General features: G+C 37.8%; 2 protein-coding genes across 2 annotated transcripts; one reads left to right on the forward strand and one right to left on the reverse strand.

The window, feature by feature from the left end:
- The first annotated feature begins 4,087 nt into the window (after window positions 1-4,087).
- On the forward strand, window positions 4,088-39,622 carry LOC112638606 (salivary glue protein Sgs-3-like). Its single transcript, XM_025410647.1, has 3 exons — window positions 4,088-4,258; window positions 4,305-4,960; window positions 39,475-39,622. The coding sequence occupies exons 1-3, from the start codon at window positions 4,088-4,090 to the stop codon at window positions 39,620-39,622; spliced, it is 975 nt and encodes a 324-aa protein (XP_025266432.1).
- Window positions 39,623-40,758: 1,136 nt separating this feature from the next.
- Window positions 40,759-42,313, reverse strand: LOC112638607. The gene is made up of 3 exons (XM_025410648.1): window positions 42,293-42,313; window positions 41,769-42,034; window positions 40,759-41,091 (listed from the first exon to the last, which is right to left on the reverse strand). Exons 1-3 carry the CDS (start codon window positions 42,300-42,302, stop codon window positions 40,759-40,761), a joined length of 609 nt encoding a protein of 202 aa, XP_025266433.1. The 5' UTR covers window positions 42,303-42,313.
- Window positions 42,314-51,579: the final 9,266 nt, after the last annotated feature.

Consider the following 51,579-nt stretch of genomic DNA (forward strand, 5'->3'; position numbering starts at 1 on the left):
TTTTTTTCGTCCGCTTAATGCATTAATTTCTGCGGTAGATACTATTTTTTCTCTGACTAGTGCAGAGTCACTATCCTCACTGCAGTCACTAATACAGTCACTGTCGGACGACAACACGCGATCTTCGTCTTCGTTTTCCATTTTATATATTATCACACAATATATATATCATACTTTCTAACAGAACACTATACTTTCTGAGAGAACACTTTCTGAGAGAACACTACTTTTGTTACCGACGTGTCGATGCGCTTTCAAATCACGTATTATGATCTGATGCGCTTCAATCCTTATATTCGACTAACAAACTTTCAGAGATTGTCGGGGACAAAAATTTTTTTGCAAATGCGCTATTATATTACGTCGATACACAGATTGCTTGAAAAGGTTGGACCGAAATATCTCAAAAATATAAGTTTATGAAATAAAGTTATTAAAAATATATATATAAGGGTATAAAAGGTTTTTTTACAATATCCCATTTGCAAAAAAATTTTTGTCCCCGATAACCTCTGAAAGTTTGTCAACTTACTCTGTATTGTTCATACGTTGAACGGAAAAAAAACCTAGAATTCTTTATATTAGGGGAGTGTACCGCGAGAGCACAAAGCAGCCGAACATCGGCGCTGATATATAAACGGAGGGAGCGGGGGGGAGACAAAGCAGTCGAACATTGGCGCTGTTAAAATTTTTCCTCAAAAAGTAAAATAAAAAATAAAATAAAAAATAAAATAAAAAATAAAATAAAATAAAATAAAATGATAAAAATGATTTTTTTGGGTTAGGCCCAAAATCATCTTCAAAAGAATACCGCCCTTTTTTCTTGCATGTCATAAAACATCCAACACGTGCATCCCTCACCCCGCAACCCCTGCGTGACGTCATACCCCCGCTCCGCTGAGATCCCCTCGCACCTCACCTCCCCTGAGAGGACCTGAGTTAGAACCCGCCTAGTACTAACTACTGGTAGGGGTCACTGGGGTATTGCGCCTGCCTCTCCGATGGCATGAGAGAACCTATTGGCACGATTTCTGCATACTCCCTGGTCTAGCTAGCGCTGTGCTAATTGGTACCGACCTGTGGGCTAAGATGGGATTCACTTTGCTGCCACCTCCGTTGAACCAGACCGGGGCGGTTTCCCGAACCAACACGATCACCGTCGGCCCCAGCAACGAAGCAAACGAAGAAACGCAACTCCGGGACTTTTTGGCTGCTGAGTTACCGTTGTTTGAAGTAATCACGGGACGAACCGACCGAGCCGAACATCGCATCCGGCTAAAGCCTGGACCGCCCATCAAACAGCGATACCGGCCTCGGAACCCGGCCATGCAAGCCGTCATCGATGAGGAGGTCGACCGAATGCTCGCCGAAGGCGTCATCGAGCCCTCGAACAGCGCTTGGAGCTCACCGGTAGTCATAGTTCGAAAGAAAGATGGGCAGTATAAATTCTGCATCGATTTCCGCAGGTTGAATGCGGTATCAGATAAGGACGCCTATCCCTTGCCGCACATCACGGCTAGACAAATTGCGCGGGGCGAAATACCTGACAACGTTAGATTTAAAGAGTGGTTACTGGCAGATACCACTGAACCAAGAGAGTCGACCCGCAACCTCCTTCACCGTACCAGGAAAGGGTTTGTATCAATTCACGGCCATGCCTTTCGGGTTGCACTCGGCCCCGGCGACCTTCCAGCGGTTGCTAGACACAGTGATCGGCCCCGACCTCGAACTTAACGTCCTCGTATACTTGGACGATATAATAATCGCCAGCAAGACGTTCAGCGAACACCTGCAACACTTAAGAGAGGTCTTCCGGCGACTACGCGAGGCAAGGCTACGCTTAAACCTGGATAAGTGCCACTTCTGCCGTCCGAGCCTCTGTTATCTAGGACATGTAATTGACAGACGAGGGATATACACGGACCCAGACAAAGTCAGCGCCATCACCAGTTGGCCAGCTCCCACCACCGTGCGCAAGGTCCGACAATTTTTAGGAATGGCCTCGTGGTACCGGAGGTTCATCCCGAATTTGTCGACACTAGCTGCGCCGCTGACAGCGCTGACCAAAAAACGAGCTGGCTGGACATGGGGGACCCCCGAAGACGCAGCCTTTCAACAACTGAAAGAAGTATTGACTTTCACACCGGTTCTGGCCTGTCCGGACTTCCAGAAACCGTTCCTGCTACAAACCGATGCCATTTCACATGAGCTAGGAGCTGTGCTAACGCAGCACCAGACGGAGGGAGAGCGAGTAATCGCATACGCCAGCCGAACGCTCAACGATGCCGAGCGGAACTACAGCGCGACCGAGTTGGAATGTCTCGCCGTGGTATGGGGAATCCGGCGAATGCGAGACTACTTGGAGGGGTATCGATTCACCGTGGTAACTGACCACCAGTCCCTCAAGTGGTTGCAACATCTGGAGAACCCGTCCGGGCGCCTGGGGCGTTGGCTCTTCGAACTGCAACAGTTCGACTTCACCATACATTATAGGAGAGGAGGACAAAATCAAGTAGCCGATGCCCTCTCCCGGGAGCTGCAGCTCAACGCAATGCAACACCGGATAGCGTGCCCATGGTACCAACGCCTCTTCAGAGAGATAAAGAGCCGACCAGACGAGTACCCTGATTACGAGATACATGACGGCCAACTATTTCGACATGTGCTGCACGACCTGGATTTTAGCGAGGTACCCTCCACCGAACAATGAAAACAGTGCGTCCCTCGGGAACAGCGGCTCGACATCCTACGCCGACTACACGACGACCCAACCGCAGGACATCTAGGAGTGGCTAAGGCCATCGCCCGACTCGCCCGGTTGTACTATTGGCCGGGAATATTCCGGGAGACAGCCCGGTACGTTCGGAGCTGCCCGAACTGCCTAGCCCACAAGGTACCACAGCAACAACCAGCAGGGAACCTACACGCTACCCCAGTAACCGCCCCGTGGCAGCAAGTCTCAGTGAATCTAGTCGGTCCTCTGCCACGTTCGGTCCGAGGACATGTCTGGCTCCTGACCGCCCAGGACCGGTTTAGCAAATAGATCGAAATGGTTCCCCTGCGACGCGCCACCGCCACGGCACTAGCGAAAGAAGTAACCCGCTGCGTCATCTACCGGCATGGATGCCCGGATCAACTCATCTCGAACAACTGGACCCAGTTCACCTCTCGCCAGTTCCGCACCTTGCTGGCATCATTCGGGATCCAGCACCGCACGTCGCCTGTCTACGCGCCGCATTGCAACCCGGTGGAAAGGGCGAATCGGACCATCAAAACCATGATCAGTCAATACGTGGGCGACCGGCACCGGGATTGGGACGAGCGCATTGACGCGTTACAGTTCGCGGTGAACACCGCCCGGCAGGAGGCAACCGGATACACCCCGGCCTTTCTGCTCCACGGCCGCGAACTGGCACCTCCATATCTTGCCGAGCGGCAACCAACGCCAAACCCGACTTCCCTGGAGTTGCATCGACAACGCCTGGAAGAGGCCTATGAAGTCGCCAGGATTCATCTAGACCGAGCCTTCCAAAAACAGAAGCGCCACTATAACCTGAGACGACGCGACTGGCGCCCCCGGGTGGGCGACAAGGTTTGGAAGCGAGAACGTCCCCTGTCAAGCCGCGACGACGCGTTTAACGCCAAACTCGCCCCTCGATTTTCGGGACCCATGGAAGTACGCCGGATAATATCCCCAGTCATCGTAGATCTACGCGACGAACACGGGAAATGGCATTGGCATATCCACGTACCTGAAACCACAACCGAACATACCGAAAAACCCTCGGGTGGACGAGGACGACGCGTAATCCGGCAGAAAGTTACCGACCACGCCAAAGTATCGCCCCCTTTGGGCATTCGGTTGGACTCCGTTACTAGGGATCTTCCCTTAGAATCACGGGCCACCTACTGCCCGACCTGCGACCGCCGGGCCACCTACTGCCTGACCTGCGACCGGACTCCGCTACGAGACTTCCCTTGGAACCACGGGACACCCCGAGCCACCAGAAATTCCGCGAACATCCCCTCCACACGCAGTACGACGAGTATATAAGGCCGCGCCACCCCGTACGAATTAACAGTCGCCATGGACCGACGCGAGTTGAACGACCTCTTCGGAGAAATTAGCTCCAGCTCTGAGTCGGACACCAGCAGGCCCACGCCGACAACCACGACGCCGCCGACGCTCGCCCGCCGAATCGCCACCGCCTGCAACCCCGAGCCCGGGACTGCCGCGACGTCCGCCGCGTCCGGGAACGTCGGTCCAACGATCCGACCGGACCAACCACCGGCGGCGTTGCCAGGATGATAACTGGAAAGCCATCATCCTGGCAACGCCGCCGGAGATTAAGCCGCGCCGCCGCGGAAGAATCGCCTCCCTGGCCAACTCCCGATCTGCTGCCAGCCGTCCACCAGCCGCCAGGACCAGCAAGGCCTCGACGTCCCGGCCACCGACCACCGGACCGCATTCCTCCGCCGGAGCCCCTACTACCCGGCCGATGAACATCGGGCCGCCTACTACCCGGTCCACGACCGCCGAGCCGTGCACTACCCGGCCGGCGACCACCAGACCGTCTACTGCCCGGCCTGCGACCGTCGGACCGCCTACCGCCCGGCCTGCAAACATCGGGCCGCCTATTACCCGGCCCACGACCGCCGAGCCATGCACTACCCGGCCTGCGACCGTCGGACCGCCTACCGCCCGGCCTACAAACATCGGACCACCTGCCACCCGGCCTGCGACCGCCGGGCCGCATACTGCCCGGCCTGCGCCCATCGGACCGCATACCGCCCGGCCTACGACCGCCGGACCACCCACGGCCGCCGGGCCACCCGCCACCCGACCGGCAACCGCTCGACCACCGACCGCCAGGCCACCCATCGCCGGGTCTATCCCAGTACGCCTGGACGACGGCACCATCGTCGAGGTCCCCGCCGGATCGGCCATCGTCGGGCGGAGGTATAAAGTCCGCACCGCGTCAGGTCGATGGGTAATCCGGTTCCACCCGGACGGCCGCCTCCGAGCAGTTCGGCGCCTCGATGGACCTCCCTAAGCGCGAGGTGGTGTGACGACGCTCTCGCATAGTCACTGTAAATAGTCTTGTATATAGTAGTGTTAAATTGTTCTCTAGTTATATTATCGTTCATTGTTTATTCGTTTATACCATTTATATTGTTCATGTGTTCCTTATTGTTCTTTCCTGATTTATATGGTTTATAAAATAAAGACGTTAACTGACAGTTTCCCGCGAGTAAATTCTTTACTCGACGCCTCTGGCGATCCCGCCTATGGGCTTCCCCACCTAGTCTCACTCCCTCCTCGACGCACGCGAGCATGGGGGGCCCTCGAACCGTATAAAAGACGGCTCGCGCAACAGACCGGCACCTATTCCTCTCCAGTTTCCGATCTGATCAGAACCTCTGGGAATACCGAGGCATCTCGAATCCTGACCGTTCTGCGTTTGCCCGGCATTCGGCTTCCTGACCGTTCCCGCCGACGGAGACGGGTGTGATCTCTCCGCCGCTTAGGTTTGCCCGGCATTCGGCTTCCTGACCGTGCACGCCGACGGAGACGGGTTTGACCTCTCCGCCGCCTGGGTTTGCCCGGCACTCGGTTTCCGCGCACCACCGTACGGTGAACTCCGCGTTCGCGACGCGCTCGCTGACCGAATCCGTGACCGACCGCCTAGGTTAAGTTACCTGTAATCGTCCGTAGACTAAGTTAGAAAGATAAGTGCGCACCGTCGTAGTCTAAGCTCACGTAAAATAAGTTAGTTGTAATCTCTCGTAGGATAAGCCGTTTATAATTTTCCGTAGGCTAAGTTTGTTGCGCTCCGCGTAGAATAAGATTTAGGATAAACGATTTACAAATAAAAGCTTGTTTAGTACTAAAAGAGGACTCGTAAGTTTGATTCTCCTACCTACTCCCGAATCTTGGAACCGGCGAGCCAGTCCGTGGCGATCGGGATAGGCTGTACCGTTGCAAAGCTCGAAAAGAACAATGTAGAGCAGTATCGCCTAAGACAGTCTTATTTTCATTTATATATACCATACATGCATTACATGAATGAATTTCTGTACATCTTTTAATTAAAAATCCACATATGTAAATGCATTTTTTTTCTGGCAGATCCATGGAGTAATAATCATGATTTGGGATATCTAAAATTTTACATGGCAAAGATGTAGTAAAATTTGGAGTATGATTAGCACAACTTGCTTTTTTAATGAAAGTTAACATTTGGTCATTATCTTGAGCACAATTTTAATCTTCTGAGTGCTGTAAAAATTTATATTTTCATACTAAGTAATTTTTTAAAGGCACGTACAAATTGAATTGGAGTTGGATTCAAAGAATTACTACTTTGTTGCCTAATAGTACCAAAGAAATTTTCGACACAATCTTGATTAATTCTTCGTGTTTGAAGATAAGAAAAATTTAAATGTTTTAATGTATTCCATAATTGAATTATACTTGAAATTGTAATCTGCCAGAATTCAAATCATTTAATTTTTACAGTTGCAGTGAACCGTTATTAATAACATTTATATGCTTAAACAAATTTAATATTTCTTTTAGGAATCTAATTTGTTTTTCGCTACCCGTGAAAATTTTTCCATATTCTTTTGGATTATTTAATGCAGATAAATTTAATATATTAAATAATTTATCTAATTTTTCAATAAAATCTATTGTGCCAAGTGCTTCAATTGAAAGAAAACCATAAGACATTTGTGTGCATATTCCTGCAGCTACCCGATTACTAAATACAACAGCATGTTGAACAGCATATTTAACTTTCATTCGTTGAAAGGAATTTGATTCAAGGTGACATTTAGTTAAATTAGGAGCCATTTTTATCCATTGTTTACAATTTTTGTTATAAAAATCAACGACATGATTCCATGAAGCAATTTTATTATTAAATTGAAAGTTATATTTTAATAAATTATTACGAGTAGCTTTCATTAAATGAGGAGTATCAAAAATATAAATTACTTCTTCCCCATTAATTAAAAAAGTTGAATTTTCTCTCGAAATTCCTAATTCACGGGATAACTGTATAAAATTAGATCCCATATCTGTTATTAATGCATGCACAACAACACCACAATTTCGCAACTTAAAATAATAATATTAAATATAATATTTCTTAACATTTTGACATGATGTTTCTACAAAACAAAAACAAACGGGAAATTTCCAATTTCCAGCAATGCTTCGTGCCATTATGACTAAAGCACCTTTCGCAGGCTGATGTGATTTTTCAATACCTGTATCTTGAAAGCCAATTATATCATCTTGCGATATATTATAAAATAAGAGCTTTCAAACTCATCTCATCAACGTACAATACACAATGTCTTTCCATTGGTGATAATGATTACATTATTATACTTAATACTTCAAAAATTTTATTATTTATTCCAGGTACTATATTCCAAGATTGTGTAAATAATTGAAGAAAACGAACAGAAGGCAAAGCGACACTTTTCAGCAATTCTCTATAAATACACGGACTTGAAAAAAATAATGATAATGCAAATTGCTTGAAATCGGAATCATGTCTCCTTCCACGTTTGTTTTTGGTCAAAGCATCGATCTGCGCAGACAATAATTGTACAAAATGTCCCGAAAATAGCTTACTACCTAATCGTAGAATATTGTTGGCATCGCTGGTTCTTTCGTTGATTTCTGGATTTTCCGTTTGGCTTTTCTTCTGTTTTTCTTTTTTCAGTCGAAGCCGTCGAACCATTTGCCGCAACTTGTTGTTCTGCTTCTTCAATTTTAAAACTTGCATGCGTAGTTTTTTTTGCGAGGACTATTATTCAATGATTTCTTCTTCCCCGTACGCATGGTGTTAGATGTGCTTCTGCAAAATACACAAATATATTTATATGTAATGTAAATTAGACATTGAAGAAAAAGAATTTGTGATATATAAATCCTTTGTGATATATACAGGGTGGACCATTTTAATCTATAATGGAAAATATCTCGGAATGTTGGTGAGATACAACAAAATGTTTCAAATAAAAGTTGCTCTTAGATGCACCTTTGATTTCCCGAAACTTTTGTTATTGACGTTTTTTTCTAGCACGCTTATTTTCCAAGAAAATCAGGTGTGTCCATACTTTTGGGACACGCTGTATAATATATATATAAAGGGTGAGGAAAAAGTACCGGGACACCTAAATAACTTCTGAACGGTTTGAGATATCGGATTGAAATTTACAAGGTTACAATGGTATCACACAATCTATCACATAACACCAAAAACGCCCATTTTGACACCCCCGGGGGGCGGGGGGGAGGGAGGGCGAGAAAATTTTAAATGGAATGTGGGATCGAGTGAGGGTTCGTTTGAAAGAGCTTTTCGAGATGAGAACAACGCGATGTCGCCGAGGTCTCTACGATTTTTTTTCGCAGAGTTATGATCATTTAAACATTGAGATTTCGCAGTAGCGAAGGGCCCACGACGAGGACGTGAGAAAGACTTTCCGCGGACACGTGTGGATAAAATTGCATGTAGGAAGGCATGTGGGATGTGCGTGCTTGCGCAGTAATTAACGACTCCAAACCACCTCTGCTGGTGCGTGCGTGTGTGTGGGGGGGGGGGGGGGTGCGTGTGTATGTGTGTGTGTGTGCAAGACCGAGGATGTAGTATGTAATTAACTAAGGCAAGTATAGGAAGGTTTATATCAATTGTTCAAAATGTGCACCGTCAACTGTTTGACAACAGGCTATCCGATGATAAAAAGATGAAACGGCATTTTGAATGTAATTATGAGGGATAAGAGCAGCTTCCTGAAGAATCCGATTTTGTAATTCATCCAGATTTTGTGGTTTCGTTTTGTAAACTCTTTCTTTTAAATAACCCCACAGAAAGTAGTCGAGAGGTGTTAGGTCAGGCGATCTAGAAGGCCACTCGATAGCTCCTCTCCTACCTATCCATCGCTCAGGAAACATTGTGCTTAGATAATGACGGACGTTCCTTCCGTAATGCGGCGCAGCACCATCTTGTTGAAACCATGTGTCCTCAAAATTGTCCTCCACGATAGCCTGTATTGCTGGAATTATTTCATGTCTTAGCATATCCTCGTACTTCGCTGTTAAATTTCCATCGATGAAAAATGGACCAATGAGGGCATTATTGAGAATGCCTGCCCACATTTAATTTTTGCGGATATTGCGTGTGTGTTTCTTCAATCCAGTGAGGATTTGCGTCAGATCAGAATCTGCAATTGTGCCGATTAACGTTGCCATTTATCTGAAATGTTGCTTCATCTGAGAAAACTATGTTTGATAGAAAGTTAGGATCCTCGTCTATTCTTTCCATCATCAATTCACAAAATTCAATGCGCTTATCAAAATCCTCCTCATTTAGCTCTTGTACAAGATGGGCTTTATAGGGATGAAATTTATTATTTTTTAATATTTTAAGAACAGACTTTTGATCGATGTCTTATAATTACATTCAAAATGCCGTTTCATCTTTTTATCATCGGATAGCCTATTGTCAAACAGTTGACGGTGCACATTTTGAACAATTGATATAAACCTTCCTATACTTGCCTTAGTTAATTACATACTACATCCTCGGTCTGGCACACACACACACACGCACACGCACACCCACCCACACACAAACACACACACACGCACGCACGCACGCACGCACGCACGCACACAGCAGAAGTGGTTTGGAGTCGTTAATTACTGCGCAAGCACGCACACCCCACATGCCTTCCTACATGCAATTTTATCCACACGTGTCCGCGGAAAGTCTTTCTCACGTCCTCGTCGTGGGCCCTCCGCTACTGCGAAATTTCAATGTTTAAATGATCATAACTCTGCGAAAAAAAATCGTAGAGATCTCGGCGACATCGCGTTGTTCTCATCTCGAAAAGCTCTTTCAAACGAACTCTCACTCGACCCCACATTCCATTTAAAATTTTCTCGCCCTCCCTCCCCCCCGCCTCCCGGGGGTGTCAAAATGGGCGCTTTTGGTGTTATGTGATAGATTGTGTGATACCTTGTAAATTTCAATCCGATATCTCAAACCGTTCAGAAGTTATTTAGGTGTTCCGATACTTTTTCCTCACCCTGTATATATGTATATACAGGGTGTATCAGAGCGACTGTATCAGGCTGGTATTTCGAAAAATACGCATTTACTTGAAAAATGTTCCGAACAAAAATTGTAGGACTTTAAGGGGTGCATTACATAGCATGGTTAGTGTGACCTTGGATAGTGTTGTTAAGGACACGGAAAAATCAATTAAAAGTTTTTAAATGGAAACCCCTATTTTTGATTGTATATTCTTATAGATGACCTCGAGAGCTTTCCAAAACACTATAATAAAGTATTTCTTCATTGAGTACTTTTCGAGTTATGAGGCTTGAAATAATTTCTTAATTTTACATAAACCATAAAATATCTAATAAACCATTCATTTTTCGATTATCTTACCTTGATATTTTTATGTACAAAATTATGAGAGGAATCAATTGGTGTAAAGAAAACAGTTGTTTTTAAGAAAAAATATGGAATTGTTAATTGCAAATTACATATTTTTTCTTAGAAACAACTATGTATTTTCTTTACACCAATTGATTCCTCTCATTATTTTGTACATACAAGAATATTTTGTACATACAAGAATATCAAGGTAAGATAATCGAAAAATGAATGGTTTATTAGATATTTTATGGTTTATGTAAAATTAAGAAATTATTTCAAGCCTTATAACTCAAAAAGTACTTAATGAAAAGGTACTTTATTATAGTGTTTTGGAAAGCTCTCGAGGTCATCTATAAGAATATACAATCAAAAATAGGGGTTTCCATTTAAAAACTTTTAATTGATTTTTCCGTGTCCTTAACAACACTATCCAAGGTCACACTAACCATGCTATGTAATGCGCCCCTTAAAGTCCTACAACTTTTGTTCGGAATATTTTTCAAGTAAATGCGTATTTTTCGAAATACTAGCCTGATACGGTCGCTCTGATACACCCTGTATATACACGGTGGGCCATTTTAATCGATGCACTCGAATATCTCGAAAACAGCACTCTTCAGAAAGAAATGTTTCAAACAAAAATTGTAGGATGTGAAGGGGGACATAAGATGGTAACATTGGTTTGACCTTGGAAAGTCATTTGAAGGTCACATAAAAGTCACCTTCAATTTCTTAAATTGAACCCACTATTTTTCATTACATATTCTTGTAGCTTATCTCGAGAGCTTTCCAAAACACTACAGACAAATGTTTTTTCATTAACTACTTTTTGAGTTATAAGGCTTCAAAGTTTGCAGTACTTCGATATAAAATGCAAAATATCTCGTAAAATATTTAGTTTTCGGTAGTCTTACCCTAATACTTTTATGCACAGGATAATGAGACAAAACTATTGGTGCAAAGAAAACGTATGATTGTTTATGATAAAAAATGTGTAATTTGCAATGCACTTTTTGTTATAAACAATCATGCGTTTTCTTTGCACCAATAGTTTTGTCTCATTATCCTGTGCATAAAAGTATTAGGGTAAGACTACCGAAAACTAAATATTTTACGAGATATTTTGCATTTTATATCGAAGTACTGCAAACTTTGAAGCCTTATAACTCAAAAAGTACTTAATGAAAAAACATTTGTCTGTAGTGTTTTGGAAAGCTCTCGAGATAAGCTACAAGAATATGTAATGAAAAATAGTGGGTTCAATTTAAGAAATTGAAGGTGACTTTTATGTGACCTTCAAATGACTTTCCAAGGTCAAACCAATGTTACCATCTTATGTCCCCCTTCACACCCTACAATTTTTGTTTGAAACATTTCTTTCTGAAGAGTGCTGTTTTCGAGATATTCGAGTGCATCGATTAAAATGGCCCACCGTGTATATATATATACAGGGTGGCCCACATAACTCTTAACAGCTCAATATCTCGAAAACTATGCCATCGATTGTAAAGTTCTTGGTCTTAAATTGCATGGATCTGAAGGGCCTTTCTAACTACATAAACGTGAAGTTGCCCCCCTTCCTCTTTAAGGGGGGGGCGGGGGTAACTTTATAATTTTAAATGGAACCCCCTATAAAACGTTACATATTTAGATTCTACAGGAAAAAACAAGTAAATTTTGTCTGAAACATTTTTTTGTCAGATATTTCTATGATGAGATATAACAGTTTGAAGTTGCGACTTGTAGGTACTTACTTGAAGCGCTCGGAAATAGCGTTGTTGAATTATACGCGCTTGAGTTCTTTGCTTATTCGTGAAGAAACAATAATATTTACAATTCTTGAGTTTGACTCGATTATCCATGAAAACGTTTTCAGTTTAGAGCTGTTATTCAAGCAGTAACATTGTAATTATGGCTATTTTTGATACAGAAGTGAATATGTTATTAGTGTTAGGTGAATGCAAAAAAAATTATCGGCGTGCAGCAGTGATGTTTTTTGAACGTTATGGGATCGAAAAATCTCATATAACATTTTATAATTTAGAAAAGCGGCTTCGTGAGCACGGTGAATTGTGTAAAAAAACTCGCAATAAACCTAAACCTGTCACTAATAAAAATAATAGTGTCAATATTATTGCTGCAATTACATTCAATCCTCATATTAGTCAACGTAAACTTGCACAAACATCACATATCAGTCGTTCTTCAATTCAACGAATTTTGAAACGGCAAAAATATCATCCATATCACTTGATTTTATCACAAGAGCTTTCGATGGCAGACTACGATCACCGCGTAACATTTTGTGAGTGGCTGCAGGGTGTTATGGAAAATGACTTTTCGTGCAAAATACTTTTTTCCGATGAGGCTACTTTTATGAATTCAGGACATGTAAATAAACATAATATGCATTATTGGGCCGTTGAAAACCCACATTGGATGCGATCGGTTCCCTTTTAACATCGATGGTCTTTAAATGTTTGGTGTGGCATAATAGGAGATTTTGTGATTGGACCTTATTTTTTTGAAGAAACTGTAACATCTGAATGTTATTGTGATTTATTACAAAATCATTTGCCTGCGCTTTTAGAAGATGTGCCACTACACATTAGAAGAGAAATGTGGTTTCAACAAGATGGCGCTCCTCCACATTTTGCAATCATCACCAGACAATTTTTGAATAAAAAATTTGGGAACAAATGGATAGGTCGTGGGGGACCTCGTCAATGGCCTCCTCGATCCCCCGATCTAACACCATTAGATTTTTTCTTATGGGATATGTAAAGGACAAAGTTATGTTTGAACCGCCGACGACAAAAGAGAATATGAAACAAAGAATACGTGACGCTTGCGCTTCAGTGACTCCCGAAATATTAACAAATGTTAGAACAACTTTGATGTTTCGAGTAAATAAATGTTTACAAGTCCGTGGTGGACATTTTGAACATTTAATTTAAAGAACATTTTATTTCTTCACGAATAAGCAAAGAACTCAAGCGCGTATAATTCAACAACGCTATTTCCGAGCGCTTCAAGTAAGTACTTACAAGTCGCAACTTCAAACTGTTATATCTCATCATAGAAATATCTGACAAAAAAATGTTTCAGACAAAATTTACTTGTTTTTTCCTGTAGAATCTAAATATGTAACGTTTTATAGGGGGTTCCATTTAAAATTATAAAGTTACCCCCGTCCCCCCCTTAAAGAGGAAGGGGGGCAACTTCACGTTTATGTAGTTAGAAAGGCCCTTCAGATCCATGCAATTTAAGACCAAGAACTTTACAATCGATGGCATAGTTTTCGAGATATTGAGCTGTTAAGAGTTATGTGGGCCACCCTGTATATACAGGGTCTACCAAAAGTGTGGAAACCCCTAAATATCTCGGAAAATATACGTTTTACAGAAAAGTGTTTCCAACAAAAGTTGTAGGGTTTAAGAAGATCTATATACTGATTCTATCAGACCTTGGATGGCGTCGTCAAGGTCAGGTTAAGGTCACATTGACTTTTTTAAATGACACCCCCTACATTTGATTGCATATTCTTATAGCTTAATTCAAGAGCTTTCCAAAACACTATAATAATGTTCATTTTTATTAAGTACTTTGCGAGTTATGAGGGTTGAATGATAGAGTAGCGCCGGTATTAACATTATCCAAGGTGTACTACATGGAGGTTACTCGCTCGGATTTGCATCTGTTGTGTGTGTGATCCAGCTAACTAAGGCAAGATCGGTCGTGGATCCAGTCAGCAAAAGCAAAGACCCAACCAAATTACAATCGAGCATTTAAAGACCTGGAAAGCAATCGACATAGTAAACAGTAAATAAATTTGTGGATGCTCATTTATCATAATAATTGTTCGAAATGTGTGCGTGTGCGTGCGTGCGGTGCGTGTATACAGAGATCAGGTTAGGTTGCACCAAACGATTGCAAATGTGTTTCAATGTGTTAAAGTAAATGCTGAAAGTGGCTGCCATTTACTTCCTGACAATATGCTAATCTTTGGTAGAATGTAGAAATGACTTTACGATTCGTTTCAAAAGGTATCAAAGCCATTTCATCCCTTATTCGCTGTATCAATTCGTGAATGGTTTTAGGTTTTGTTCTGTAAACCTTACTCTTCAGATATCCCCATAGATAATAATCAAGAGGAGTTAGATCTGGTGACCGAGGTGGCCAATCCTCTCCTCCCTCATTTCCGTTCCTTCTTCCTATCCACCGTAGCGGAAAAGTCTCATTTAAAATACGACGTGGTCCTGCACCAAAATGAGCAGGAGCTCCATCATGCTGAAACCATATTTCTTGGAAATTATTTGGAAAAGTATTCTGTATGGCTGGAATTATTTGATCAACAAGTAATCTCTCATACCTTTGAGCGTTCAAATATTCTTCAAAAAAAAACGGCCCTATTAAATAGCCATCTATTATTCCGCACCATACATTTATTTTTTGTGGATGTTGTGTGTGAGTTTCCCGCACCCAATTCGGATTCTCATCTGACCAGAAACGAAAATTTTGATTATTAACTTCTCCCGTTAAGGTAAAAGTTGCCTCGTCTGTGAAAACAATTTGATAAGGGAAGATGGGCCGGACATCTATTAGTGCCATCATTCTTTCACAGAAATGTATACGACGCTCCTCATCTCCGTTTTGCAATTCTTGAACGTATTGCAATTTATATGGATGGAACTTGTTCTTCTTTAAAATTCTCCAAACCGACATGGGAGCAATATCGTGAGTTTGAGCGACTCTCTGAACACTAGAATTGGGATCTTCAATAAATGTCTGCAGAACATCAAGTTGTTTTTCTTCGTTGGTTGCAGACAATGGTCTTCCTGACTTAGAGCGATTTCTTACGCTACCAGTTTGTCTAAAACGTTCTATTGTTTTTAACACAGTGGACTTATTAATTCGACGGTTCGGATACGTGTCATTAAATAATCGAACGACATCAGAGAACGATCTTTCGTTATCACCCCATCCACGCATCATGAGGATAGTGATTCTTTCACGTTCCGACAAGTCGCCAGCCATTTTTAAAACGTTTAATTTTAATTAATCGTACGTTGTATTTGGACGATAACAATTAATTTCTGCTTGCTCAAAGCTGAAGTTAGAAGGTGCTCGTTCTTTGATAGCTTTATACATTCTTAGTTGAATTTTAAATGCGAGTTAGACTGCATGTAGTGCGTCACATAGCGGTAAATGAAGGAACTAACGAGACGTTTCATACACGTTTTATGGAGCAATTTTTTGGCAATTTGACTTCAGCGAAATATGAGGATATGTTGAGGAATCGATCTTGCCTTAGTTAGCTGGATCACACACACAACAGATGCAAATCCGAGCGAGTAACCTCCATGTAGTACACCTTGGATAATGTTAATACCGGCGCTACTCTATCATTCAACCCTCATAACTCGCAAAGTACTTAATAAAAATGAACATTATTATAGTGTTTTGGAAAGCTCTTGAATTAAGCTATAAGAATATGCAATCAAATGTAGGGGGTGTCATTTAAAAAAGTCAATGTGACCTTGACCTGACCTTGACGACGCCATCCAAGGTCAAACTGATAGAATCAGTATATAGATCTTCTTAAACCCTACAACTTTTGTTGGAAACACTTTTCTGTAAAACGTATATTTTCCGAGATATTTAGGGGTTTCCACACTTTTGGTAGACCCTGTATATATATATATATATATATATATATATATATATATATGTATATCGCAAAACTAATATTTTATGATAAAGAAGAACGTACTGTTTATCTTCGTCATCTATTTGGTCTTCTCAGAGTGCAGATATAGCAGTTCGATTTTTATCCCCTTCACTCATGGGCCGAAAATTTTAGCCTGAGCGCTCGTGCTTTGGTGCGTGAGTAGAGGGGATAAAAACTGTGCTGTTGCGTCTGTAAACTGGCAACTTTGTAACGATACACAGAGCACTAAGCATTCATTTGTTTTGCCACTTAAATTATTCCTGCGATCTTCAATTATTTCCTTCCCGTCGTTTCGTTTTCCATATTCATTTATTTTCTTGTTGGATGAATATATTATATGTAATATTCTTACTCTTGGATAGTTAAATTACACACTTATATTAGACTCGGTTAGATACAATGTTTATGTAAGACCAACTCGCGAAAATCTACGAACGGTTTCCTGTTAATACTTACCTAAAAGTGGTTTACTGATTCTTGATATATTTGATTTGGGTTATTGTTAGTACAGTAGAAAATGTTTGTGTTATTAACGAATCTTAAATGCGCTGGGTGTGATAAATTCTTGCATAAAGTACTTGGGTAAAAAAAAAAATTGAAACTGAACATGAAGCAATTTATTTTAGTAATATGCTTCAGTAGGTATACTAGGCCGGTTCTAATTCAGGTTTGGTCCTCTCAGGGGGGGTGAGGCGCGAGGGGAACCGTGGTGCGGGGCGAGTGATGTCACGCGCGGGGAAGGAGGATCCGCGGAGCGCGGTGGGTGACGTCACCCGCGGGGAAGGGGAATCCGCGGTGCGAGCGATGGACGAGGGGGTCCGCGCAGTGAAGGGGAATCCGCGACGCGACCGATAGACGAGGAGGTCCGCGCGGTGAAGGGGGATCCGCGGAAAGAAGACGGTAGTATGAAAAGGACAGCGCTACGTGTGGGAAAAGGATAGCGCTAAGTGTGTGTGAAGAGGACAGTGCGACAAAAATGTCATCAACGTGCAATAAGAATGACGTTAACGTGGGACAAGGACGATGCAATGTAAGACGGTGTGAGAAGGACGATGCAAAGGTAAGTGAGTGAGCGACGAGCATATGAAAGAGAGAGAACGATAATATTGTGAACAACGTGTGCGAGAGAGAATGATAGCGCAAAGACAACGCGTGCGAGAGAACAATAGCGCAAAAACAACGCGTGCGAGAGAACGATAATATCGAGAATAACGCATGCGAAAGAGAGAACGATAACGCGTATGAAAGAAACTTACAATTAGCGCAACGAAGACATCGCAATAACTAGCGCAAGAAAGATGTAGGGATGGGAACGCAAGGAGAGGTGCGTAAATAATTAGTTTTTTTTTCAATTACAAATATACATTTATTTTAAAACCTGTTATACATTTTTTTCTGTGTCAGCGCGAGAGAGAGATTATTTATTCTAATCGCGTGAGAAAGAGATAGCGCGAAAGAACAATGATGCGTGCCGAAGATAATGAAACTTATGATTAATGTACAAGAGAGAAAACGATATTTACAACTAGCGCGATAGAGACGCAAGAGAGACGAAAGAGAGACGCAAGGATGAGAACGCAAGGAGAGGCGTGTAAATAATCATTTTTTTTTAAATTAAAATATATAAAATTTATTAAAAATGTGTGTAGTTTACAATTTGTGTGTGTGTGTGTACTTAAAATTAAGAATAATAAAATAAAATTTAAAATATAAAATAAAATATAAAATATAATGATATAATAATATAAAATATAATAAAATATAAAATTTTAAAAAATATATAAAATTAATTTGGGGGGGGGGCGGTGCGCCAAACCAGGGGGAGCCGCTCCTATAACAGAAAAAGACGCGTTAATATAAAACTATAGTTACAATATCATTTATAAAAAAATACTTATATCTATCCTGCTCCTCCCAATTATACACGCCATTGGGTGCTCAAATCTCCCCGGGCACCCAAATCTCCTCTTCCATGTAGGGCTCCTCCCCGAAGAGCCGCCGTAGGTTGAAAACGAGGTCATCCTCGTCCTCGAACTCTCCGGGGTGTCGCCCCATGTAGGAGAGGTCGTGTCTCCTTCCCCGCCGTTCTCCCCTCACCCACTGGCGGTGGCGTATATTTATAAAACCCGGTATCCGGACTTCATCCTGGGACTACATAAAAAATATAATTAATATAAATACACATTTTTTAAAGAAAATATTAACAAAATCGATACTTACCTCCCATTGGAAGGCCAGCTTAACTAGTGAGACGCAGAGTAAATCGAAGAAGCACTGCTACCACTCCGGGCAATTTTCGAAAATGTATTCCATTTTTTTTATGTACTCTCGACTCGACTGCTCTCGGAAACTTTCTGATGCGACAACGAGATCTCGGCACGGGATTTTATAGTAGAGATGTCGCATTATTACCGTGCCAAAAACGCGTCGTAAGACAAAAGTACGCGCGATCCCACGCAACTCGGCGCGATATAATATAATATAATATAATATAATATTATCATATCGCGACTTTGTGAGCAGACAAACGTCTCGGTACGAAACTTTAGAATAAGGACGTATCATTATCGCTTTACCAAAAACGCGTCATAAGACAAAAGTATGCATGTTCGCATGTAAATTAGCATGATATAATATAATGTGTCAACCCTGATCAAATGGTAATTGAACGAAAATGAACGGCTGTCAAACAGTCATCGAACGGAAATAAACGACTGCTGAACGGAAACGAACGATCATCGAACGGTCATCGAACGGAAATGAACGACCGTCGAACGAAAATTGAACGGAAACGAACGGTAATTGAATGGAAACAAATGGTAATTGAACGGTCATCGAACGGAAATGAATCGCTATCGAACGGAAATGAACGCCCGTCGAACGGAAACGAACGGAAATAAACGGTAATTGAACGGTCATCGAACGGTCATCGAACGGAAACGAACGATCATTGAACGGTCATTGAACGGAAATGAACGACCGTCGAACGGAAACAAACGGTCATCGAACGTCCGTCGAACGGAAATTGAACGGAAACGAACGGTAATTGAACGGTCATCGAATGGAAATGAATGATCATCGAACGGTCATCGAACGGAAATGAACAACTATCGAACAGAAATGAACGCCCGTCGAACGGAAACGAACGGAAATAAACGCCCCGTCGAACGGAAACGAACGGAAAGGTCGTCGAACGTAAATCACCATCCATTAAACGAAAATCAAACGCAAAACTATATTCAATTATTGAACAAATATTTAAATGTATTACAATGTATCACAATATAGTATCGAAATACAATATATGTGACAACTGTGTCACGTACGGAAACACGATATTGCGCACGTACATAGATAGGGATGAGGAAAGAAAAGAGAGAATAAGAAAGACGATAAAAATATATTGCATCATCAATTTATTATAAATATGGATTTGAAGAATCATTTTCCTGATGTTTCAACCAATTATAAATCTTAAATACATTTTGTAAAGCGCAATTTTTTATATGATTTTCACAACGCATAGTATTTTTAACATCTAACTTATTTAAAGAAGCTACATCCTCATAGTCTGCATCCAAAGTTTCAATAGTCACATCGTTTCTTGCATCATTGTCCAGTATATCGGCTAGCCATTGCCGTTTTTCGTGTCCTTTAACGTACACGAGAGATGACGCATCATCTTCCTCTGTTGCATCCATCACCGCCGTCGTGATTAAACGTTTCGACTTTCAATATGAAACGTGTCCATCATTCCACGATAATCCATGGTAGTTTTTAATCAGCCATAAAATCTGGCATCTCTCAGATTTTGTGAGCGTGTGCCATAGTACCGGACATGTAAAAATGTAATGAGAAAGTATGGATCCTTTTCTCAAAACCGCAGTTTCCTTCACGACAAAATTTTTCCCAATGCTAAATCCTTGCAGATCCACAAACGTTGGCGTAGCCATGATGACAAGATCCGATCGCAGACTGATGTCGATCGTCAAACATCTCAATTTTTTATATTTTTCTTCATGTGCAATGGAAGGGATATTTGCTGACCTATTTAATTTTGCAGACTACATTAGTCAATGGATTATATTCGACAACCCGATTGTGCAAAATGAGACAATAGGCGGTAGTATTCGCCGGTATATTTTGCATGCACTCAAACTCTATTTTCACGTCCACGGTAACAGTTTTGACAGATTCGTTTTGTCGCGTTATTAATGACCGAGAGAGGACCGCAAGGAACTTAGGAGAGTTTCCATAGAAACTTTAGAATGGTTAATAGCGCGGTGCTATTATCGCATCCGTAATAAGATTTGCGAAAACGAGAGTACATTTCGAATAGAACGGCGAATCTATGTTTTTCAAAATCTAAATTTAAATCATCGTAGGGATAAAATTCCGAGTTTAATTGAGTTTAACGTTGGTCAATTTGCAGTCATCGAACAATGTAACATCTTGTGACACTGAATTCTTTTTACCAGTTTGCAGTGCAAAGATCACGTATCGCGGTTTCTCTAGCTGGGAGGCGGCTTTCACGAATGCTTATTCGTGCTATGTAGCAGAGGAAATTCGTATAGATCCCAAGATCGGAAACTCATGTTCAAGTATCGTCCGCTTTCCAACATTTACAACAATGATAATTTATTAATCTCATTCAATATTACATGAGGCATACGCCACTGTATCTTGAGTAATTCAATCTCAGCTTCCGACGACGGATGTCCGAATAGACAATTATTATCGTTGCGCGAAAATATCAAAATCAATTCGTGACGAGCGTTAATCACAACGCGTTTATAATCTTCACAAAATCCCAACAACATGCTGAGCGGCACGCAAAAATTGAAATAATTTTTGTCACCGTTGTACATCAAATCCCACGCAGTGTTCTTCAAGTTTATACTTTTCTGATGTGTTAGAGAGACATAATTTTTGAGCGTCGTTGTTATTCCAACATTTCTGTTTCGATCAATCTCTATTCCGTTGAGTTCGTATCGAAGCTCATCAAACTCGTGAATGCGACGCAATTGTTTCCAATACAACCTTCATTTCATCATTCGCTTACGCACATTAAATCTTCCCTCGATGTAAAGAAAGCTTTCGCACGGTAACGTGTACAAATCCTGATGTTGTATAGGTATTCGTATCTCATGACTGTATCCAAGCGTCGTATTGTACGGATTGTATGTATGAGTCTCAATCTTGACGATGTGATCGTCAAAGACTGGCTCATCTCCAATATTAAAAATATCAATCATTCTTTTTGTACGATGAATCCCAATGATTTCAAAAATTCACGATTCAACGCGCTCAGCTTCTTTTTAACGGCTATCTTATTATTGTCATCCGATATCGCTTGCCTTACTGCAATAGTCCCGCGTAAAAGTATTGTCTCTCGCGTGCTCCGTTTCGTTCAGCATACTATGTTTGTCGCCGCCGTATATGCAATCTCATGGTAATTTCCTTTCCTCGAAAATCGAGCAATCGACCTCTTTGATCCACAATACGTATCGTTAAATCTGTAATGCTCCGTACGACGATCGGCAGATAAATGATCTGTGCCGGCGTTTCCGATATCTTATATCCTGGCGGTACGCTCGGTGAAAATTCATGTCGTGTGTACGCGCATGCCGTTGCTGTACGCACCAGTAATCACGTTACATTATATACTAATAATATTTACGTTTATAATATTAACAAGTTCGTCCGATTCATACCACTTGCAAGGTTGCAATATACGATTCGATGAGAATCCAAGCAAGGATCCTACATTGTCGAATTTGGCAAAGTTTATTCTGTAGGCGCATTTGATTTCGCTCTTTAGCGTAACTGTGATTGGCGCGGAGCTCTTGGATATTCCTCATCATAATCGTTTTCAACATCTCTGGAAAGGTGTTCATCTCGCAAAATTGCGCGTTTGAGATAGCCATTTATAGCGTGCAATTCGTACGATCCTTCGGTAATTTCCTTGTCGTCGTTGTCAAAATGAAATTTATTATTCGAAAAATTTACGTTTGGAATCGTATAATAAGTTTCAAAATCCGTTAATCCGAGTTCGTAATCGGCATCGGTCAAATCTATAGCGGGGAAATAGCTTACAGCGAGAACGCTGCTTCTGCCAGTCAACGTAAGTGTCAGTGACATGTCGAACGAATACTGAGTCGTGACGATGAATTGTCAGGCTTTAAATTGATCGTTTGAAGAAATTTTAAACACAACTGTCCACAGATACTCTGATTATAATTTTGATAAAATGTGTAATTGTATTCAATTTTCACTCGTCCGAAATATCGCACAAGTTCCTTGGGTGGTCAAAGATTTCCAAAACTGTCGAAATATACGATCACCCCTCTTTGCGTACGCTACCCAATGAGTACCGGGACCATCAACGTCATCCAAATTGACAATACCGCTCTCGTTTCGTCGTACATCGCTTATCGGTAAATTATTGCGCATGAAAACATCTCTAAAGAAAGGTATGCGCATACGTTTCGCAAATTGTTCCAATTACACGTTAGTTGTCGCACCCGTAGGCATTTTTAATATTTTTTCGACGTTTTTTTTTTCTCTTAGACTTTGTTGAGAATCCCTGTCCACGCTTGTACGGAGCGAGATAAAGTCCGCGATCTTCCATAGCGCGATTGTGACGCTGCATCTCTTTCAGCTGACGTTGCGCCGCTTTGCTATTGTTTATCGCCTTTGCGATTCCCACCGCACCGCCGGCCAAAGAACCGATAACTCCCAATAACGGTAAAAGTGGTAAAATACCACCGCGTTTCGCTACTGAAAGTATTCGTTTTTTCCTCCTCTTTGCCGTCGATGACTTTTTCATCCCCATGCCGAGTTTTGTCTTTGCCTTCATTGCCGCCCAAACAGTCGTAGCGGCTGCTCTTTCACCGAGAGTAGAATCACTCGCGGTAATGCGTTCTCACGCTCTTGCAGCTAGTATGCGATCCGCGATGTGACGTTGGTCGAGGTCGTTGCTTCGCGAGTAAACAATGTCGTGTTCGCGACACATTGCATCCAATAGATTGATCGCCTCTAGCCAATCGTTTCTCTAATCGAGTTCCCGGCCCGCAAAACTGATAACCGGGAATATGTAATTCGATGGGAAGCGCGTTTATCGCACGATTTAAGAGACCGCTGCCTCTTACGATTCTCGCTGACATTTGTAGCAATCTTTTATCAACGATGGTGGACTGTCGATGTGTGTTCGTTGCCACAGCTGGTTGTAATGTCGGATGCACGAACGATATTGTCGAACCTCCGAATCAGCCTTTATATATTCTGAAAGCTTGTCCCACAATCGTACCACGTAATCACCGAAATTTTGCAGTAAAAGAATATTTGGGACTACAGTTGTTCAGCGATAAACCGGAGAATGTCTCTCTCATCCGACAGAAGGAGAAGCATTTTTAATAGTGAGCGGTTTCGAATCGAGACACTTCTATAAATAGGTCTTCCCCTCGTGATCATTCGCAAAATTAATTCGAAAGAGAAAACATGCGATTCGTGCGACAAGCGCGGGTAATCAAAGTATCAAATTTTGACGATAGACTAATATCGGAGAAAAAAGTACGCAAGCATGGAAACATGCTGCCGACTATTATACGGTATCGTTTGCGGCCTTTCAAACTGTGGTAAGACAACCGTGTTGATTAGTTTGATAGAAAGTCCGCATAGTGTACGTTTCGAGAACGTGTACGTATAATCGAAATCGCTTCAACAACCGAAATACAAATACTTGGAAAATTTACTAACATCTATAGATGAAATTGGTTATTTTACATTCTCTAATAACAGCGACGTCATTCCATCGAGCGAAGCGCTTCCGAATTCCATCTTTATCTTTGATGACGTGGCGTGCGACAAGCAAGATGCGATAAGAAAGTACTTTGCAATGGGTTGACATTCGAGCGTTGACTGTTTCTATCTTTGTCAGACGTATATCAAGATACCTAAGCATCTTATACGCGACAACGCGAACCTGCTGATCTTATTTAAACAAAACGGCACAAACTTGAAACACGTGTACAACGATCACGTGAATACCGACATGTCTTGGACCGTCGATGTGGCTGCCACGGCTGGTTGTAATGTTGCATGCACGAACGATATTGTCGAACCTCCGAATCAGCCTTTATATATTCTGGAAGCTTGTCCCACAATCGTTCCACGTAATCACCGAAATTTTGCAGTAAAAGAATCTTTGGGATATACTGCACACGACATGTCTTACGAGGATTTCCGTGCATTATGTCAGAAATGTTGGCAACGCAAATATGACTTCGTAGTCATTGATAAAGATAGTAAGTAGTTGATGAATGGACGATATAGAACAGGATTTAATGATTTCGATACCGTAAAGCGATCAGTCGTCATCGACACATCGATCGAGCATCATGAACGGCGATCATGAAAAATTGCGAGTGACATTGCAAAAACAAGCGAATCCATTCGCAAAAAATATCGCGCTTTGAAAACTGGTAAAATAGAGGGAGATATCATATTGGAAAGGCAATTTAAGCTAATTACCGAGCCTTTAAAACAGCTTGTTGAAAATACTGTGGAATCTAATTCGTCGAAAATCGAACCTCTGATTTTGACGTTCGGAGAGTAGCACGAGGAAAAAATAAAAGCAAGGAATAAAGCGAGCACGGATGAATATACCGATAAACGATTCATCGATATATTCGACACCAAATCGATCAAAGCGAAGGAAGCAATTTTCTAATATGGCTACTATTTCTACTCCGATAAAAATACAACCGCGTCAAACAATACCATCCACGTCCATTGAAGAAATTTACGAGACCACACCCGATTCGTTTGTAACATCGGTCCGACACGAATTAGAAACGTCCGAAGGTCAGAAAACGTTCCGAGAGCATTTTGGTCCACTGGCGCAAAAATATATAGGAGATATTATGAGTGTTGATAAAAATAAAAGCATGGATATGTCTACGGTGTTAAATTTACCAACGAAGAAATAATGCTCGGTGATAAATGTTTCGATGTGGACAAGGAAGATAATATAATTATCGATGGAATAAAATATACGGGAACTGAAGGTATCTACGATTTGATTTTTAAAAAATTTCCCAATCATAAAAAATATACTCGAGACGATTTGTATAAATATCAAAGTATATTAAATATAACAAATGCGTATAAGCGCGACAACAAAGTTAATAATCCTATTAAAACTAATAAAGGATACAAGTACAAATATATAATTGCACCATTATTCCCCGATAGAAAGGTGGGAAGAGGTATAGACGCGCCGCGCACCATGACGCTAAGCGACAACATGATCGATTACGTGCATTGGAACGATCCCAACGAATTGGTGGATCGTTTGCGATTGCTGAACGCCTCGCGTCGAGCCAGTAACAATGCTCACGACAATGAAATCTTGTCAATTATCGAAGAACTTCGCGAGGCTGGTATTATTATAAATTAAACTATGCGTCTACGGTACGTGTCATTCGGTCAATGTTCTCGGTATCGAAATGTCGATTAATAAATTTGGATTATTGCTGGGAGCGTCGAATAATTTATGTTATGAATGGAATTGATTATTGAGAAATTACGTTCGCGATAACGCTCTCTGCCAGACTACTACCGGCTTTGACGCAAGGTCGCGCAAGATTCAACGCGTAGCACAACCGGAAGCTGATACCGACGCAGTCAACAAACGATACGTGGATAAACTTTTGAGAGATCGACAGGAAGAAATTGAGCAAAAAATTATCGCGCTCGAAACAAACGTGCAGGCGCTACGGTTAATGATGGATGAGATAAAGAATGTGCTGAGATATGCAACATCTGACTCGATACAGTAAGCGAGACATACGGATATACTAATATCGCATATTAATTATGCCTCGATCAAACGTGCGAGAGAACAAAAACAGCTCCGAAAAGCGACTAGTCGAGGAATTACATGCTCCGACGAGAAGAAATTTTCCACAAAGACGCGCCTTTGTACGCGAATACGACGATCTGTGGCAAGCGGACGTGATAGACATGCGTTCATACTCTCGACTCAACAAGAGTCATAAATACATACTCACGGTTATCGATGTATTGAGGAAGTATACGTGGGCCATACTGCTCAAAAGTAAGAGCGGGAACGTAATGTCCGAAATGATTGCAAAGATTATTGGAGACGATAAAAGGTGTCCGAAAAATTTTCAAACCGACAGAGGAAAAGAATTTTACAACTCGAGTGTGCAGAAACTTATGAAGAAACATAACATTAATCATTACTCGACATATTCCGTTATGAAATCCTCGGTCGTGGAACGATTCAATCGTACTTTAAAAAATAATATATGGAAAATGTTTACGTTGAATGGAAATTACAAATGGATCAACGAGCTATCTCGACTCGTTGCAGAGTACAATACGCGAAAACATCGCACCATCGGTATGAGACCTGTCGACATCACTCCGGCGATCGCCTAAAAACTTTTAAATACGATGTATAGCAATGTAAAAATTGCGGCTCCGGCAAAATTTAAAGTAGGCGATTCGGTACGCGTGAGCAAATACAAGATCTTTGAAAAAGGTTTCACACCAAATTAGACGACCGAAGTTTTTAAGATTATCGAGGTGTAGAAAACTAATCCCGCGACATTCATACTCAAAGATTCGCGGGGAAATCCCGTCGCTGGAGGATTCTATGAATACGAGTTACAACTCGTCGCCAATCCCGACGTATATCTCGTGGAAAAAATTTTTCGGGAAAAGGATGATGACGTATACGTGAAATGGTTGGGAATGGATAAATCATACAACTCTTGGATACATAAAAATAATGTATTATAATTAATTATTGAAACATAAAATATGCGTATAAAATATATAAAATTTATAAAAATATAAATATAAAATGTATAAAATATATATAAAAATATATACATGGTTATGTACAAAATATACAATAAACAAAATATACATTTATTTACAACGGTATCCAATAATGTCCCTACGGTAGCGTATCGGTGGTATCGGGTACGATATATCGCTTGTCGTCGTACGGACTCAGAGCAATTTTCGTCTCGCGGATCGTGTATACTTGATGCAGTTTAGATCGTATACACGACTGCTGACGCGTCATTTCAATCTCTTCGTTCAAGCACCGCGTGTATTCGTCGAACGTTATCGTTCTCGCGACAACGTTGCTCTTGACGCCTTTCTTCGTATCCTTTTTTCCATTCACTCGTAACGCGTACATCTTTGCTCTGAGTCCGATGAATTTGGTCATTATGGCACCATTGTTTTCCTTCCCGGTACCTTTTTATTTACACACGGTATACCGTACACATTATCTACCGCATAATCGCTCGTGTCGAATCTAGCGATACACTTCATATTCTCATACACATTCGCGCACTCAATGTGATATATGAGACTGTCCGTATCGGTGTACATTATCCGACATTTGTCGCGATACATTGGCGTCATATACTCGTGATGAAATTCGTACAAACATGTCTTGGATATGTCGAGTATACACATACTCACGTAAATTGGTTTATAGAATTTCATCTCGAGTTTACACAATTCCACAGCGATTAAGTTTTCCGAAAAAACGCTTCTGTGGAAATTTGGTTTCGCGACCATCGTCTCTGCGCCATACCGACTGTCCATCGATTTTGTTAATAATTTTACATCAACACGATTGCGCACATTTTTCATCGTTTTACCAAACACCGCATTATTCATTAATTTGTATAAATTTTTTTCGAAAACATTTTTAGCCAATGTTCTGAAGTGTGTATTTAATTCTATATAATTTTGAAGCCAGGGAGATTGTGAAAACTGTAAAATTCGGTGTATTTTTGTTACACGAAGACCGTGACGTGTACACTGCTGCAGGTTGCGATAGTGTATCATGTAACGCTTCTTATCGTATAATGTTGCAAGCAGCTTGAATTCCCGCTTGCTAGGTGGTTTGTCGCATGTCGGGCAAAACGGTAGGTCAGTGTGCGCAGCATGAAGATGTTGCAGGTACTCAAGGTCCACTTCGAAGATATAGCGTGTAGGCGAATCTAGCGCGATGAATGATACGTCAAAATTGGACACGTTGTCGACCCATCGAAAATCGGCATAGGGCAATGGTTGACACATTGCGTTCACATTCGTACAAATTATTAGGTGTACAACTTTGCTTCCGCCGTTTTTTTTCCGAAATTCGAGGCTTTATTGTAAAAAACTAGTTATACATTTATGATTCAAAGTATTGTCCATCGCTGGCCATTACTTTCTCCCATCTTTCGGGCAGCGTATGAATCCTGCGTCGAAAAAACTGATCATATTTTGAGGCGATCCACGAATCGATCCAATTTTTTACTTCTTCATAAGACTGGAAATGCTGGTCAGCCAGGCCGTGTGCCATTGATCGAAACAAGTAATAGTCAGAGGGAGCAACGTCTGGACAATACAGCGGGTGGGGTAGGACTTCCCATTTCAACGTTTTCAAGTATGTCTTGACCACTTTCGTAACATGGGATAAAGCATTGTCATGCTGCAAAATCACTTTATCGTGTCTCTCGTTGTATTGCGGCCATTTGTCTTTCAATGCTCGGCTCAAACGCATCAATTGCGTTCGATACCGATCGCCTATGATTGTTTCAGTCGGTTTTAACAGCTTAATACAATCTTCTTTCTTCCACCGCTATGCCGGTCTTCGACGTCAAAATCACTGTTCTTGAAGTGTTGGAACCACTCACGACACGTTCTTTCACTAATAGAAGCCTCACCATAAGTATCTGAGAGCATTCGATGAGCCTCAGCCGCAGATTTCTTCATATTGAAGCAGAAAATTAAAACCTCCCGCAAATGACGAGAATTTGGCTCGTACACAGACATTTTCAATTGAGAATAACTTTATGATGGAGACACAAATCGACTAATGTTTCTATGGGGTTATGTTGACAGATGTTCAAGTATATTGTATGACATCTATGATCTATTTATTTCGACCACCACCTACCGCTAAAACGACCTACAAAAAACCGGCGGAAGCAAAGTTGTACACCTAATATTTAACATCAAAGTACATCAAGTACGACGACGGTTTCGATAGATCGTACGACTCCATGTACTTGTTATTAGCGCGAGCGTATTTACCCGAACATTGACTCAGACTACCGCGTATACCATGTTCGATGAATATAACCATGTCGATGTCTGTAAGCAGCTCGAACGTGATCTTTGTATGCTTCAACATGGCGTTCCACGTGTATCCGGGGAGAGTATAGTAATACGCGGGATCGAGTCCGTAACTTTCGATACATTTATCTCGAAAGTTTTCGAAAATGTTGTCGGCTAATAACAAGACATCGATTTTGAGGTACAAGTCGCTATATTTGCCTAGGGTTCAAATGGAGAATCGCGTCCAGACGTTCTCGGCGTGCGCGTAATCGCTCTCGGATACAATGTCACCGGTCAAGGAACTGTAAAACGATTTACGCGATAGTAAACACATATCTTGCAACTTGTCAACGGAATCGATGTATTCATACGGAAATACAACTGTTCGCGTTAACAAATTGAAATTTTCGGTAGATAAATTTTGAAATTCCGATTTTAAAATTTTGAGCTTGTCTTTATCTAAAAATGATACCAATTTATCGAGACTCGATGCGAGAAATTTAAAGGAATCGATGAAACGTAATTTTACTTGATTTTTTTATTCTTCTTCTTTAAGATCAATATTTGTGGTAAACTAAATATATTTTTCTTTGGTTATCGGTAATAACTCGATTTTCCCTTCGAACGCTATAGTTATTTTCTCGATAATAAAATGAGAATCATAACCGGATAAATTATGAAAAACTATCGGAATACAAAAAGATTCTTTATAATTTAAATTGCAATTTGAGTATGCTGGACCTCTGTACCGCCCGTCAGATGGCAATGATCGCGGACGCGTGTATCGTCTTGCGCGAATGGTTTTTCGCATATATGACATTGAGTGGCGCTACGGAATTTCTCCCACTCATCGGATGTTAAATTTACCATAGGGACATTTGTTTTTAAAATATTCTTAACGCGAATTGCTAAATTTTTAAGGTCTTCGGCGAACCATTCTATACAATCGACGATACGACGCGAATGATACACTGATAATGATTCGTCGAACGAACAATGTACATAATAAGCTATACTAAATACCCTATGATGTTGATACAATTTTTCTTACTCCGTCTTGATCAGGACACATTCCAAGTCGGTGTTCACAATGAATGGAAGCCGCTCCTTCCGATTAAAATTGTTGAACGATAGCTACTTGTCCTTGTCGCTCGGTAATCGGACAGCGCAGTCGTTCATCTTTCCGCATTCAACTGTATGCGACTGCAACTTGTCGTCCGAACCAAAATAGTGCAAGCATCTGTAAAAGAAAAAAAATTTAATTAAGATTTATGTAACAAAAGTGTATAACCTATAATTATTCAAATAATATAAATTAAACGATTTATAGATTTATAGATTTACCGATCGCAGATATATTTCTTGTGATCTTTTTTGCTCAATTGCGAGCTCATGAGCCTGGATAAATTCTTGATCCAAGCGAAGTGTCCCACGCTGTTGTCGTCTTCAATGTACAGCAGATTCACATGCTTGTCCCGCTTCTGCTGCGAAAGATGTATCGAGACAATACTGTTTTTGTCTTCGATGCTGTACACATTTATAGAAATGTCATTTGCATGTTCAAATTTCTTAATCTGATTCACAGTCACTGGAAACTCAATGTCTTGGAGATTCAGCACTGTCGCATAATGCGGGTACGATGATTCACGTTCCGCGTTCCTTTCGGCGGGGTATAGGGCACTGCCCACGCGAAACACGCATTGTCCTTTGATTGCACGTCACCGTTCTTTTCATCATAATCACTCGCGGTAATTTGATGTGACATCCCGCGCGCATAGGATTATACTTGTTTATATTTACGGTCAAGTTCAGTATTCGCGACAAAGCTCACCCGCTATCGCGTTCCTGAAACTCTTCCAGATACCATAGGGTGGTCTCGATAACGCGCCGTTCGTACCATTCGCATAAATCGGATGTGCGAAAGAGTTCATAGTTTCTTGTATTCACACTTTTATTCGCGTGTTTATCTCCAGCCACAAATTCACCATTGAATATGGTGTTCACTTTCACATTACAGTGTTTTTTTAGAGCGTCCTACACATGTTCTATCACAATGTCTTTGGCGTCATCGAGAAATTGGCGCGGTTGAATGTGATTATAGTTTATCACCGCATCAGTCGATATGCGACTCTCGAACGCTATATCAATTTCGCGCCACACAAGTCCATTTTGACGCGCACTACATCCGGCACCCGCGTGTACGAAACGTCCACGTACCGAATTTTTCAACCCTTTGAGGCGCGCGATCCGAGCAATCTGCGATTGTCGATTTCCAATCGACGGTCGTTTGATTCGACTTTGCTCTTCCAGCGACTCGATGTACTCGTCGCATCGTTGCTCCCACACAATGTAGTTTTCCAACGAATCAAGCAAAGCGGATTGCTCTCGCAAAATTTGCTCCTCCATATTGCTAACACACACTTGCAAAATTTCCAATGACTGTTCTGATGCACTTTAGCTACTGATGAGGTGTGCCTCTCTATCATGATTTATATACCTCATGCCTTTTATCATCGAACATTCTAGAATGATTTCATCTTACAAAAAATTCCCCGTAGTACCGTGTGCAATTTGACCTTGATAATTTCGCGTTTTGTCACGTACATTTGAAAAATCTAACGTGATTGCATCAGGGGCAGCCGTACATCGGCGCTCGAATTTAGCGCATTCAGCTAAATCTTTGTCTAGGGATGATACACATTTTAACCTTGGCAGTAATTTTTTTCACTATTTGTCACGTACATTTGAATAATTTTAACGTGATTGCATCAGGAGCAGCCGTACATCGGCGTTTGATTTTAGCAAATTCGGTTAAATCTTTGTTTCGATGCGGATCTTAATCTTGAAAATTTCGCGTTTTGTCACGTACATTTGAAAAATCTAATATGATTGCATCAGGAGCAGCCGTATATCGGTGCTCGATTTTAGCAAATTCAGCTAAATATTTGTCTAGGGATGATATACATATTAACCTTGGCTAAATCTTTGTTCTGAGGATGATGTCATTGCAACCGTACATCGGCGCGACAAAATTTTGGAGGAAATTAAAATGTTGCGTCAGCAATAATCCCCTCTATATCACAATTTACAATACTATTTGAATTGATATTAATTCTAATACGATTGCAGTATTGCATCAATCGCACGTGTGAAAGGCTCACCGCTGAAGAAATCGACATAAATTTTTACGTTCCGATTCGAAACGGCGAAACTCCACTATGTAAGAAGCAGAAATGCGACAAGTAAGTTTAAATCGTTTAAAAATTTGTTATATTAATTAAATATTGGTCTAATTATTTATATTTTTATAGTATTCAGCCTCGTCGTGCAGCTCGCATACTTGGAAGAAGGTACGCTCTAACCCCGACGTCGTACAAGTATTTGGACATTGAAATAAGCGTTGGAACTGTATCGTACTGGAACTGATTCTCGGCGATAATCGAGGCAATCTAATAGTGTTGCCTTTTTCAACGTGGAATTTGTTGATGCGGAAGCAAGCAGACGTTGAACAATTTCTATAATCGACTGCTCCCCCATTAAGGATTGGAGATTTAACGATCGAAATGTATCAATCGAAAATTGTGAAAATCACATTATGTGGCAATTCTTTGTATATGAAACCAGAAACGTTATTACATTTATTTAATTTTGAAAATTGTATCGATCATATGCACAATTGGTTATGCGAGAATACGTATCTCATAAATGAAAAATTTAAACAATTTGAAACTATATTGCAACGTAGTAATATTACTACTGTGTGCGATGCTGTAAAAATGATACGTGAGAGTGATGTTTTTAACAGTGAATCATTGATCGATTGCGAATTATTAACATGTGCTGTAAATGATATTCTTTACGATGCGTGCAATAAATAATTATTTTTATTCCATCTGTGATTTTAATTCTTTCCTTCCATACGAATAAGAATATTTGTAGAAGCTTAATATCGCTAGTCGAATTTTCAAAGGTTAAATGAAATTGTGTAGTCGACCAAACTAGCCAGAAATATAATTTATTCAATACGACGTTTCGACCATATGGTTGTGGTCCTTATCAAGTATACACTGAAATAGATATATAAGTTGCAAAAAATTATTATTATTTACATCTAATTTTCGGTTTGAACCGTAATACGCACAATTAATTTAGTTTCAACGTGAGATATTTTAAATATACATACAAAATTAGCCGAAGTAGTAGTAATCAGAGTGTCGGCATAGATAATAATCTTGTGCAAGCACAAGTCACATTTGCAAAACTTTATTTTGAAAATTCAATTTTAAGAACAATGAGTCCGTGTGGGAGCTCGTCAGAGACTAAACGCGATCATAAGTAAAACGGAATTACATGACCTTTATTATTTTGTCATAAATGTTGTTTAAATTTTCTGTGTCTTTTTGTAAGTTGATTAGGTTATCACATCTCTTTATGAAAAACATCTCAGCAATTTCTCTTTTACGAACATACTTTTCGTTGTGTAGGATGTTCGGTTTTAACCAATCAAAATCATGACCAGATTCTAATCTATGCTTGCTAATTACTGAATGATTAGTTTCATGTAATTTTATGTTGTTACAGTGTTCTTTTATTCGCGTACGTAAATGTCTTTTTGTTTGTCCGATATATGCTAAATTGCAATCTTTGCAATTTAACTTGTATACAACGCCTGTTTTGTCATTATCGTGTAAGCGATCTTTACCCCGTGTAATTAAATTATTTAGTTTTTTGGTTATCTTATACACGACCCTAAAGCCTCTATTACGTAAGTAATAGTCTGACGAGGTCCCACACAGACTCATTGTTCTTAAAATTGAATTTTCAAAATAAAGTTTTGCAAATGTGACTTGTGCTTGCACAAGATTATTATCTATGCCGACACTCTGATTACTACTACTTCGGCTAATTTTGTATGTATATTTAAAATATCTCACGTTGAAACTAAATTAATTGTGCGTATTACGAATAAGAATAGTTGACAATTTTTCTCAACACACTCCGCTAAAGATGTAGAGAAATGCTGAGGTAGATGAGACGTGATGCTCTAGTTGGAATGAGACGCAAGATATTAAAAGATATATAATGAAAAGGAGTCTGCGACATTAGAATATTATTTCTTTCGTTCTTTGCGTTTCGTTAGTCTTGTGTGTTACGCTAGTGCAATGGCTGAAGATGTAATCATCGGCAATGAAGATATGGATGATGATGATGATTGGATCCTGTTGAGGTGGAAAATGTGATAGAGAGACAACCTGATTCCCATTGTTCGCCCGATTTAACGGTCTTTCGCGACTTTCCACTCCTGGCGTAAACAAACTCGACTCTTGAATAATAGGTCGAAACGAACGTTAGCGGCCCGAGATTTAGACGGCGATTTCGCGACTTTTACCTTTCTTGCAGAGCAGATTTTGTATTCCCGGTAACTCGTGCTCGCGAAGAAGGTCCTCGCGCAAATCCCGCCCTACTCGCAATCCGGCACGGAACGTACGGTAGGACAAAATACAAAACGATACGGTACGAAACGGTATGGTATGATTGTCGGCACAAACCCCCCTGAGAGGGACAAATCCGCGACACCCGGAGTCGACTGGCGTCCGGTAATTAACGCGAGAGAAGCACACAGGCTTTCCACGATAATACGATACGAGATGACCGTCGCCCGGCGACGGTATTCCGAATTCCTTTGTGACGCCAGCCGTTCCCGGGAGAAAATCTATCGGCTACCTGTGCGGCGGCTTACAATTTCCTGGTGGCGGCTTCCCTGTTGGGTCGTCTCCTCTGGGCTCGTAAGGTCGTCTGCACTGGTTCAAGACTCACCGAACAGTAACTGTCGTAGACTGGGTCCGCGAGGCCCTCGAGTCCCGCGCCGATTTTCCGCACATCTCGCTGATTTTCGTCGAAAAGGGGGTCGATTCTCCGCCCCCTTCAAAACTAGAGTTGTTCCGCAGGGGCCCAAAAGCAAAGATCGATATCTCTACGGTAGCGATTCCTCCGTTCGGACTCGGCAGGCTGGCCAGGCCATATCCTTGTCCGTTTTTGGAAATTTCTTTCTTCCCAGTCTGCAGCCTGGGGTTGTTGACTGTCATTGCTCTGAAAAGTGCTGGTATTAATATGACTCCGATATATGGCTAGCGGCGGCGCGGGATCTCGATACTTGACCTGTTTCGCGGTAACCTTTTTCATCCTTCATCTCTTCTCGGTAACTGACGGGATCTTCGTATACATACGGGATCTCACGGGATTTTCGTAGACATATTGCGGTATCGCACGCTCGTACAGGCCGCCGCACTCTACGCACGCACCTCAAATCTAGGCTGAAAGTGATCTAAATGGATAATTATAATTCCCTCTCAGGCGCGAGAGACGACCCCGCGCTCGCTTTTTCCCCTCGGCGGACTCGCCGTGACGGAGCTCAAAAGCGTCACGTCACAATACCTACTTGCTTCGACGAACAATCACTGTTCGCGCTATTCTGTGTGGAAAATGTCGGTTTTTCCAGTTTAAAAAAAACAAGCTTAATATTGAAGACGAAAGCAACAAACAATCATCTTCTAATGATCCGACAGTCAGTATACAACTTAAATCTGAAGTAAACGAATCGAATGATGAACGAATTGAAGTTCAGCGAACTGTTTCGACTCACAAATACTGCTGTATTTGTTCTGCTACAAAAAATATCACTGTCCAGAAGAAGCTCGTATGCAGTCCTTTATTAAGATGAGACTTTATATACTAGCAGGCAATCGATGTTGTCGAACTCACTTAATTAAAAATTGATTCTATGACGAAGATCTTAGCTTTTTAAGAGTATATTCCAATTCGTCAAATCTTAGCGCTTCAGAGTTGACAAAAATGATGGAAAATCTTTCTATTAAATGTGACTCTACACTTTATGATAAGATCAGTGTGTATTTATTTTTAGTATTCTATAAATAGTTTTAATTTGTTTGTGTGCACGCGTAGCGTTTTCCTCCCCTTTTTTATTGTATAATTTACGTCAGAGTTCTTTTCTAAAATCGTATATGGTCCTGTCCATAATGACTCTAGCTTTTTCGATCTTCCGCGTCGTAGTGTTTCGTCGTATACTAACATTTTATCTCCTACTTTAAATTGTGTATCTTTTGTATTTTTGTCGTATTGTTTCTTGGCTTTAAATTTTTCTTCTTTTATGTGTTCTTTTGCGAGTTGACTAGTTGCTCGTAATCTTTCTTTTAACTCTTGCGCGTAATCATCATAATTATACGTCGATTTAGGCGGTTTTGTTAACGCTGTCGGAATTTCGGCTTGATGTCCGTACACCAGTTCAAAGGGTGTATATCCTGTAGCGGTGTGCGGCGTCGTATTATATGTGAACATCGCGAACGGTATCCATTCGTCCCAGTCTGTTTGGTCCTCATTTATATAGTGTCTTAAGGGGATGCTGTATTCGACTGTATTATCGACAAAATTACCATTTTCGTAGTTCTGGTCTTTTGTCAATAATTTGACAGAATTGAAAATATTTATGTAGGATTGCAATACATACATAAATAATCCTAGGAAACTCCGATTTTATATGAAAAACGAGAAATAATTATAAAATTACAGTTTTCCTTATCCATTTTATCCTAATATGGCGTCTCGAATTGTAGACGAACTGTCAACTCGTCATAATATGTACTTCATATAAAAGCTATATAGTTTGTATGAACGTAAAAACAAGTTTGCTTGGATCGAATTATACGAAAAAACATTGTTGAACCTTTGAAATCGAAATTAGAAGTTAAATATAAAAGTATAGTATGTAGAACGATTCGTGTGTATGTATGCGTGAGTGTAGGTAAAGTGGAGTAAAAAATAGCAACAAATTAGTTCCAGGATATTACGATAGAAGATGTTCCATCTCCATCTCCATCTCTTTCTCTCTATTTGTATAAGTTATATTGAACAATAAACAACTAGATTATTTGTTTACAACAATCGACATAAATCACATACATCACTTGTGATCTTGTATATACGTATGCACATATAATTGAACGTAGTTCTACATTTGAAAAATAAGTATATTTTAATTGATAATAAGAATATTTTGAATAAGTATATTTTAATTTTAAATAATATTTAACATAAAGAAAAATTTGAAAATGAAAAAACAATAATTTAAATAATAATATTTAATATAAACTTGAATTTGAAAATGAAAAAACATTAATTTTAATAAATAATATATAACATAAGGATGAAATTGAAAATGAAAAAGCATTAATTTTAATAAATAATATTTAACATAAACGTGAAAGAATAATTATAATTATTATTATATTATTTTTATTTTTTTTCAAAATATTTTAATTATTATTAATAATATTTAGTGTTTCTATATTGAGGAGTGTTTTTATATTTAGGAGATATGGAGACAAAGGATAAGGAGAAAAGAATATGCTTTGTGTATCTTTATAATTATTTACACAATATATTTATTCATATATTATATATATGCATATATTTCAATATATACAAAGTTGTTATTGTATATTAGTACCAGTATATAAGTTATTATTTATAAGTAATTATTATATTACTTATAAAAACTTATAACTACTTATTTATATAACTTATAATTACTTATAAAATTAAACACAATTTTTACTGTACTTGTACAGAATAACACTCTACATTAAACACTAACCATATATAAAAAGTTTATTTTTTCATAATGAAGATTTAGAATTTTTAAAGAAAACAAAAAGACTGCAAAATATTATACATTATTATAAGTAATTATATAATTACTTATAATAACTTACAATTACTTATTTATATAACTTATAATTATTTATAAAATTAAATATAATTTTTACTGTATTTGTACAAAATAACGCATCGTACATTAAACACTAGCCATATATAAAATGTTTATTTTTTCATAATGAAGATTTAGAATTTTTAAAGAAAACAAAAAGACTGCAAAGTATTATATTGTGAGTTATTATAAGTAATTATTATATAATTACTTATAATAACGTAAAATTACTTATTTATATAACTTATAATTACTTATAAAATTAAATATAATTTTTATTGTACTTGTACAGAATAACGCACCGTACATTAAATACCAGCCATATATAAAATGTTTATTTTTTCATAATAAAGATTTAGAATTTTTAAAGAAAACAAAAGGACTGCAAAATATTATACGTAATAATTACTTATAATAACTTATCTAAATCTTTATTATGAAAAAATAAACATTTTATATATGGCACAGTAAAAATTATATTTAAATCATACAGATAATGGAGAAATGACAAATATCAAAATAAAAATTTAATAAAGTAATGAAACGAAAATAAAAATTTATACGGTAATGAAACTAAACATAATATCGCATACAATACTTTGTAGTTTTTTCAACATTCATTTTTTCATGAAATTCTTCTTTTTCATTTCTTCTTTTTTTTACAGAAAAGGAAGAAGTGCTTCATTTATTTAATATTCGTACTAAATCTTTTATTCTGTTTAGTTATATAATTATAAACTAATATTATTATTAATTCTTAAGATCATGATCCCAAAGATCATCATCTAAATATCAATGACTTTTTTTTATGAATAATCTTGTTTTATGTATGTTTCTTTCAGTTGCACTTTTCCTGCATTATGTCACCATTTATTCTCTTTTACTATATTTATTATAAGTTTATTATAAGTTGACTCGAATTATACATATAAATGCATTAGGTTGATTTGTAAATTTTATTTGTTCCTATTTAAAATTCCTATTTAAAATAAAATGAATTAGCGTCTCTCTTTTTCTTTTGATCACTATTTTATAGTATTGTATTATGAATGAATTCAGCAGAGAAAAATCGCTTAGTAGCAATTCAACGTAATCGGTTTCTTTCAAATCTAACAATCAACATCGAACATCGAAAGAATATGACAACAATTTTCTCTGTTGAACGCGATCAATGCAGGCAAACTATTTTGTTTTACTTTTATCTAAAAACAATAGAAATATTTAATCGCTAATTTAATGATTATAAGAAAAAGGCTGTGTTTTTTTTTATACATGTACTAGTGATAATACAGCACAATGTAAATATATATGTATTGCTACACATATTTTAGTACTGCCACCGGCGTAGTTTTAAAAGTTCCACCGATGCGGACTCTGCCACCCAAGAGTGACAGTCCCAGCACCCACCGGCGTAGTTTTAAAAGTTCCACCGATGCGGACTCTGCTACCCAACATATGGCAGTACTAAAATATGTGTAGCAATACATATATACACATTTACATATGTATGCATATAAGAGGCTAAGACAGCATCAACTAAATACGACGGCGATTGCAAAGAGCTAGTGTTACAGAGTCGATGTCATCAGGGGCGACGTATGAAATAAAAGAAAACGATGTATGAAATAAAAGAAAATGTACATACAAATGAAAGTAAGTAACTGCATATTTAATTATTGCATACTTTTCTGTTTACTGCATGCAGATCATAGACATAACATAGACTGCTCATAAGGTAGCGAAGAGTGTCCTCCTGAGAGAAAAAGATGATAGCATGAAGTTTATTTGTATTTCTATCTTTTTCTGGTGTACGCGTGATGCAATTTCAAGTTAAAAGTCAATAACTTGAAATTGCATCACGCATGTGTGTCAGAAAAAGACAGATACACAAATTAATTAATGCTATCCTTTTCTCTCAGGAGGATATTCTTCGCTACCTTATAAACAATCTATGTAAATATGTCTATGATGCAGGTATAAATAATACTTGGATTTTTAAAATTTGTGAGAAAAGAGAATATGATAGAGAGAATATTATATTAGAGATGTCCAAACTTTTATTAAAATATTGATAGGTATAGTCTCTCAGTTCTAAATATTTAAAAATATAATTAGAATATATTTACTATAATATTTATCTGTTATTATTTGTAATCTGAAAATCTATTGTAATTATAACATTTTTCATTTATTCTTTTAATTCATATTTATTTTTCATTACTAATTTGATATATGACGCTAAGACATTTTATGTTTTTAGACTATAAAAACGTATGTTCTTATTGTATTTCAGAAAATTAATCAAGTCGTGCATATAGATGAAACAATCGCGCAATTTAAATATGTGTTTAAAGAACAGCAAGTCAGACAGAAAATTATTTGAAAGAAAATTGTGATTTATATCATATTTATATTCGTCAAAATGATTAATCTGTAGATGCAATTTCAAGTTAAAAGACTAGCCAAAATTGTAAATTTTAGAAGAAAATGCAACTGAAAAATAATTATTTTTTTATCAAAATATGTTAGCAATAAAAGTTTATCCATAAAAAAAATCCATAAAATGAAATTTAAAATTTTTTTCTAGTAATAAAATTTAAACGCAAAAATCGATTTTAAAAAGGTCTATACATATGCGCGTAAGAAGAAGAAAATATTACGTTCGAAGGCGTTCCGTAAGGCGGTGGTTGCGGATGAGTCGGTACTCCGTAAGGCGGTGGTTGTGGGTGAGCCAGTGCAGCAAAAGGCGGTGGTGCGCACATAAACGGCGCTGCATAAGCCAATGGTGCGTAACTCGGTACGTAAAACGATGGTATTGGCGATGGTGCCACATACACAGGTGGTGCAGGAATACGTGTCCTGTATTGCGCTTTGCGTCTTTGATATTCTTCTTTTTTTAATTTCTTCCTTTCCTTGGCGACTTCCCGACGCACGACTTGATTAATTCTCTGAAATATAAAATATAAAATAAGACAATAGAAAGATAAGAATAAGACAAGAAAATACGTTTTTATAGTCTAAAAACATAAAATGTCTTAGCGTCATATATCAAATTAGTAATGAAAAATAAATATGAATTACAAGAATAAATGAAAAATGTTATAATTACAATAGATTTTCAGATTACAAATAATAACAGATAAATATTATAATAAATATATTCTAATTATATTTTTAAATATTTAGAACTGAGAGACTATACCTATCAATATTTTAATAAAAGTTTGGACATCTCTAATATAATATTCTCTCTATCATATTCTCTTTTCTCACAAATTTTAAAAATCCAAGTATTATTTATACCTGCATCATAGACATATTTACATAGATTGTTTATAAGGTAGCGAAGAATATCCTCCTGAGAGAAAAGGATAGCATTAATTAATTTGTGTATCTGTCTTTTTCTGACACATGCGTGATGCAATTTCAAGTTATTGACTTTTAACTTGAAATTGCAACACGCGTACACCAGAAAAAGATAGAAACACAAATAAACTTCATGCTATCATCTTTTTCTCTCAGAAGGACACTCTTCGCTACCTTATGAGCAGTCTATGTTAATCTGTTTATGATCTGCATGCAGTAAAAGGAAAAATATGCAATAATTAAATATGCAGTTACTTACTTTCATATTTGTATGTATATTTTCCTTTATTTCATACGTCGTTGCCCCTGATAACATCGACTCTGAAACATTAGCTCTTTGCATTGTCGTATTGTCGTCGTATTTAGTTGACTCTGGTGTCTTTGACTCCGTTGACTTTTGCGTAACCTTTTGCATCGTCGCCGTTGCTTTTGGCACCGTCTTATAAGTGGATTTGCGGAGATTTATCTCAGACTTCGCAATCGGAGAGAGAACATTTTTAACTCTCTCCATTGGTTCACTTCTTCCTGAAACAAATATACATTAATTAATATTTACGTATATGTGTCTATTAAACAGATTATTTTCTAAAATAGTCTTTAATTACTGTCTTATTACTATTACTGTACTTAACCAACAAATATTGTTACAATTTACGTGGTTATTTATACTGTTTCTAATGATACTATTATAACAGCTAATAAATTTCTATACTAATAAAAAGTATCTACTGATAAAAGTACTACTAATAAAGCAATATAATGTTTATACGAGCGTGTACTTACGTGTATTCATCGTGCGACGGATGGAATATTACTGCGCACTGCGGTTATCTTCCAGACACGTTCGCACTTGTTTCGGACACTCGCTTATCACGTGCACGATCCGACGTTGTCACGTGTAACATATATATGTGTCGTGTGACGAAGAAGCCAACGAACAACATTGTATAATTAGACAATTCAGTAATTGTATAATTTTATTCGTAAGTATTGCTAATTTTTTTTGTGATATTACGAAATATTATAATTATGTACAGGGCGTTTAATTTTAATCGCCCACACAGTATTTCAAAAAAATTATTATTTTAAATTTATTATTAATTTTATCTCTTTTTTCTCTTACAGCAATAAATACGAAATGAAAGAAGATTTAAAAAACAAATATCCTTCCCGCCTCCGACTTTCTCGAAAAAAAGGATGGGCAAAAAGGTATGTTTTGCATAATTATAAAAGCTTGTAGGCAGAATAGTTATGGTTGCACTTCTATTATAAAATTTAGGTACAAATAAGTAATCATATATTGTGTATCGATATATCAAATATCAAAACTCGCATATATATATTAATATATATATATATATATATATATATATATAATATATATCTTATAATTTTTAAAAATATCTTATTATTTATAATTTAAAAATATTTTATTATTTTTAATTAACAAAATTAAAGTTTTATTAATTAAATTGTATAACATTAAAAATTATAATTGACTTACTAATTTATATATATTTATGTATAATTACTTTTATAAGTTTAATTTTTATATATAAATTTATATTGTAGTTTTGATAATATTTGAAATAATAATTTTGAATATTTCTATTATTATATATTTAATTTATAGAATAATAAATTGAGAAGTATTTATAGTTTATTATTTAATTTTTATAGTTTGTGAAAGGACTTTAGAGTTACCTTTATTAGTTTTAATATAATTCGATATCATGGTAATAAGTTGTATTATTTTTTTAATTTTAGAAAGTTTTAAATAGAACATATGCATGATAAAATTATTTTTTGAATAAAAATCAAATTTTCATAAAAAACTTACTCCAATTCAAATTAAATCCGTAAATATAAATTTAAAAAAAAAGATCAATCTTATTAAAAAATAAAGATTGTAATGAAATATAATTTTTTTACTATAAATCATAAAATTCATAAAAAAAATAATTTTATCATACATATGTTCTATCTAAAACTTTCTAAAATTAAAAAAATAATACAACTCATTACCATGATATAAAATTAAATTAAAATAAATTATAGGTAACTCTAAAGTCCTTTCACAAAGTATAAAAATTTAATAATAAACTATAAATAATTTTCAATTTATTATTTTACAAATTAAATACATAATTATAGAAATATTCGAAACTATTATTTTAAATATTATTAAAACTACCAATATATTGTAAATTTATATATAAAAATTGAACTTCTCAAAATAATTATACATAAATATATATAAATTATTAAGTCAATTATAATTTTTAATATTATATATATAGTTTAATTAATAAAACTTTAATTTTGTAAATTAAAAATATTTTTAAAAATCATAAGATATATATATATATATATATATATATATATATATACATATATATACAGGGTCTACCAAAAGTGTGGAAACCCCTAAATATCTCGGAAAATATACGTTTTACAGAAAAGTGTTTCCAACAAAAGTTGTAGGGTTTAAGAAGATCTATATACTGATTCTATCAGTTTGACCTTGGATGGCGTCGTCAAGGTCAGGTCAAGGTCACATTGACTTTTTTAAATGACACCCCCTACATTTGATTGCATATTCTTATAGCTTAATTCAAGAGCTTTCCAAAACACTATAATAATGTTCATTTTTATTAAGTACTTTGCGAGTTATGAGGGTTGAATGATAGAGTAGCGCCGGTATTAACATTATCCAAGGTGTACTACATGGAGGTTACTCGCTCGGATTTGCATCTGTTGTGTGTGTGATCCAGCTAACTAAGGCAAGATCGATTCCTCAACATATCCTCATATTTCGCTGAAGTCAAATTGCCAAAAAATTGCTCCATAAAACATGTATGAAACGTCTCGTTAGTTCCTTCATTTACCGCTATGTGACGCACTACATGCAGTCTAACTCGCATTTAAAATTCAACTAAGAATGTATAAAGCTATCAAAGAACGAGCACCTTCTAACTTCAGCTTTGAGCAAGCAGAAATTAATTGTTATCGTCCAAATACAACGTACGATTAATTAAAATTAAACGTTTTAAAAATGGCTGGCGACTTGTCGGAACGTGAAAGAATCACTATCCTCATGATGCGTGGATGGGGTGATAACGAAAGATCGTTCTCTGATGTCGTTCGATTATTTAATGACACGTATCCGAACCGTCGAATTAATAAGTCCACTGTGTTAAAAACAATAGAACGTTTTAGACAAACTGGTAGCGTAAGAAATCGCTCTAAGTCAGGAAGACCATTGTCTGCAACCAACGAAGAAAAACAACTTGATGTTCTGCAGACATTTATTGAAGATCCCAATTCTAGTGTTCAGAGAGTCGCTCAAACTCACGATATTGCTCCCATGTCGGTTTGGAGAATTTTAAAGAAGAACAAGTTCCATCCATATAAATTGCAATACGTTCAAGAATTGCAAAACGGAGATGAGGAGCGTCGTATACATTTCTGTGAAAGAATGATGGCACTAATAGATGTCCGGCCCATCTTCCCTTATCAAATTGTTTTCACAGACGAGGCAACTTTTACCTTAACGGGAGAAGTTAATAATCAAAATTTTCGTTTCTGGTCAGATGAGAATCCGAATTGGGTGCGGGAAACTCACACACAACATCCACAAAAAATAAATGTATGGTGCGGAATAATAGATGGCTATTTAATAGGGCCGTTTTTTTTTGAAGAATATTTGAACGCTCAAAGGTATGAGAGATTACTTGTTGATCAAATAATTCCAGCCATACAGAATACTTTTCCAAATAATTTCCAAGAAATATGGTTTCAGCATGATGGAGCTCCTGCTCATTTTGGTGCAGGACCACGTCGTATTTTAAATGAGACTTTTCCGCTACGGTGGATAGGAAGAAGGAACGGAAATGAGGGAGGAGAGGATTGGCCACCTCGGTCACCAGATCTAACTCCTCTTGATTATTATCTATGGGGATATCTGAAGAGTAAGGTTTACAGAACAAAACCTAAAACCATTCACGAATTGATACAGCGAATAAGGGATGAAATGGCTTTGATACCTTTTGAAACGAATCGTAAAGTCATTTCTACATTCTACCAAAGATTAGCATATTGTCAGGAAGTAAATGGCAGCCACTTTCAGCATTTACTTTAACACATTGAAACACATTTGCAATCGTTTGGTGCAACCTAACCTGATCTCTGTATACACGCACCGCACGCACGCACACGCACATATTTCGAACAATTATTATGATAAATGAGCATCCACAAATTTATTTACTGTATACTATGTCGATTGCTTTCCAGGTCTTTAAATGCTCGATTGTAATTTGGTTGGGTCTTTGCTTTTGCTGACTGGATCCACGACCGATCTTGCCTTAGTTAGCTGGATCACACACACAACAGATGCAAATCCGAGCGAGTAACCTCCATGTAGTACACCTTGGATAATGTTAATACCGGCGCTACTCTATCATTCAACCCTCATAACTCGCAAAGTACTTAATAAAAATGAACATTATTATAGTGTTTTGGAAAGCTCTTGAATTAAGCTATAAGAATATGCAATCAAATGTAGGGGGTGTTATTTAAAAAAGTCAATGTGACCTTGACCTGACCTTGACGACGCCATCCAAGGTCAAACTGATAGAATCAGTATATAGATCTTCTTAAACCCTACAACTTTTGTTGGAAACACTTTTCTGTAAAACGTATATTTTCCGAGATATTTAGGGGTTTCCACACTTTTGGTAGACCCTGTATATACATATAGGGTGTCCCAAAACTCATAATCAATCTTACAAAGACAGATTCCTGGTATCATTTGGAGACGATTTTTCCTCAGCAAAAATGTCAATAAAGGCCATCATTTTTTGCGTGTTCCTTATCTTTTTCATCATATATCTTTGCAATTAAGCCTTTAATTAAAACTCAACTAAAGTAAACTCTATTTAAAATTAATTGAAGAATGTGGTTTTGTTAATATTTTATTTTTGCAAAGCTTAATTTACGGAAAATCCCTTAATTCCAATCACTTATAATTCGAAAATTATTAGTGCCTCGACATTTTCATTGAGGAAAAATCGTCTTCAGATGATTCCAGGAATCTGTCTTTGAAAGATTGATTATAAGTTTTGGGACATTCTGTATATAAGCAAGTTTCGATATTTGATATATCGATATACGATATATGATTACTAACTTGTAATCCTAAATTTTATAATAAAAGTGCTGCAACCATTACTATTCTGTCCATATATGTATGTATGTATGTATGTATGTATGTGTGTGTGTGTGTGTGTGTGTGTGTGTGTGTGTGTGTGTGTGTGTGTGTGTGTGTGTGTGTGTGTGTATACATACAGTGTGTCCTAAAAGTTCGGCAACGGTCAAATATATCGTAAAATATGAATTTCCTTAAAAAATGTTTCAAACAAAAGTTGTAGGATTCGGAGGGGGACATAAGATAGTACCATTGGTTTGACCTTGAAGAGTTATTTGAAGGTCACATAAAGGTCACCTTCAATTTCTAAAATGGAACCTACTATTTTTCATTGCATATTCTTGTAGCTTATCTCAAGAGCTCTCCAAAACACTATAATTAAGTACCTTTTCGTTAAGTACTTTTCGAATTATGAGGCTTGAAATAATATCTTAATTTTACATAAATCGTAATATATCTAGTAAAATATTTATTTTTCGATTACCTTGCCTTAAAACTTTTATGTACAAAATAATGAGAGAAATCAATTGGTGTAAAAAAAACACACAGTTGTTCCAAAGAAAAAATATGTAATTGTTAATTGCAAAATTTTTTTTTTTTTAACAACTGTGTGTTTTTTTTTACACCAATTGATTTCTCTCATTATTTTGTACATAAAAGTATCAAGGCAAGATAATCGAAAAATGAATATTTTACTAGATATATTACGATTAATGTAAAATTAAGATATTATTTCAAGCCTTATAACTCAAAAAATACTTAACAAAAAGGTACTTAATTATAGTGTTTTGGAGAGTTCTTGAGATAAGCTACAAGAATATGCAATGAAAAATAGTAGGTTCCATTTTAGAAATTGAAGGTGACCTTTATGTGACCTTCAAATAACTCTTCAAGGTCAAACCAATGGTACCATCTTATGTCCCCCTCCAAACCCTACAACTTTTGTTTGAAACATTTTTCAAGAAAATTCATATTTTACGATATATTTGACCGTTGCCGAACTTTTGGAACACACTATATACAGGGTGGTTCATTTTAATCCATTCAGTCGAATATCTCGAAAACCAAGTCCCGGAGAGACAAATATTTAGGACAAAAGTTGTTTGGTTTCAAAAGGGCCATAAGATGGTACCATTGGTTTGACCTTGAAGACTCATTTGAGGGTCACGCGAAGGTCACTTTAATTTTTTAAAATGAAATACCCTATATATTTTTACATATTCTTGTAGCTCATCTCTAGAGCTTCCCAAAACACTGTAATAAAGTATTAATTCATCGAGCACTTTTCGAGTTATGAGGTTTAAATAATTTCTTAATTCTACATAAATAAAAAAATATTTAGTAGAATATTCATTTTTCGATTATTTTGCCTTAATAATTTTGTGTACAACGTGAGGAATCAATTAGTGTAAATAAAAAACAGTTGTTTTGAAGAAAAGATATGTAATTGTTAATTGCAAATTACAGATTTTTTTTGAAACTATTATGTGTTTTCTTTACACCAATTGATTCCTCACATTGTTCTATGCATAAAAGTATTAAGGTAAGATAATCGAAAAATGAATATTTTTCTAGATATTTTATGGTTTATATAAAATTTTATGGTTTATATAAAAAAATAAGAAAATATTTCAAGCCTTATACCTCGAAGAGTACTTAATAAAAAAAAATACTTAATTATAGTGTTTTGGAAAGCTCTCGAGATAAAGTACAAAAATATGCAAAAATATATAGAGTGTTCCATTTAAGAAATTCAAGGTGATCTTCATGTGACCTTCAAGTGACTCTTCAGGGTCAAACTAATATCACCATCTTGTGTCCCCCTTCGAACCAAACAACTTTTGTTTGAAACTTTTTTTTCTTAAGTGCTTTGCTAAAGAAATAATGTAGTGGAGCTTTTAAAATGGGACACCCTGTATAAAATATTGAAAGTGAAGTTAACGGTTTTTTTTTCTGTGATTTTTCTTTAGCAAATAACAAATTTTTTAAATTAATCTTATATTTCGATAAAAAGAAACGTGTACCGCCAGTTCATCCATGACATATTAAAGTAAAATATGAAGAACAGTTTTTTTCTTATTTATTGATGAAAATAACACTTTATATAAATAGTAGTTACACAGTTAGTTAATCGTAATAATTAGTTAATAGTAATTGATGCCAGAGACATACTTCAATGTGGGCTGGTGATAATAATAATGCCAGAGGCGTCTATTATGACGTGGGCTGGTGATAATAATAATGCCAGAGGCGTCTATTCTGACGTGGGCTGGTGATAATAATAATGCCAGAGACGTCTATTCTGACGTGGGCTGGTGATAATAATAATGCCAGAGGCGTCTATTCTGACGTGGGTTGGTGATAATAATAATGCCAGAGGCGTCTATTCTGACGTGGGCTGGTGATAATAATAATGCCAGAGGCGTCTATTCTGACGTGGGCTGGTGATAATAATAATGCCAGAGGCGTCTATTCTGACGTGGGCTGGTGATAATAATAATGCCAGAGGCGTCTATTCTGACGTGGGCTGGTTCGTAACAATAATGCCAGAAAAGTATATCATGTACTGGTTATATTTACTTTTCAAGGTTACTTTCAACATAATATTGTAATGTATATGATAATTTGTTGACAATAAAATAAGAAAAAAAACTGTTCTCACTTTCAAGATTGTATCTTTTTTAAGTTTTCTTTTGAAAATTGAAAGGAATAATGAGTATATAATGTTTGATATGACGTTTGAAATGCGTATAAATATTATATGATTATTTTTTTCTAGGCGACAAATGCTAAACCTACAGCGAGTTGAAAGTCTGCGTGGTTGTAAGTCTGCGTCTAAGCTTACTAATGGTACTGAAAATGAATCCATCAAGTTTGTTGAATCGATGGAATCATCAGACAAGATGGATTCAAACATCAGTACCAAAGTAATGCAATACGAAGATATAAAAAAGCAACGTACCAGGTATGTATATAGAAAAAGTTGTACATAGCGAAGATAACGAAAATCTCGTTATCGATAATAAAGGCTTTTAGAAACAAATCGTATCCAAGAATGCATGCCCAAAGGCCGCAGTATTGTCGATTTCTCTTTTATATGGACAGAGATACACAGAAACATTTAATAATCATGCACGAGGAATTAGAGTGCCAATTTAAAGATTAAACTCATAAAATCTCATCGTGAAGGGTTGATGACACAATATTTCTTCAAATGTCAAATGTGCAACTATGAAGACAATATATGGTCAGAATCCAGAGAACCTGAAAAGTTGGATCTCAACACAAGCTGCTGTAGCTACAACTATAACAGTTGGAAATGGTTATGCCCAACTGGAAGAGTTCTGTGCAGGTATAAAATATTCCTTGCATGTCTGAAAAAGACTTATATAAAACATCGCGAAAATCTAGTCGATGATTTTCAAAAAACAGCTACAGAAAGTATGAAAATGGCAGGCGAAGTAGAAAAACAACTCGCCCTCGAAAGGAATGAAACTATAAATGGCATTCCATACATAACCGTTTAGCGGATGATAGTTGGATGAAGAGGTCGTACGGCAACGGCTTACGATTCACTTTCCGGTGTTGGTGCCATAATTGGTTACCGCACAAAAAAAGTTCTCTTTATTGGTATCCGCAACAAATTTTGTGCGGTGTGTGACAGAGCGGAGCGAAATGGACTCGAGTCACGCAGTCACAAATGTTATAAAAATTTTGACCGCAACGCTAGCTCTACAAGTATGGAAAGTGACGCCATTGTAGAAGGCTTTAAAAATAGCCTTGAAATGCATGGACTGATATATAAAACAATTATTGCTGATGGCGACAGCAGTGTATATCAGGCCATATTAAATAACGCACCGTATCGCGGACAAATGGTGACCGTAAAAAAAGTAGAATGTACTAATCATTTGCTTCGCAACTTGTGCAAAAAGTTGAAAGCTCGTTGCAGGTCAGCTAAAACAGTACAGAAAATGTGGCTTTGTACAGCTACGAAATGTTGTAAAACAACATTTTAAAAATACGGAAAAAGTACTAGAAGCTGCCGCTTTACGAAGAGAGGAAAAATTACCTCATCATGACAAAGCTATGGAATTACAAAAAGATATTTTAAACATTCCTAGCCATATTTTTGGTGAGCATAAAAGATGTAATCAACGTGGCCGTAGATGTGAAGAAAACCGTGAGAAAATACAAAATTATGTACCATATTTAAAATTCCACGGTTTATATGACAAAATTGAAAGTGCTGTCAAATATTTGAGTGCTTATTCCGATAGTTTGTTGTTAAATTGGACAAACAATCCTGCAGAAGGCGTTTAATTTCAATAATCTGCAAAGAAATAGGTGGAAAGCGCCTTAATTTTGGTTTACGAGGTTCTTACAATGCTAGAATTGCGGGAGCTGTTGTGCAGTATAATACTCAACAAGTGCTTACGCAAGTACTACACAAAAGCATGTGTAAGGATGTTCCTTCGACTTATCAAAAATTTAGAAAAACGACGACAAATAAAGGTTGCGATAAACAAAAATCTCGAAAAGAGGAATGGCAGATCTAAAAAAATTTAAACGAAAAGCAGGAATAGATCGATATTATGGCCCACAATCACAAAAACCAGATCTTCCACCTGACATATACAGACAACTTGAAATAAATCATATAGAAAAGTTGTCAGAAAATGCAGAAAAAGGGAAAAATTGAAACGAGAGACAAAGAGACCAAAATGAATGTGAACTATGGCATTCATTTAAGGCGTGAAATGCTAACAGCATCCAATTTTGAACTGTATGTTCGCATGAGATCAACAACGTCTTGTGCAGCGACTGTAAAAAGCATTTTATATCCTCCACAAATTGATAA

This window comes from Camponotus floridanus, unplaced genomic scaffold (genome assembly GCF_003227725.1).
Source record: "Camponotus floridanus strain SB8 unplaced genomic scaffold, Cflo_v7.5 scaffold335, whole genome shotgun sequence".
NCBI classification, from domain to species: Eukaryota; Metazoa; Arthropoda; class Insecta; order Hymenoptera; family Formicidae; genus Camponotus; species Camponotus floridanus.

Coding starts and splice junctions, on each gene's coding strand:
- LOC112638606 (XM_025410647.1), top strand. CDS start 4,088: ATGGACCGACGCGAGTTGAACGACCTCTTCGGAGAAATTAGCTCCAGC. Junction 4,259..4,304: donor CGTCCGCCGCGTCCGGGAAC/GTCGGTCCAACG, acceptor CGGCGTTGCCAG/GATGATAACTGGAAAGCCAT. Junction 4,961..39,474: donor TCGGCCATCGTCGGGCGGAG/GTATAAAGTCCG, acceptor CACATATTTTAG/TACTGCCACCGGCGTAGTTT.
- LOC112638607 (XM_025410648.1), bottom strand. Junction 41,092..41,768: donor ATATACATACAAATATGAAA/GTAAGTAACTGC, acceptor TTTATATTTCAG/AGAATTAATCAAGTCGTGCG.